Below are 72,089 nucleotides of genomic sequence, written 5' to 3'. Positions count from 1 at the left end.
AATAACGGTTAGTTCTAGGATCACTATTTCCTAGAGAATATTTCAGTGAGTATTCTTTTCAATTGTACTATTTAGGATTTTATAACTCGTGTCCCCTTTTAAATAGAAAGATATGTAGTTGTAGGGGGAATTGGATATTCATTGTAATGAACAACACATTGACAATCTCTAAAATTCTCTCTTTATCAAATACATACAAAGTTCACCTTTTTATATCTTAATCTATCTTCTCTTCCTCGATCCAAGAAGGATCCTGTATAGGCCAAAATTCGTCTTCAGAATATTTAACGTAATATGGCATTAAACAAAGTTATCGATCGAGCTCGCCCAAGATGCAGCGAGGTCAATGGCCGAAGTGCCGACATGAGTCGTGGTCAAGATATCGACGGTTATCGCAATCAAGATGTCAGCAAGGGTTGAGGTCGAGATTGACTATTGATGATAAGACTTACAACGGCTAATTTGTCAAGATAAGGTACTAAAAGTGAATATTCCCTGCATTTGTACTATTAGGGTTTCCTAGAAAAAATGCCTCATATATATAGAAAGAAGAGACAATGATAGGGGCATGTAATATTGACTCTGATAAGAATACTTTTGAGAAGAGGACTCTCTCTTTGGCAAAAACACAAAGGTTACCTTTACAAATATTCTTGGTAAGATATTATTCCCCACCTTTCCATCAGATCCGAGGATTGTTCATGCGAATCCTGGATCTATCTATCATTCATCATTGTCAGGTAAAATATCCGTCTCACCCATCCATTATTGGGTGAATCATTCTCTTTATTTACTTAAATCTCATTTATTGACATTTATTGTTAGCTATAACACCCTTAACGTCCTTACTTTAAGAGTATTTTGCATTTATTGTCACCAACCATATACGGAGTCTGTCTTATCTACTATATATTTTTGTGCTTAATATCTAGAGTCATTATCCTTAGTTAGATTTAACCACATACTATGTAAATTTAATAGTTTAACCGGAGATTATATTTTTTGGTCAAATAATTTGGCGTCGTCTGTGGGGAAATCTCTAACTAAATCACTTAGTTTCTCCTATATCTACTACCGGTACTGATTGCTGACGTAAAAAAAAGGAAGAGAAAACGAAAAGAAGAACTTTTTTTCTCTTTTTCTCGCTGCATGCACAGATCTAACATGGCAGGTAAGAGAGAAAATACTAGTTGGGAATTTTTTTTATAAAGGTCAGCCATTCACGAATTCCCACCATGTGAAGCAAGACCTGACTGACCCAATCATGAATGTCCCCAACCAAGGGAGGGGGCGAAGTCTCAGGTGCACGAAGAAGGAACGGAATGTTAGACAACGACTAAAACAGGCAAAATGAATGCTCAGCAAAAAAATACTTACTTGCGTAATTCCAAGCCTCGGGGAACCCACTTGCGTTGGCCACCTCATCCTCGGTCTTGACAAAGAAATAGTTGAGCCAGAACTGACAATTCGCCTTATCGTCCATCTTCACCACCAAATATCTACTTCCTCGGTGGCAAAGGCGCAGCATTGTCCCCTATAGAAACTAGGGGCGAAGAGATGCATCAGATGGCAAAGTGAGACCACACGGCCAACCAACTCCACATTTTTGGTCAGCATACGGATAAGCTTGTAGATATAAGGGGGCAGCTGGGCCGGGCAGATACCGTAGTAGCGGCAAAATTCCTCTGCCAGTAGGAGAAGAGGAAAAGAATAGCCCACGTAGAACAGATACACATAGAACGCGCAATATCCTGGGCGATGTATTTGTACCACATCGTGCCCCGCCGGAACTAGATCAATGTGAGCCGGGATTTTGAACTTTTTCCTAAATGCAAAGAGGTCAACCTCGTTCATCACCGACTCCGAGACCTCAGGATCGTCTTCGGGCAACTTCAAAAATTCAGATCTAATCTTTTCACTGCGAGAAATTATTTCCTCCACCGTAGGAAACCCCTCATCTTCAGTGGCAACAGAAACACTGGCGCCATGAGGAGGTATGTGCACCGCCAAAGGGGTAGGGCTAAGCACCATACTAGAACCAGAGGGTGCGTTAACCATATTCTTGAGAGAAGATATCTTAAGCACAGAAGAGCCGAGAACAACTGAAATCACTGGAACTGGGGGAATGGATACGCAGTGACGAAGCAAAAAGGAAACAAGGGTTTGATATAGAGAATGAAGAAAGGGACACATGGATTCGATAATGCAAGTATGCAAAACAAACACAAATGGCCTCAAATCCCTATTAATAAGTGTTCAAGCACCAAGACCGAGAAATCAGGCCATCATTACCCAGCACATGTATCGAAACATCAGAGGCGCAGGAAATGACGCAAGGCATCGGGAAAGTGCGTCATAATGACGCATGATGTCGTGATGTCATTCCGAAACAATGCATCCCCAAAGTTTGCATCTCACGAAAAGTCATGTTGCCACCTCACCTAAAGCGTTGCTACCCAACTTGCTCGTCTTATTTTGCCAACTACGACATACAGAATTCGCTCATCAAGACTGATAAGTATTGATTTTGACTGCTTATTTGCACTCTTTTACTTGCATTTTAGCTCAAAATTTCTTAAAGGTATTCCCAAAATCTAACAAAATATGCTTGCTTGCATGAGTATTAGAATATGAGCTAAAGAAATGAAAATCAACTCAAGAAGGAGTAATATTGGAGAAGGACAAAAACAAGGCTAAAAGGGCACTGTATGGCCCACATAATATTGAGTGCAGCCGCAGATAATGAAGAAAACCTCTGACAAGAAATGACATGTAAAGTACGGACCGCACAATTCTAGTGCGGCCACAGAAGACAAAGATCAGAGAGATGTGATTTCAAGTTCAAGAAGAAATGCGGACCGCACCATTTTTGTGCGGCCGCATAATCAAGAGCGCGACCGCACTCATTTTTATGCGGTCCGCAGAAGTCTCACACAGTCAGAGCCTACGATGAAGGAGTGCGGACCGCACTACAATTGTGCGACCGCAGAAGCAAGAGTGCGGCCGCACTCACAAATATGCAGTTCGCAGTAGTTGAAGGAGTGCGGCCGCAATCCAGAATTGTGCGGCCGCAGAACTGGAACCTGTCAAGCCAAGTCTCGTTGTGCGGACCGCACACACAATTATGTGGTCGCACAACCTCCGCAGGGGCATTTTTGTCAGATATTTTCAGCTTAGTATAATAGAAGTTTTTGTCATTTTTAGGGTAAGTTTTGTTTTGAGAGAGCACCTAAGCCGTTTTTCTTTACTGTTTTGAGTAATATTGTACTAGATTAGCTTCTAAACATTAGATTTTCTTTTCCTAATCAATTATTATGCATTCTATCTTAATTTCTTCTTGTATTTCTTTATTTTTCATGAGTAGCTAAATTTTTAGCTAGGGTTGTGGCCCAACCCTAGTGTGGGTACTTAATGGGTGTTTGATTTAGGACTTGTTTGTGATTGGGTTAGTGATATTTAGCCTAGTTCTTGCTTGAATTCAAGAATTAATGGTTGCAAAAATTGATTCATGCCTAATTGACTTAGTCTCTACTTGAGAAAGAGAGACTAAGTCTAGGAAAACTTGGCTAACAAGAAATTGGGGTGAACTCAAAAAATTGATAGCCCCAATTAAAGGGTTGAATCTAGAGATAGTAAGACCCAACTTGAGCATTTATCACTTATTTTGTGCAATGCCCATTTGGACTTGAGAAAGCCAAATTGGGCAAAACCACTCAAACTACCGAGAGGTATAGAGTGGGTAATTGTGTGTGATTGCTATATTACAAACCCGACCAATCAGGCTTGTCCTAGAGTTTTCAACCCATTAGGTAACCACCTAGGTGGAAGTCACGACCCTAGATCTTTTGTCATTTGGAAAACAACCAAAACTAAAAATATTGTCTCCTAGTTTTATAATTGCAATCAATAGTTTAAAGTAGAAGTAGAAATAACAAACAAGAATATGGAAGTGTAATCTAAGGCATATTGTACAATTACACTAAATATATACCTAATTTTAATTCTAACTCTCTAAGGATTCGACCCCGACTTGCATTGGGTTTTATTATTGCTTCGACCGCCTCGGCTACGACATACAGAGTCCGCTCACCAAGGCCGTCTGAGCTCGGCCTTAATAAGCGGAGGGACTAACTGTATAGGCCAAAATCCGTCTTCAGAATATTTAGCGTAATATATCATTAAAAAAGAGTTATCGGTCGAGCTCCCCCAAGACGCAGCGAGTTCAATGGCCGAGGTGCCGACATGAGTCATGGTCAAGATATCGACGGTTATCGCAATCAAGATGTCAACAAGGGTCTTATCGCAATCAAGATAAGACTTGCAACAACTAATTTGTCAAGACAAGGTACTAAAAGGGAATATTCCCTGCATTTGTACTATTAGGGTTTCCTAGGAAAAAGGCCTCATATATATAGAAAGAAGAGATAATGATAGGGACATGTAATATTGACTCTGATAAGAACATTTTTGAGAAGAGGACTCTCTCTTTGGCAAAAACACAAAGGTTACCTTTACAAATATTCTTGGTGAGATATTATTCCCCAACTTTCCATCAGATCCGAGGATTGTTCATGCGAATCCTGGATCTATCTATCATTCATCATTGTCAGGTACAATATTCGTCCCACCCATCGATTATTGGGTGAATCATTCTCTTTATTTACTTAAATGTCATTTATTGACATTTATTGTTAGCTATAATACTCTTAACGTCCTTGCTTTAAGAGTATTTTGCATTTATTGTCACCAACCATATACGGAGTCTGTCCTATCTACTATACGTTTTTGTGCTTAATATCTAGAGTCATTATCCTTAGTTAGATTTACCCCATACTATGTAAATTTAATAGTTTAACCGGAGATTATATTTTTTGGTCAAACAGATCCGGATATCAAAAGATTTATCATTACCCATCATTATCAGAAGAATTATTGGAGAATCTCACATTTTGTCGGGTGACTTCTATTCATTTATTTATTTAAATGTCATTTATTTTTATTTATCGTTATCTTCCATACTCTTGAATAGTTCATTACACATTATTGCTATCATTTCTTGCTATTCAGTAGTATATGTGGGATATCTTCAATAAATATATTTGATTTATCCTTTGGATGTTAATATTGGCTAAGATTAACCCTATTTCATTATAAATTTTATTGTATAACCAAGATCTAAATTTTGGGTCATACACTCACACACTCCTTTTTAAAAATAAAAGAAATTTTAACCCCTTTTTCTTCAATTGCTAGTAGTAATTTAATCTTCAACAATGCCAAAAAGCCAAAAGAAAATCTTAAATCTTTAATTGTGAAACCTGAAATTTTGTACAGTGACTTGGATAAAGTTTCTCGGGGAATGAGCAGTATTTTGATAGTTGATCTTGCATTTTCTTAATACTCATTATCATCAAAACCAAGAATAATAGTACTGTTTATTTCTGAACCAAGAATATATATATATATATTATAAAATAAAGATCGTAAAGTAAAGACAAGTCTAGAGAGAAATTGATATATTATTCAAACTTCAAATTTATGTACTTAATGAACTGAAATCTCCTCTATTTATAAAAGAAAGCAAGTTGTTGTGTAAGCTGCTACTGTACCAGATATAGATAATCTTTTACCGGAGGTAATATTTATCCATAACGGAGTACCGAAAGGATAAGCTCATTATACCAGATATATATAATCTTCTACCGGTGGTAATATTTATCCATAATGAAGTACCGAAAGGATAAACTCATTATACCAGATATAGATAATCTTCTACCGGGGGTAATGTTTATCCATAGCAGAGTACCGAAAGGATAAGCTCATTGTACCAGATATAGATAATCTTTTACCGGATATGATATTTATCCATAACGGGGTACTGAAAGGATAAGTTTCTTCACGAGACTTATTTCCAATAGAGTACTAAATAGATAAACATATTTACGGTGGAGTCTCATATAGATAAGCTTCTTCAGGAAGCTTATTTTCAACGGAGTACTAAATGAACATCCATAATATAATATATTTATAACACCCCCCTGGATGTTCATTAAAAGATAATGTGGTTCATTAAAACCTTACTAGAAAAAATTTCGTGGGAAAAAAATCCTAGTGAAGAAAAAAGAGTACACATATTTAGTAATACGCATAATTAGTTGTCTCATTAAAAACCTTATAAGGAAAACCCTGTGGGAAAAACCTTAGTAAGGGAAAAATAGTATAGCGCATATTTTACTCCCCCTGATAAAAATCTTGTTTCAAATATTTGAGTCTCCGCATTCCAATCTTGTATACCATCTTCTCAAAAGTTGAAGTTTGCAAAGATTTAATGAATAAATCTATCGGATTGTCACTTGAACGGATTTGTTACACATTAATATCACCATTTTTCTGAAGATCATGTGTGTAGAATAATTTTGGTGAAATGTGATTCGTTCTATCTCCTTTTATAAAACCTCCCTTTAACTGGGCTATGCATGCATCATTATCTTCGTATAAAATTGTGGATCTTTTATCACATTCCAAACCATATTTTTCTTGAATAAAATGAATCACCGATCTCAACCACACGCATTCCCTACTTGCTTCATGAATAGCTATTATCTCAGCATGATTTGAAGAACTAGCAACAATAGATTGTTTTGTGGAGCGCCATGATATGACAGTACCTCCATATGTAAATACGTACCCGGTTTGAGATCGAGCTTTATGTGGATCAGATAAATAACCTGCATCTGCATAATCAACTAGATCTGCCTACCTTTGTTAGAATAAAATAAACTCATATCAAGTGTTCCCTTTAAATATCGCAATATATGCTTAATCCCGTTCAAATATCTCTGTGTATGAGAAGAGCTATATCTTACTAGTAAATTAACAGAAAATGCTATGTCAGTCCTTGTAGCATTAGCAAGATACATAAGTGCACCAATTGCACTAAGATAAGGTATTTCGGGACCAAGAAGTTCCTCATCTTCTTTTGGAGGTCGGAATAAATCCTTATTCACTTCAAGTCATCGAACAACCATTGGTGTACTCAATGGGTGTGCTTTATCCATGTAAAAGCGTTTTAAGACCCTTTCTCTATAGGCAGATTGATAGAAAAAATATCTCGTCTGCTAAATGTTCAATTTGCAGACCAAGACAAAGTTTTGTCCTTCTAAGATCTTTCGTCTCAAATTCTTTCTTAAGATATTCAATTGCCTTTTGGAGCTCTTCTGGAGTTCCAACAAGATTTATATCATCAATATAAACAGCAAGTATAAAAAATTCTGATGCCATTTTATTTATAAAAATACATGGACAAATAACATCACTTATGTAACCCTCTTCAAGCAAATATTCACTGAGGCGATTATACCACATAAGCTCAGATTGCTTTAAACCCTAAAAAGATCTTTGTAATCTGATTGAATACATTTTCTGAGATTTTGCTTCAGGCATTTTAAATCCTTCAGGGATTTTCATATAAATTTCATTATCAAGTGAACCGTACAGATAAGCTGTAACTACATCCATTAGATGTATTTCAAGCTTTTCATGTAGTGCTAAACTGATGAGATATCGAAATGTTATGGCATCCATAACAGGTGAATATGTTTCATCAAAATCGACTCCAGGTCGTTGTGAGAATCCTTGTGCAACAAGGCGAGCTTTGTATCTTTCAACTTCATTTTTATCATTCCTTTTTCGCACAAAAACTCATTTATGACCAACTGGTTTTATACCAGCAGGTGTTTGGACTACTGGTCCAAAGACCTCTCTTTTAGCAAGTGCATTCAATTCTGATTGAATTGCCTCTTGCTATTTTGACCAATCAGATCTTTGTCGACATTATTCGACAGATCGGGGTTCAAGATCCTCACTATCTTGCATAATGTTAAGTGCAACATTATATGCAAAAATATAATTCACCACTATTTCAGACCGATTTAAATTAATCCCTTTACCAGTAAAACTTATTAAAAGCTTCACACTCATTTAAGTCTCGGGTTCATTGATTTCTTCAGGAATCTTAGAACTAATCAGATCTTGGGTCTCTTCAGGGGATCCCTTCATAGTATCGTTTTGATCATTTGTTGTTGTTTTTTTCGAGGAGTTCGATCCTTAGAACCCAAGGTCTACCACGCTTCAGGCGTGCTTTAGGTTCACTAGCTCTCATGCTAGTAGATGGTCCTGTTGGAACATCAATTCGGATAGACACATTCTCTGTAGGGATATGTGACTTAGTTATCCTTTTCAAATCAGTAAACGCGTCTGGCATTTGATTTGCTATATTTTATAAATGGATGATCTTTAGGACCTCCTGATTACATATATGGGTACGTGGATAAAAATGGGATAGTGATAAAACTTTTTACACAATTTCTCTTTTGATTTCCTTTTTCTCTCCCCATAATTGTGGGAAATTGGTTTCATCAAACCGACAATCTGTAAATCGAGCAATAAATAAATCTCCTGTCAATGGTACAAGATAGCGAATAATAGAGGGTGATTCAAACCCAACATATATTCCTAATCTTCTCTGCGGGATCATCTTACTGCGCTATGGTGGTGCTATTGGCACATATACAATACATCTAAAAATTCGTAGATGGGCAATATTTGGTTCATGACCAAAAACTAATTATGACAGAGAATATTTATTATAATGTATCAGTCTGACACGGATAAGTGATGATGCATGTAAGGTAGCATGGCCCCAAACAGTAATGAGCAATTTTGTTTTCATAAGTAGTGGTTTTGCTATCAATTGCAGGCATTTAATAAATGACTCTGCAAGGCCATTTTGAGTATGAACATAAGCTACAGGATGTTCAACTTTTATCCCAACTGATAAACAATAATCATCAAAATCTTGAGATGAGAATTCTCCAGCATTATCAAGGCGAATAGTCTTTATAGGATAATCTGGGAATTGTGCCCTTAATCGAATTATTTGGGCTAATAACTTTGCAAACTCCAGGTTGCGAGATGATAGTAGGCACACATGAGACCATCTTGAAGATGCATCTATTAGGACTATAAAATATCTGAACAACCCACTTGGTGGGTGAATAAGTCCATATATATCCCCATGTATACGTTCTAAAAAGGCAGGAGATTCAATGCCAACCTTCATTGGTGATGGTCTAGTGATCATTTTGCCTTGATAACAAGCATCACAAGAAAATTCATTATTTGTAAGAATCTTCAAGTTCTTTAATGGATTCCCACTCGAATTTTCAGTAATTTGTCTCATCATTATTGATCCAGAATGGTCCAAACGGGTATGCCAAAGCATAAAAATATTTAAATCAGTAAACTTCTAGTTTACGGTAGAGTGTGCTTCAACTGTACTAATCTTTGAATAGTATAAGCCAGAAGATAAAGTTGGTAACTTTTCTACAATGCACTTATGGCCAGAAACATTCTTTATAATACAAAGATATTCCATATTCATTTCATCTATCGCCTCAACATGATATCCATTTCGACGGATATCTAAAAAACTCAACAAGTTTCTTCGGGACTTGGAGGAGAATAATGCATTGTCTATTATAAGTTTTGTTCTCTTAGACAGAAATATAGTGGCTCTTCCGGAACCTTCAATTAAACTTATATTACCATAAAATGTTGAAACATTGCTTTTTTCTTATGCAAATAAGAAAAGTATTTCTGATCTTTGAATATGGCATGAGTTGTTCCACTATCAATTACACAAATATCTTCATGATTGGTTTTTGATCCAAACATAATTTGAGGATTATCCATATTCTTCAAAATGACATAAACAAAATAAATATGATAGTAAACATCATTATCAAAGCATAACTTTTATTTATGTATAATAATTACATAATCATACTATCTACTACAAACAACAAAAATTAAAAAATTTACATCTCTACAGATTCATCACCGATTACATGACTTGTTTCTCCTTCCGGGAGTGCAAAGTAATCGGCTACATCCAAATGCATAAAGCCTAAATTATCTTCAAAAATAAAATTTGCTTCAGTATTTTTCGCTGTCTTCTTCAGGGAGGTTTGATACAGCTCAACTAGGTGCTTTGGCGTACAACATGTACGTGACCAGTGCCCTTTTCCTCCACATCTATAGCATGCATTTTTTGGTTTTGTTGCTTGCACCGATTCATGCTTTTGTTCCTTCTTTTTTCACTGTTTGTGGTGAGGAGGGTTCTTTGGTGCATTATTATTACCATGATTAGAGTTTCTTCCCCGACCACGGCCATGACCACGACTGGGTTCACGTCCTCTTCCACGTTTAGCTTGGTGGAAGTTCGTCTCATTCACTTCAGGGAATGGACAAGAACCAGTAGGTCGACTTTCATGGTTTTTCATTAATAACCTATTATGTTGCTCGCCTGCAAGAAGATGTGAGATAAGTTCAGAATACTTTTTGAATCCCATCTCTCGATATTGCTGTTGCAGGAGCATATTCGAGGCATGAAAAGTGGTGAAAGTTTTTTCCAACATATCATAATCAGTAATATTATCACCACATAGTTTCAATTGGAAAATAATTCTGAACATATCAGAATTATACCCACTGATAGATTTAAAATCTTGTAACCTTAGATAAGTCCAATCATAACGTGCATGTGGAAGAACGACCATCTTCAGGTGGTCATATCTATCTTTTAAATTATTTCACGGTATGACTGGATCTTTAATAGTGAGATATTCTATTTTCAAGCCTTCATCAAGGTGATGGCGTAGGAATATCATTGCTTTGGCACGGTCTTGGTTTGATGCTTGATTTTTGTCCATGATGGTGTCTGCCAGACCCATCACATCAAGATGAATTTCAGCATCAAGCACCCAAGACATGTAACTTTTGCCCGATATATCCAGGGCTATAAACTCAAGTTTAGAAAGATTTGACATTATTTAGAAAAATAAAGTTCATACCTCTGATACTTTCAAAGTATTTGCTCGAGATGGCAGAGTCTCGTGCTGATAACGTGTTATAAAATGAAGACTGTAAAGTAAAGACAAGTATAGAGAGAAACTGATATATTATTCAAACTTCAAACTTATGTACATAACGAACTGAAATCTCCTCTATTTATATAAGAAAGCAAGTTGTTGTGTAAGCTGTTTTTGCAAGCTGCTGTGTAAGCTGCTACTGTACCAGATATAGATAATCTTCTACCAGGGGTAATGTTTATCCATAACAGAGTACCGAAAGGATAAGCTCATTATACCAGATATAGATAATCTTCTACCGGGGGTAATATTTATCCATAACGGAGTACCGAAAGGATAAGCTCATTATACCAGATATAGATAATCTTCTACCGGGGGTAATGTTTATCCATAACGGAGTACCGAAAGGATAAGCTCATTATACCAAATATAGATAATCTTCTATTGGTGGTAATGTTTATCCATAATGGGGTACCGAAAGGATAAGCTCATTGTACCAGATATAGATAATCTTCTACCGGGGGTGATGTTTATCCATAACGTGATACCAAAAGGATAAGTTCATTGTACCAGATATAGATAATCTTCTACCGAAGGGTGATGTTTATCTATAACAGGGTACTGAAAGGATAAGCTCATTGTACCAGACTTATTTCCAATAGAGTATTAAATAGATAAACATATTTACGGCGGAATCTCATATAGATAAGCTTCTTCAGGAAGCTTATTTACAACGGAGTACTAAATGAACATTCATAATATAATATATTTATAACAATATTATATATTATTGTATGAACTAATATAATTTGTCTGTTGACATAATTCCTTGCCGAGCAGAGGGTGCTTTGGAGATTTCGTTTAGTTATTTGCGCTGTGAAAGTTTTATCCATTGCGCATTGATAGTGATATTGCCTAGAGGTCCTTGATTTTATAAGTAGAAAACCTTTTTGCTTGAGGGCATTTCAGACATTTTGCAGAGTTTGCTTGCTAGGAGACTTGTGCTTTCTGCTTTGTTGTTTGGACATTAATTAAATTAGACAAAAGAATGGGACACTTTTCTCTTAATTCCAGCGTATGTCTCTCAATCTAATTGAAATCCCGTTGTAGGTTGGGACTATGAGGATGTTTAGCAATTGAAGATTTGTCCATATTGTCGACTTTGTAATATTTAATTAATTGTGACATTTTTTGCTATTTGTGGACCTATATTTCATTGTCATTGAATATTGTGGGGCTAGTTTGCTAAATTATTATTTAGACTGTCCACATCTAAGATGATCAGGTTAGCACAAAATAATAATGGTGTTCTTTTGAGAAAGTAATAAAGATGGCCCCTTATGATTGGGGTAAGTTTTGAAGCAGTTCCTTAATATTTTTCTGATCGGTTTAATCTTTTACGTTTGTTAAAAGTGTGCATTTTTTATTTTCATCAAATATTTTGACAAAACTTTATTTGTTAAGTTTAATGGAAAACTAAAAATATCAGGTAACTCCCGTCAAATTCAAGAGTTATAATACCTAAAGCTGCATCAAACACCAGAAAGCACGTGCCTTAACTATTATTGCAATCCAATTTGTACGTACAATTTCCTATTTACTATATTAAAAACAGGAATGCTCTTACCGAAATATCGTTCGTTTTTTTTATCTTTTAAAATAGAGTTTCACATTGGACAAAATAGTAATTTTATTATTTTCCTAATATTTAGGATTCAAAAATCCCATAATTTTGATTATTAAATCTTTTCTTATTTGAATTATATAAGAAGTCATAATATTCCGGACTTTAAAATAAAAAATTAAAAAACAAAAAACTATAAAAAAAAAAAAGTGCTTTGAATTGAGTGTTAAAACTTAAAACTATTCTAAAACTTAGAGGAACTAATATTTAGGGCGTTGAGTTGTATTCTAGAAACGTTACTCATTCTATTGTAGCACAAATATATGTGTAGCTCCTCATACTTGTGTACGAGCTTTCATAGAATTGGAAAATCGTAACCCTTAATTTGAAAAAGTAAAGCAAGAAAAGAGCTTTAAGAGTTTGAATTGGATATTCCAATTATTCTACAAAAATGTTATTTTTTCTTGTACTCTAGCATATATGAGTAGTTCCTACTAACAAGTAATGATAGCACTGAATTTACATTGAAATAAAGGATGTTAACGTTTGATCTTATAGGATAAAAGGTTCACAATAAAAATAGTTTGTTCGGTTCAGTAATTTTATTAATAGCAATAAAAAATATAAAAATTTATCTAAACAATTTAATAGAAAAGAGTAAGAACTTTATAAATATATACTCAATTCAGATACTACAAAAAAATATTTAAAAAGTAAATTTAAATTTTATTACAAATCTCTGAAAGATTTTTATTTTAATTATGATTTATAAAATATTTTGTTAATGATTTCCTTATCGATAACGGAAGCCGACTCCCTTAAAAATGGCTTTACCCAGACAGGGCTAGAAATCTTAGGAATGGGGGGTGAAGCATTATTGGATGTTGAAGGTGCCTCTGATGTTGATGCTACCTCTGATGGTGCCTCTGGTGTTGATGATGGAATATATCGGCAGGCTTGTCCCGATTTCATTGGCTAAAGACCGCTTTCAAGTAGGTTGAACTCTGACTCTTGTTCCCCAGGACCAGGGTCTGTAATGCTTACTGTCCTTACCAAGACCTACTCTCTAATCAGTCGAGCTTCAAGACCTTCTCCTTAACCGGTAATGCCAAGTCGTTAATCTTCGTCTGGAGCTATAGCTCTCCCCGCAATTCCAACTCGGCCAGAGAATCAAAGGACAGATGGTATGTCTTTCTATCCATCCTGATTGTTGGATTGAAATAGAAATAAGACTTTATGCGAGCAATGTTCAAAACAAATTATCCGTCCTTCTATCAATCGAGAAAAGAAGCAAGCTAAAGCTTCACTATGGAAAGGGGTTTTTTTACTTTTCCTAAGTGAATTTGATCTTAGATAAAATTGTAACTACAATTAATTTAAAACTTTATTATTTGATTTTATTCATCGTTGGATCTTGAGGATTTCTTCTTATCAAACTAGCTAAATAGGATAAATATTCATCATTTTCAGGATTAACACTTTTTAAAAAAATTGCTTTAAAGACGTTTGTTGATTTATATTTATTAAACTATATAGAAAGTCCTACTATTAAATATTTTGTATATATCATTTCTTTATTTGAGATATGTAACAACAACAATTTTGCAGAAGACAAGTAATATCAAAAATGAAAAAATCCACAGAAAATAGGTAAAACATAGCTATTGTTATAAAATAAAGACTGTAAAGTAAAGACAAGTATAGAGAGAAACTGATATATTATTCAAACTTCAAACTTATGTATATAATGAACTGAAAACTCCTCTATTTATAGAAGAAAGAAAGTTGTTGTGTAAGCTGCTACTGCAAGCTGCTGTGTAAGCTGCTTGTAAGCTGCTACTCTAAGCTGATGTGTAAGCTGCTTGTAAGCTGTTACTGTACCAGATATAGATAATCTTCTACCATGGATAATATTTATCCATAACGGAGTACCGAAAGGATAAACTTCTTCAGGAGGCTTATTTCCAATAGAGTACTAAATAGATAAACATATTTACAACGAAGTCTCATATGGATAAGTTTCTTCAGGAAGCTTATTTACAACGGAGTACTAAATAAATATCCATAATATAATATATTTATAACACTCCCCCTTGGATGTTCATTAAAAGATAATGTGCCTCATTAAAACCTTACTAGGAAAAAATCCTATGGGAAAAAATCCTAGTGAAGGAAAAAGAGTACACATATTTAGTAATACGCATTGCTAGCTGTCTCATTAAAAACCTTATAAGAAAAACCATATGAGAAAAAACCTTAGTAAGAAAAAAAAAGTACATCGCGTATTTTACTCCCCCTGGTGAAAACTTTGTTTCAAATATTTGAGTCTCCGCATTCCAATCTTGTATACCATCTTCTTAAAAGTTGAAGTTGGTAAAGATTTTGTGAATAAATCTACCGGATTGTCAGTTGAATGGATTTATTGCACATCAATGTCACCATTTTTCTGAAGATCGTGTGTGTAGAATAATTTTGGGGAAATGTGCTTCGTTCTATCTCCTTTTATAAATCCTCCCTTCAATTGGGCTATGCATGCAATATTGTCTTCGTATAAAATTGTGGGTCTTTTCTCACATTCTAAACCATATTTTTCTCGAATAAAATGAATTATTGATCTCAATCATACGCATTCCCTACTTGCTTCATGAATAGCTATTATTTTAGCATGATTTGAAGAAGTAGCAATAATATATTGCTTTGTGGAGCGACATGATATGATAGTACCTCCACATGTAAACACGTACCCGGTTTGAGATCTAGCTTTATGGGGATCAGATAAATAACCTGCATCTGCATAACCTACAAGATCTGCACTATCTTTGTTAGCATAAAATAAACCCATATCAAGAGTTCCCTTTAAATATCGTAATATATGCTTAATCTTGTTCCAATATCTCCGTGTAGTACAAAAACTATATCTTGCTAGTAAATTAATAGAAAATGCTATGTCAGGCCTTGTAGCATTAGCAAGATACATTAGTGCACTAATTGCACTGAGATAGGGTACTTCGGGACCAAGGAGTTCCTCATCCTCTTATGGAGGTCAGAACAAATCTTTATTCATTTCAAGTGATCGAACAACCATTGGTGTACTCAATGGGTGCGCTTTGTCCATGTAAAAGCGGTTTAAGACCCTTTCTGTATAGGCAGATTGATGGATAAAGATCACGTCTGCTAAATGTTCAATTTGCAGACCAAGACAAAGTTTTGTCTTTCCAAGATCTTTCATCTCAAATTCTCTCTTAAGATATTCAATTGCCTTTTGGAGCTCTTCTGGAGTTCCAACAAGATTTATGTCATCAACATAAACAACAAGTATAACAAAATTCGGATGCCATTTTTTTTATAAAAATACATGGACAAATAACATCATTTATGTAACCCTCTTTCAGCAAATATTCACTGAGACGATCATACCACATGCGCCCAAATTGTTTTAAATCGTACAAAGATCTTTGTAATTTAATTAAGTACATTTTTCGAGATTTTGAATATACTTCAGGCATTTTAAATCCTTCAGGGATTTTCATGTAAATTTTATTATCAAGTGACCCGTACAGATAAGCTGTAACCACATCCATTAGATATATTTCAAGCATTTCACGTAAGGCTAAACTGATGAGATATCAAAATGTTATGACATCCATAACGGGTGAATATGTTTCTTCATAATCGACTCCAGGCCGTTGTGAGAATTCTTGTGCAAAAAGGCAAGCCTTGTATCTTTCAACTTCATTTTTATAATTCCTTTTTCGCACAAAAATCCATTTATGACCAACTCGCTTTATACCAGCAGGTATTTGGACTACTGGTCCAAAGACCTCTCTTTTAGCAAGTGACTTCAATTCCGATTGAATTGACTCTTGCCATTTTGGCCAATCAGATCTTTGTCAACATTCTTCAACAGATCGGAGTTCAAAATCCTCACTATCTTGTATAATATTAAGTACAACATTATAAGCAAAAATATTATCCGCCACTATTTCAGATCGATTTAAATTAATCTCATCACTAGTAGAACTTATTAAAGTTTCTCGCTAACTTGAGTCTCGGGTTCAGTGATTTCTTCAGGAATCTTAGAACTAATCAGATCTTGGGTCTCTTCAGGAAATCCCTTTATAATATCATTTTGATCATTTGTCGATTTTTTTTTCCCGAGGATTTCGATCCTTAGAACCCAAAGGCTTACCACGCTTCAGGCGTGCTTTAGGTTCACTAGTTCTTATGCTAGTAGATAGTCCTGCTAGGACATCAATTCGTATAGGCACATTCTCTGCAGGGATATGTGACTTAGTTATCCTTTTCAAATCAGTAAACGCGTCTGGCATTTGATTTGCTATATTTTATAAATAGATGATCTTCTGGACCTCCTGATTACATATAGGGGTACGTGGATCAAAATGAGATAATGATGAAACATTCCACACAATTTCTCTTTTGATTTCCTTTTTCTCTCCCCCTAATTGTGGAAAATTTATTTTATCAAACCGACAATCTGCAAATCGGGCAGTAAATAAATCTCTCATCAATGGTTCAAGATAGCGAATAATAGATGGTGATTCAAACCCAACATATATTCATAACCTTCTCTGCGGGCCCATCTTACTGCGATGTGGTGGTGCTACTGGCACATATACAGTACATCTAAAAATTTATAGATGAGTAATATTTGGTTCATGACCAAAATCTAATTGTGACGGAGAATATTTATTATAATGTGTCGGCCTGAAATGGATAAGTGATATTGCATGCAAGATAGCATGGCCCCAAACAGTAGTGGACAATTTTATTTTCATAAGTATTAGTCTTGCTATCAATTGCAGGCATTTAATCATTGACTCTGCAAGGCCATTTTGAGTATGACCATAAGCTACAGGATGTTCAACTTTTATCCCAACTGATAGACAGTAATCATCAAAAGTTTGAGATGAGAATTCTCCAGCATTATCAAAGCGAATAGCCTTTAAAGGATAATCTGGGAATTGTGCCCTTAATCGAATTATTTGGGCTAATAGCTTTGCAAATGCCACGTTGCGAGATGATAGTAGGCACACATGAGACCATCTTGAAGATGAATTTATTAGGACCATAAAATATCTAAACAACCCACTTGGTGGGTGAATATGTCCACCTATATCGCCATGTATACGTTCTAAAAAGACAGGGGATTCAATGTCAATCTTCATTGGTGATGGTCTAGTGATCATTTTGCCTTGATAATAAGCATCACAAGAAAATTCATTATTTGTAAGAATCTTCAGGTTCTTTAATGAATGCCCAATCGAATTTTCAGTAATTCGTCTCATCATTATTGATCCGGGATGGCCCAAACGGCCATGCCAAAGCACAAAAATATTTGAATCAGTAAACTTCTGGTTTATGATAGAGTGTGCTTCAACTGTACTAATCTTTGAATTGTATAAGCCAGAAGATAAAGTTGAAAACTTTTCTATAATGCATTTCTGGCCAGAAATATTCTTTGTAATACAAAGATATTCCATGTTCATTTTATTTATTGTCTCAACATGATACCCATTTCGGCGGATATCTATAAAACTCAACAAGTTTCTTCGGGACTTGGAGGAGAATAATGCATTATCTATTATAAGTTTTGTTCCCTTACACATAAATACAGTAACTCTTCCGGATCCTTCAGTCAAACTTATATTACCAGAAATTGCAGAAACATCTGCTTTTTCCTTATGCAAATAAGAAAAGTATTTCTGATCTTTGAATATGGCATGGGTTGTTCCACTATCAATTACACAAATATCTTCATGATTGGTCTTTGATCCAAATATAATTTGAGGATTATCCATATTCTTCAAAATGACATAAACAAAATAAATATGATAGTAAACATCATTATCAAAGCATAACTTTTATTTATGTGCAACAATTATATAACCATACTATCTACTACAAACAACAAAAATTAAAATATTTGTATCTCTATAGATTCATCACCGATCATATGACTTGTTTCTCCTTCCGGGAGTGCAAAGTAATCAGCTACATCCAAATGCATGAAGTCTAAATTATCTTCAGAAATAAAATTTGCTTCAGCATTTTTCTGTCTTCTTCAGGGAGGCTTGATAAAGCTCAACCAGGTGCTTTGGCATACGACAGGTACGTGACCAGTGCTTTTTTCCTCCACATCTATAGCATGCATTTTTTGGATTTGCTGCTTGCACCGCTTCATGCTTTTGTTCCTTCATTTTCCACTGCTGGTGGTGAGGAGGGTTCTTTGGTGTATTATTATTACCATGATTAGAGTTTCTACCCCAATCACGGCCATGACCACGACTGGGGCCACGTCCTCTTCCACGCTTAGCTTGGTGGAAGTTCGTTTCATTCACTTCAGGGAATGGACAAGAATCAGTAAGTCGACTTTCATGGTTTTTTTTATTAATAGCCCATTATGTTGCTCGGCTACAAGAAGATGTGAGATAAGTTTAGAATACTTTTTGAATCTCATCTCTCGATATTGCTGCTGCAGGAGCATATTCGAGGCATGAAAAGTGGTGAAAGTTTTCTCCAACATATCATGATCAGTAATATTATTACCACATAGTTTCAATTGGAAAATAATTCTGAACATAGTAGAATTATACTCACCGATAGATTTCAAATCTTGTAGCCTTAGATGAGTCAAATCATAACGTGCCTGTGGAAGAACGACCATCTTCAGGTGGTCATATCTATCTTTCAAATTATTCCACAGTATGACTGGATCTTTAATAGTGAGATATTCCATTTTCAGGCCTTCATCAAGGTGATGGCGTAGGAATATCATTGCTTTGGCACGGCCTTAGTTTGATGCTTGATTTTTGTCCATGATGGTGTCTGCCATACCCATCGCATCAAGATGAATTTCAGCATCAAACACCCAAGACATGTAGCTTTTGCCCGATATATCGAGGGCTACAAATTCAAGTTTAGAAAGACTTGACATTATTTAGAAAAGCAAAGTTCGTACCTCTGATACTTTCAAAGTATTTGCTCGAGATGGCAGAGTCTCGTGCTGATAACGTGTTATAAAATAAAGACTGTAAAGTAAAGACAAGTATAGAGAGAAACTGATATATTATTCAAATTTCAAACTTCTGTACATAATGAACTGAAAACTCCTCTATTTATAGAAGAAATAAAGCTGTTGTGTAAGCTGCTACTGCAAACTGCTGTGTAAGCTGCTTGTAAGCTGTTGTGTAAGCTCCTTGTAAGTTGTTGTGTAAGTTGCTTGTAAGCTGCTATTCTAATCTGTTGTGTAAGCTGCTTGTAAGTTGTTATTGTACCAGATATAGATTATCTTCTACCATGGGTAATATTTATCCATAACAGAGTACCGAAAGAATAAGCTTTTTCAGAAGGCTTATTTCCAATAGAGTACTAAATAGATAAACATATTTGTGGCAGAGTCTCATATGGATAAGCTTCTTCAGGAAGCTTATTTACAACGGAGTACTAAATGAATATCCATAATATAATATATTTATAACATCTATTACTTATTTTGTGTTTGAATTATTCTTTGTTGTAGAACTATAACCAATAATTTAATTATCTTAGTAAAAAGGAAAAATAAAAATAAAGAAAGACTGAAGTATGAAAATATAACTAGAGTCGATATGTCGGTCAACGCTACTTCGATTTTCTTTATTCTTATTAACTATAGTTTTTAACTACTCCTAGAAGTAAAAACAGTTATGTTATATAAGTTAATTATTTTAAATAAAAAATTAGAGAAAGACTTTGTGAAAAGTTATACTTGATTCTTTGAGTATACAATAGTATGTCCATTACTCTTTAATTAAACACTTCTTTTATATACACGAAAATGCAAATACATCAAATTCTCTCAATATCCATAATTATTATACTCTTTAACTCAACATTAAATCTAGAAATACCTGCGAATGACACTTTATAATAACACGTCACGCTATGAATAACAACAACAACAACCCAGTATAATCCCACTAGTAGGGTCTGGGGAGGGTAATGTGTACGCAGACCTTACCCCTACCCTGGGGTAGAGAGATTGTTTCGAAATGACCCTCGGCATCCTTCCCTCCAAGAACTCCCCACCTTGCTCTTAAGGTGACTCGAACTCACAACCTCTTTGTTGGAAGTGGAGGATGCTTACCATTAGAGCAACCCACCTTGTCAAAAATATTTAAATAATCTATTACAATTTTATATTTATTGATATAGGGTACACGTGTAAAGCTAGCACCTAAAACTAGTTATTATAAAAGGTAGAAAAAAATAAACGGTTCATTTTTAAGGAAGATAAATCAAAAGAATTAATGCACAAGTCTTGAAACTGTGAGACCAATCAGCATTTTAAAAAAACAATTGGAAAAGGAAAAAACAATCATACTTTTTAAAAACTTTGGGACAAGATATTATTTGGTTATTACTACTTTGACGGGCAACATTAGGTCATAAATTTAGTTTTAAAAAAATTAAAATAATATGATTATAGGTAAGAAGTTCGAAAAATACACAAAAGTTGCTACTAAATTATGTACACTTGTTTCTCACATTTATATAGACGTCATAACTCACAAAGGCGGAGACAGGATCTTCGCGAAAGGGGTTCAAAAAAAAAGTTAAAAAAATTATAGCTAGTGGGAATTGAACCTATAACCTTACAAAAATTTTGAACCCCTTGACCACTAAACTATGCTTTTGGACTGTGTCAAGTAGATTCAAAATTTAATATAATGTAATTTTTCAGCGAAGGAGGTTCGGGTGAACCCATCCGCCCCTAAATCCGCCCCTACTCACAAAGTGCTTGATCACTAGAAATACTGTATATTTGCATAGAGGTAAACTAAAAAAGAAATATTGCACTTTGTTAAAGAAGCTTTTTGTCACTAGAAAGATAAATCACTCTATTAGCTTCATTTGATAAATAAGCTAGGCGGAAAATTTCATTCGTTTGGCTTCTCGATTTTTGTTTAGACTTGTGAATCAAGAAATAAAATTTATTATTTTATTTTAGGTGATACTTTTCTTTTTTATCTATTTAAAAAACTTATCTATATTTTAATAAATTATTTTTAAACTTTTCATTTTATAATTTTTTTTAGAAAAGTTAATTAAAACTTTCAGAGTTGTTGTGTTTGGTACGAAGGAAAATGTTTTCATGAAAAATGAATGATTTTATCACTTATTTTCCCATGTTTGGTTGGTGAGTGAAAAGTTTTTTCCGGAAAATATTTTCTAATGTTTGTTTAGGGAGTAGAATATATTTCTTAGAAAAATATTTTTTAAGAAATATTTTTATGCTACTTTTTCCAACGTTTTTATGCTACTTTCCTTATCCCCCCCTCCTCCAAATCCCCATATTTTCTGTGCTCCCCCCCTCCAAATCCCCATATTTTCTGTGCTCCCCCCCCCCCAAAAAAAACCCTAAATATCCAACGTTTTCATCACTCTATTTTTTTTAAGAATTTAATTATTCTTTTAAAAATTCATATAACCCCAAAGGGACTAATGTGCTGCTTTACTTTTTCACTCAAAAACGTTGAATTTTGTGCTACATAACTAAAAAGAAAATACTCTTTTTTGGTTGAAAAAGAAAGTAGTCTTTCTACAACATGAAAAAAAGTATTTATTTTGTTAAAATGAAAGAAAATATTTTTTCTACATCATGAAAAGAAAATACGCATTTTGTTGAAATGAAAAAAAATACTTTTTACTACATTATTTTGTTGAAACAAAAGATAATACTTTTTCTACATCATAAAAAAAATACTTTTTTTGTTGAAGTGAAAGAAAATACTTTTTTACATCATGAAAAAAATACTCATTTTGTTGAAATGAAAGAAAATACTTTTTACTATATCATTTTGCTGAAATGAAAGAAAATACGTTTTCTAAATCATAAAAAGAAAGTATTTTTTTTTGTTGAAATGAAAGACGATACTTTTTACGACATCATTTTGTTGAAATGAAAGAAAATACGTTTTCAATATCGCGAAAAGAAAGTACTTTTTTTTGTTGAAATAAAATAAAATATTTTTTTACATCATGAAAAAAAATACTCATTTTGTTGAAATGAAAGAAGAAAGTACTTTATCTACAACATGAAAAGAAAATATTCTTAATAATATTTCTATTTATGGTGGGGTAGGGCAGGGTTGGGGGAGGGTGGGGTGGGATAGGTGTGGGGGGATAGAGAATAGGGTGGAAAGGTTGAAAAAGAGATTTGGAAAATATTTTAGGGTTTTCTTGATAGAGAAAATATTTTTCTCCAATCGGAGAAAAATGAGTTGATGAGGAAAATATTTTTCAAAACATTTAAGTCAACCAAATATGAAAAATTTTAATTTCCTTCGTACCAAACACACCCGTATACAACAGTCGATAAGCAGTACAACTACGTAATCGCTTTGCCTTTAGTATGGATATACTAGTAAAGTAGTACTGGTAGTAGTAGGTGGTGGTTAGTCATTTTAATAATGAACTACTGTAACTAGAACAGACAAGGAGTGGTTTTTTAATACGTTCTCACCTTCAATTGACAAAATATTATAATCATCTCTTTTACTAGTATATTTCTAGACCCACTCTCGCGAGAGTGACTCTATTCTCAAAAAGTAGTAAAAAAGTTGCAAGCCTTTTCTTACATTTTTCAAGAAAGGACAATATTAAAAAAAACGATTTAACTGCCAATAATTTAATCAATCTTTGCAATATTTCTTTGTTTTCACGAGTATTATATCAGCTTGTCAACATCTAAGTTGTATATTACAGTAAACAAAATATTTGTATATTTATTTGGTAACCAAAGTATTTGTATCCCATATTATATGTATTAAATTTTTAAACAGACAGTTTAAAAAAGACATTTAATAACCTTAATTAATAAGAATATTTGCCATGATTGTCATCTATGATATACTAACTAATAAGAGTACTCTAGTAAACTCATTAAGGGTAGATTTAGAAAGAGTAATAAATGACTTTTTAGAAACAAATTCAGTTGTAACATTCGCTGAAAACAAGCATAACCTCTCTATCTTCACAAGGTAAGGGTAAGGTCTACGTACACATTACCCTCTCCAGACCCCACAGTGTGGGATATTATTGGGTATGTTGTTGTTGTTAGCCGCTTCCAAAAACAGTAGCTGACAAAGTATATATTTTTTGTAAATCTTGGAAGAAGGCCTTAAAGTGCTGGTACGAATGCTTCACATCATCCACTGCACACATTTCTCTTATGCTATGCATTGACCACTGCGGTGCTCCTACATCAACAGTTCGAATACCTATCCCGCTTGCCAATATAGGTCCAATTGTTGAGCCACATGGCATATCATTGCGAATCACAAAATCCTGCAAAACAAGGTTTCACAAGTTATTTGCATTCAGTTCATATACAAGTGCTTTAAGGATCCACCGACCTGAATAGGAATGTTGTGCTTAGCAGCTATTTCTCTGAAGATGAAGGAAGTGACTGCATTGGTGGCATAACGTTGATTAGCATTGTGTTTTATAACAAGCCCACCGTGAAATTTGGGTTGATGATTCTCTTCGTGCTTGTCCTGAAAAAGAACTAAATTGATATCAAGTCAAAAGATATTAAATTATAGACAGTGGTGACACATGAACCAACTTACCGGATAATTAGGATGCAAGGCATGTGCCATATCAGCAGAGACCAGGAAACTCCTCTGGATCGCTTTCGGTATTAACTGAAGCGCAACATAAAATCATATCAGAAAACCAGGAATACACTTCAAAGCGACTTAATGAAAGATTTAAAGATGGTTTAGGCTTTAGAATTTTAAACTAAATTAGTTTATTTTTTATATGAAGTATTTCATTATGGCCACAGGCAAAAGTAACGTCATTTTGTCAAGCCTGGCTATCTAGTTGCGGAGACAACAACTAGGATTTTGGCAATATCGCCTCCCATATTTTTCAGTTAATTGGACAGATGGGAAACCTTTGTAGATATTACAATAAAGAGAAGTGTTATTTTATATGTTACTAAGCGGACAGATGGGAAACAACAGCAGACATTATAATAAAGAGAGGTGCTAATCTCAACTAAATATAAGCTTCTTCAGACGGATAGATAAAACTTACAGAACCTATTTCCAGTAAAACTAGGAATATAAAGCAAGTCCAAATCTTTTCTCAATAGGATAAGAGTTATATAAAGTGATAACCAAGCCTGCATGAAGAGCTCTACTGCGTCTGCTTACAAGGTACCGGTGAAAATGCACTGGAGAAAAATCTATTTATTAACATATTCTACTCCTGCTACATAAGGGATTAGGACATATTCTGCTCCTACTACATATGGGACTAGGACTATTTACACATAACTATCTATCACTCCCCCTCAAGCCGGTGCATACAAATCATATGTACCAAGCTTGTTACATATGGAACTAATACGAGAGGACTAGTCAGGGACTTGGCGAAAATATCTGCAAACTGATCATTCGACATACAAGGCCCCTAGACTCCTCCTGAGCAACAAAATCAGGTGGTTGCTGATAAACAGAAGTTGGCCGAAAAGTTGCCGGAAAAAATCAAAAATAGTGAGACTAAAGCCGAATTCCACACTACAAATAGGTTCTAAAACACAACCAGAAAACGGTAACTTTCCTGGAAAATCATTGTTCACGCCAGGAAAAGTGCACTGTTCACGCCGGAAAAATAAAGTTGTCAGAATTTGATGTAATTTACATGGGTAGGCTCAGAATCACTGGAAGAGTAAGTTGTCCTGAAAAAGTTTTGTCAAAAAAGGACCGGAATGGCTCACACGCGCCGGAAAAGTTAATGTAGCTTGCCGGAAAATTCCAAAGTTCTAAGAATCCGTAGGAAATTGTACTAGTGGACTCGGAATCACCCCACGAAACAACTGTCCTAAAGAAAATTTTGAAAATTATGGCGGGAAAATTCTCCACGCGTCGGTGTGTGTCAGACGTGCTTGCCGGAAACCCTAGTTCTGGAGGCGCGTGAGGGACTCTCTGCCGGAGCGATTGACTAGGGTATTGTCAGTCTGACTTTTGTGAACAAGATGGTAGTATTGGTTTTTGCACAACACTTGCCGATGAGGAGATAACGCAAATCAATCTTGAGTCGTCAACCGGAAAGACGCACGGTGAATGACTTTTCTGTTCCGATGGGACTGGGATTTCTGGGGTTTGGTCGCACAAGGGTTTCGGATCTGATGGTGGTAGTGGTATATGCACAGTACCACTGAAGCATTGATGAGCCCTGGGAACAAGACAAAGTTGCCAGAAAATTGCACGACGAGAACTTTCTTCCCCAATGCCGCCGGAATGAGGCACATCGATAATTTACACATTGAAGCTCTGATACCATGTGAGAATGCACAGGAGAAAAATCTATTTATTAACAATGATACAATGAGTCATATATATAATACATATTCTACTCCTACTACATAGGGGACTAGGACATATTCTACTCTTACTACATATGGGACTAGGACTATTTACACATAACTATCTAACAATACCAAACATATTCTGTGTACAAGAAATAATAAGAGACAATTGAAATATTGCAGCAATATGGAGCACTGAGATAGATTTATTCAATTGTTACCTTTGAATCTGGACTAAATGTATTTGTAATTCGTGAGAGAGCATCAAACATGACCGGGGATCCAGCTCCTTGTGCTGAAGCAGACCCAACCTCTTCATGATCAAACAGAGCCACCATTCTTACACCAACCTCGTCCTCAAGACTATTTTGAGAAGTAGCATCTATCAGTGCCTGACATGACCACCGCCAGAGTAGTTTCATTGCATGAATTTTAAAACAAGTACCATTATCGCATTCCAAGCACTCAACATGATTTCAAGTAAAACCGCTCCGGTGCTGCCGTTTCAAAATGCTTTGCTAAAGCAACAAAAATGTGAACTAAAGAAAAAAAGGAAAGCAATGCAGCAAAGGAACGTTGCAACTTCTAAATATAGTCTCCAATCTTTTTACGAAATTTATGCACATTGTATTTAACCATGCATCTATTAGACTATTCATACAAAAAATGATGCCATTCTTTCTAATAAAATATCCATGAAGAACTATCCAATGCAACTTTCTGTATCCATGCATCTTTTACCTTTAGAGAGCAGAATGAACTGCATAAATTATCCAGTCTTCCAGAAAAAACAAATTCCTTCATGGCACCAGCAATAACACTTGGCTGAGTATCACATGCTTGCAACTCAAAGTCACATATGTCACTTGGTTCACATCCAGCCTGAGCAGCAAGAAGCTGAAAGAAAAAGAAAATAGCATGAAAACAAAACTGTACAGCGCCAGAGATCTTGGAAATATACTTCAAGCAATGTAAGAAAAGCATCTAGCAACTCAGATTCATCAACATTAACATCCATAAGGATTGCAATTTAAGCAATTTATGATACCTGCAGAAGAAGGGAATGATGTTGCTCACCACCAGGATTTATCTTTTTACTGGACTTACTTCCATCATTTGGAGCTCCAATTTCAGTAGAATCATCAGCAGAAACTGGTTTATTAAGTTCAGCCTGCAAACCGATGTTAGATATATAATGAATGCATTTATCCTAACAGGACACAAGCTTATTCCAAAATAAAGAATCAAACAAAGTTAAATAATTTTACTGTTTAATACTCCTTTTGTCCCCTTCTATAGAACTTTCATAACTTTCTTTTCTTTTTTTTTTGGGATTAGCACAGCTTGAGATTTTAAGATTTCAAATTCAACAATATATCCAGTATTATCCCACACCGTGGGGTATGGGGAGGGTAGTGTATACGCAGACCTTACCCCTACCTTGTGAGAATAGAGAGGTTGTTTCCAATAGACCCTCGGCTCAGAAAAGCATAAGCCCACATTAATAGAAATATAGACAAGAAGTGACAGTACCAAAAAACCATATAAAAGCAGAATAAAAAGAACAAGATAGTAAGGTGATCAACAATGAAAGAAAACAATGGTTAGTCATAAAAAACTACTACCAACAGAAAGCGAGTCTGTTGGTATTTCCTCATCTCTGCTACCTTTATCTTCTGGACATGAGCGATCTTGACTGGCCAACACTCAGTCCCATACAACATCGTTGGTCTGACCACAACTCTGTAGAACTTACCTTTAAGTTTCAGTGACACCTTCTTGTCACACAACACCGGAAGCGAGTCTCCATTTCATCCATCCCGCTCCAATACGATGTGTGACATCTTCATCAATCTCCCCATCTCTTGAATAATAGACCCAAGGTACTAAAAACTTCCTCTCCTAGGGATGAGCTGCGAGTCCAGCCTCACCTCTCCTTCCCCTCCTTGAGTCTCTCCACTGAACTTACACTCCAAATATTGTCTTGGTCCTGCTCAACTTGAAACATTTAGACTCCAGGGTCTGCCTCCATAACTCTAATTGCGCGTTCACACCATCTCGCGTCTCGTCAATCAATACAATATCATCTGCAAATAGCATGCACCACAGCACCTCCCCTTGGATGTGGGGCGTCAGTACGTCCATCGCCAGAGAAAACAAAAAAGGGCTAAGTGCCAACCCCTGATGCAACCCTATCATAACCGAAAAATGGTCTGAGTCCCCACCCACCGTCCTCACTTGGGTCTTTGCTCCATCATACATGTCCTTAATCAACCTAACGTAAGCAACATGTACACCTCTAGTCTCCAAACATCTCTACAAAACCTCCCTTGGAACTTTATCGTACGTCTTTTCTAAGTCGATGAACACCATATGCAAGTCCTTCTTTCTCTCCCTATACTGCTCTATCAAACTCCTAACAAGGTGGATGGCTTCTGTAGTCGAACTCCCCGGCATAAACCCGAACTGGTTCTCGGAAATAGACACACTCCTCCTCACCCTTAGCTCTACCACTCTTTCCCAGACTTTCATAGTATGGCTAAGCAGCTTGATACCCGATAGTTATTGCAATTTTGGATATCACTTGTTCTTATATACAGGAACCATCGTGCTCCACCTCCACTCTTCGGGCATCTTCTTCGTTCTAAAAATGACATTAAATAACCTAGTGAGCCACTCCAGGCCTGCCTTGCCCGCACTCTTCCAAAACTCCACCGGAATTTCATCCGGCCCGGTCGCTTTGCCCCTGCTAATCTTACGCATAGCCCCCTCAACTTCATCCACTCTAATCCGCCTACAATACCCTATGTTACAACGACTCCCAGAGAGTTCCAAATCACCCAGTGGCCAGTACAATTCTCCTGCCCCCCTCCTTGTTCAAGAGACTATGGAAGTAGGTCTGCCATCTCCGACGGATAAGCCCCTCATCCAACAAAACTCTACCTTCTTCGTCCTTGATGCACTTTGATGCAATGTTTCTCTATCAAACTAACTTTCCATGCACCTTAACTCTGTGTCAAGTTAAACACTGTAAAATAATATGGAACAAGAAGGTAATATTTCTTTTTCCTTTTTTTTTCTCCCTATTTTCTTGTGGTGAGTTCGTCTGCTTAATGTGTAATGTCCAAAGTGGGTTTGCAACTCATTTCAAGCAAGCATTCAAAGCAGGGCATTCGCAGATGCTTCATGTCCAACAAAACAATAGATTCAATTCAAGTGTTCTTCTGAAGCGCATGTAAAATGAAAGGACCCACAAACATGCCAAAAGCTTATCAAGGTAAGAATTTCCGGATTAGGAGTAGTCAGAATAATGTGTGAACTGTATGCAAGAATTAGATGCTAACAAATTAACCAGCGAGAGGAGTAGTCAGAATAATGTGTGAACTGTAGGCAAGAATTAGAATTTCCTAGATGATGCTAACAAATTAAGAATCTAAACCAGTGAGAAAAAGAATTAGATCATATCACAAAGAAGTTCACATAATTTAAATGCTTTTCTGGTAAGGAAAGGAATCTAATTGATAAGGAAATAAGTACAGAGAAGAGGACAGGTCTCCTCAAGGTAGATAAATTGAATTAGTTACACAAAATTTCTAGTCACACAATCTTGAGATAAAGAATTACACCACCAAACATACACGAGCATCAAACATATGGAATGTACATTACCTTAATTGATGTAGCCAATACTGGTAGAAGATGGGTCTGCGTGTTCACCTTAAATCCATCATTCGTACCTCTGCAAATATAGGAAACAAACTATAATAATTTCTCTTGCAAACCATGGGTCAAAATAATTCGAAGAAGATAAAGATGTTCTGTCTGACTCATTGAAGGTACAAAGCACATGATGACCACATAATATGTCTTTTAATGAATACGGTAACCACATAATACATTGATGCAAATCCATGGAGGTGAATTAGAAGATTAGAACAACATGAAAGAATAATTAGCACCTATGCAAACCCTTCTGATTATCCCAATTGTATGTCGCTTGACATACAAAGGCATAAGCATGCTACATAAAACTCAATAGCTATGCTAAGATCTTTTCTCTTCAAATCTACTCAAACTTTGAAAGCAAGATTTGTGACTCCTATATCCTATGAAATACATCAAATTAACGAAATGCTCAAAACTTTTTTTATTCCGAATAGGTCCAAAATTATTAGACACAAGACAGGTAGGCTGCATAGAAATCAGAGATGCCAAGACCTCTGACGCCCGAGATGAATTTTGAAACATGCAACATCTGACGAAGATAGTTCATCTTCTTATGATTTTACCTTTCTAAGTGAATTGCCAAAGTTGGAATTCGCATTATGGGCTCCTCAAGTCTCACAAGCTTGTGCAAGTAGGATTCAGAACCATCTTTCCTACTCCTTATAATCATCCTTCCCGCAACTGTCAAATCACGATCAAACCAAGTATGCCACAGACCACCCCCATACGTTTGTACGCCCACTTCCAGAAATCCACTTTTAGTTACCTACAACAATCCCAATCAATAAGAGACCTAGATGAATATTTGATAAGCCACAAATTCAAAACTTAAACAAGCTTCAAAATCTAATTTTCCTCTCCTAACAGAATCAAGATTATTACCTTAGAAACTGGCTTCAGCTTCAGACAAGGACTATCTGTATGAGCACCGATTATGTAAAATCCATTTCCAGCAACGTATCTAGAATGAGTTTATTAATATCAGGCACTAATGATAAACGAGGTCCAATTTATAAGAATAAACATAGCAAATTCATTCATGTGCTCTTTCTCTGTAACCAATACAACATAAACCTAAGTTATAAGAAAAATAAAAAAAGAATAAAAATTGGGAGCATACTTTTTACCGAGAGCAAAAGCAACAATAGTAGAGTGGTTCCTAGTGAAGAAATACTTGTTCCCAGCTTTCAAATCCCAGTCCTCTCTCTCAAATATTTGTACATAACCTGCACTTTTAAGCCTCTTCTTTGCTTCCTCTAGAGAAACCCAACCAAAGAAAAATCAATTAAAAACATAATTTTTAATTAAACAGTAAGAAAAAAAAACGCAAGACTGATTTCAATACTGTGGTGCGATTAGGGAGAAAGAAGATAGAATGAGATAAAGTAGAGTACCAACTGCATGAAAAGCTGTAGGAGAAGCGTTCAAGAAATCAATCAGATCGGCTGCTACTGCCATTGTTTGCGTCTTCAAACACACTGATTTGTTCTCTCTGATTTGTTTGTTAAACTAAACACTACTACTCCCCAACTGAAAATTTATTCAATTTGGACTATCATCTATATAGGGTTTGATTTTTATTTTATTTTTATTCTATTGATATGATAATAATATAAAATTTGGACTTAAATGAACCCCTAAAAATTCATATAACTAATCCCAATTTATTTGGATTGGGTGTAGTCGTTACTTTAGAAAAGCCTGCTTGAGGGCGACGCTAATGAAGGAGAGGGAAAAAGATAGAAAGGTGATCCCTTTTTTTTCGTGCAATTACTTTACACACATTAGGAAAAAAAAAATTGATTTTGCATTCAAAAGATTAAATTCTCCACTATAAACAACTTATATGTAGTTTTTGCACAAACATATCAAATTGTTTTTAAGAATGTTTACTGAAAACTAATTTAAGTGCATATCTTTTTATTCAAAATTTTAGTTCAAAACTCAATATTAGTAATTTCTAATTATTCAGTTTCTATGGACTCTTGAAATTTTTTAAAATGTCAAATATGGTGCTAACTTTCTTTTTCTTTTTCTTTCTTGAAAACAGACATTTATAATATATGATGCCGCTTTCACGATTTTATGCTAAAGTTTGCTCAAGTGACTTAATTTCACTTTGTTGATTTCAATTGATATTTTAAAGAAGTAAACAAAATTAGTGATCTATGTAGGTTTCAATGCGAGTGATCTATGTAAGTCCACGTATTTCATTAGTCAATAGTTAGTTGATTAATCATTTTAAAGAATACGAATTCAGTATTGGAATTAAAACATAGAAACTAACCCATATACCAAGTGAAATTACATTTGAGTTTTGCAACTCTTTAACGCTTATAGAAGAAAGGTCTTAATGTTAATGTTGGAAGAAAATCATATAAGCTTATAATTTAAGTACCAACATACAAATAGGTGCAGATTCGTTCTGAATCGCTTCCCTCTACAAATAGGTGCAGATTCGTTCTGATTATTCTCCAATCGCTTCCCCCTACAAATAGGTGCAGATTCGTTTCGATTATTCTCCTCTCGATCCAATTTATTTGGATCTTATGGGTGTAGTGGTTACTTTAGAAAAGTCTGCTTGAGGGCGACGCTAATGAAGAGAGGGAAAAAGATAGAAAGGTGATCCCTTTCTTTTGTGTATTCACTTTACACACATTAGGGGAAAAAATTGATTTTGCATTCAAAAGATTAAATTCTCCACTATAAACAACTTATATACAGTTTTTGCACAAACATATCAAATTGTTTTTAAGAATGTTTACTGAAAACTAATTTAAGTGCATATCTTTCTTTCAAAATTGTAGTTCAAAACTCAATATTATTAATTTCTAATTATTCAGTTTCTAGATTCTTGAAATTTTTTAAAATGTCAAATATAGTGCTATCTTTCTTTTTCTTTTTCTTTCTTGAAAACAGACATTTATAATATATGATGTCGGTTTCACGATATTATGCTACAGTTTGCTCAAGTGACTTAATTTCACTTTGTTGATTTCAATTGATATTTTAAGAACTAAACAAAATTAGTGATCTAGGTAGGTTGAACGCGAGTTATCTATATAAGTCTACGTATTTCATCAGTCAATAGTTAGTTGGTTAATCATTTTAAAGAATACGAATTCAGTGTTGGAATTAAAACATAGAAACTAATCCATATATCAAGTGAAATTGCATTTGCGTTTTGTAACTCTTTAACGCCTATAGAAGAAATGTTTTAATGTTGGGAGAAAATCATATATGCTTATAATTTAACTACCAATTTTCAATACAAATAGGTGCAAATTCGTTCAGATTATTCTCCTCCGGCTCCCCGCCCACACACACAATCGCCTTATTGTAATGGACACATTTCTATAAACTTCTATTGTTGGAACTTGAAAGAAAGGCTAGGTACTTTTTTCAAAATGTGTTTTCTCAAGTTTGTCATTACCGGATCAAATCACGTCAAGATATATGCATCAGTCCTCGAATTATTAATGTTTCAACTATGGCTGTCAAACGGGTCGGGCTGGCCCGGTTCCGGATCGGCCCAGACCAATTTTAAACCGGATCGGTGGTAAGGGGCCGGGCAGGGCTGGGTTGGGACGGGGACCGGACTGTGCTGAGTAAATTTTTGGTACCGGTTAATCGGACCTGTACGACCCGTTATGGTCAAGTCATATGGGAACGGGTTAATCAGATCGGATTAAGAAGCTATTTTTTGAATTTTTTTAAAATTTTATAAATTACGATTGTTATACAAAATACAAAATATTTTTTTTTTTAAAAAAGGCCCATCCGGAACCGTTCAGGTTAAATTTTGCACTGATAAACACGGTAAAAAATAACCGAAACCGGCCCGATAATGAAAACGGCCGGTTCCTTTTTCCTCTACCCCTGACCGGCCTGGCCCTGCCCCTTGACACCTATATCGATTATTCATTAAGATCGTTAGTTTTATAGCGACCAAAGTTGTCACAAAAATATATAAAAATATAGCGTCACAAAATAAATTTTGCCTCTCTATCCTCACAAGTTAGGAGTAAGGTTTTCGTATACACTAAACTCCTCAGACCCCATGGTGTGGGATAATACTGGCTATGTTGTTGTAAAATAAATTTTAGCTACACCTATCACAACTTTTGGTGGCGACTCAGGCAGAGTCGTCAGTTATGGTAAGTCACAATTCAAATGGCGACACATAGCACTTCGTGCAGGGCGACTTGGCACTACGTTTTGCGGTGACTGTGGAGGTCGCCACAGACGGTCGTCACTGAAATGTAGTTGCCAATTCAAACGGCGACATATAGCACTTCTCTCGGGGAGGCTAAAGAAGATCTACTTTTTGGTGGCGAGTCGCGACTGTGGTCTATGGAGGTCGCCACAGAAGACCAACATCGTCACTAAAAACTTTATTTTATGTACTGCTCTTATACTAACATTTCATAGAAGTGAATTGTTGAAGCCAAGTAGATATTCTTTAAACTATTACTTTTCTTATAGAAAATATTGGCAAATTCAAAGCATTATGTTTTTATTTTTATTTTACATATAATTTTTGTAAAACGTTTCCGCTAAGGTTTGGACCAATGCCAATGATAATAAATTTTTGTGCACAAAAAGCAGGAGCAAAGCTAAAGTAGCAATTATGGATCCGACAGACCCAGTAACTTAAACCCACTTATTATGTATAAATAATTTATCACGAACCTAATAAGTTGTCATATCTTAATTTTGGAACCCATAAACTTAAAAATTTGGCTCCTCCGTCTCTTCAAATATGAAACACTAGTTGGAATGAGCATGCAGTCAACTTTCAGTTTCCTATATTATTTTCACTTAACAGATTCATTTTTGGAGGGAGGGAGCCGCGGGTCTATCGAAAACAGTCTCTCTACCTTAGGGTATGTGTAAGGTCTGCGTATAAACTACCCTTCCCAGACCCCACTAGTGGGATTATACTGGGTTGTTGTTGTTGTCGTTGTTAACAGATTCATTTTTATTCAATTCTTATTTACTAGTTACGTTCTTCTGTGACGAGGAATAGATGCATTTCTTTACTTTAGTTAGTGCAATGCGATTAAAGTGGAAAAGACTCCACTTTACTATTAAGAATATGTGCCAGATCTGTGTAAAGTATAACGTTTTAGCCTTTACCTTTGTCTTAGAAGTTGTACCCTTACTTTAAATACTTTCTCATATCCTTTTGTTTTACTCTACAATACTGATTTATTATCTGACTAGTCCCCATACTGCTATTTTAGACTTGGCAAACTGGAAATTTGACTGTTAAAACTGGAATGACCATTTGCATACAAAATTTTAGCCCCAGTGATCTAAATTGTTGACACAGAGATATGTCTATTATGGCTTGCACATACACTCAGGGACAGGATATGCTATTACATCTCTGTCAATCTTCTTCGTCCTCGGCTCAGGTTGCCCCTGACTTTTCCTGTGCAGTTTCTTTATTATCCTTTTGAATTCTTCCTCAGGTAAAGATGGATCTTCAAAGAAAGGCAGCATCATTCTCTTGTTTGGCTTTATGTACTTTCTGTGTCCTACATATGCCCTATGTCCCTGACCACCAAAGTTCAAAAAACAATCAGCATTGTCCAATGTTAAAAAAATCAGTAAATAAATAACAAGTCTATTGCTACTTAATACCTCGAGAGCTCGGCCCATGTTACCTCCATGGGAATTGATGAAAACATCACTGCTCAAAGACACAATGTAGTCGATAGCTGCCAACATTGAAGATTTTTCCAAGTATGGAGTGAGCTCTCCATTTCGCTCCAATGTATGTTTTGTGACTAAATTTGGAAACTCCTTTTGTAGAGGCTGCATAGCTTGCGCGCCTCCAAAGGGTTCTCCTCCAGCAACATATATATGAGCGCTGCTTGGTACTCCTAAACCATTCAGAAATCTGTAACATATAATGCCCCATTTGAGAATGATTTTAGGTCATTTTAAAGTATAACAAAACATGGTCAAGGACTTAAACAAATTTTACCTTGCCATTTCTGATGCATTTAAAGGACAAAGTCCTGCAAGTCGCCGTTGTGCATGAGTCATGTTCAACTTGCCAGTGAGGTATTCAGGGTGAGATTCCCTTTCTCTACTTATAATACTGTCAAATTGCTTGCCTAAACCGGTAAGACATCCGGTTCGGATCCAAACATCCTTCTCTAATCTGAGATGGATAGCAACATAAGGACCTTCAATCCACATTCTTCTAGCTATCTGATAGCTTAGCTCCCTAATTGGAGTTGCAAATCTTAATGCATGGAATGCAACCTGTGTTGCAACAAAACAAGGAAGTTACTTCCTCAATTTTTTTTAACTACTTAGCTTAATCACTAGTTCAGAAAACAAGCTGCAGTTCGTTGTATTACCTTGCATTTGAGCTTCTGCAAGTCAGGTGGAAGATTCTTTGAGAGTTTAGAATCTAATCCTTTCAATATAAGCAGACCTTCTTCGTTTAGCTATAAAATTAAATGTAACATAAAGTTATGACTAAATTGAACGGACATAACAAATTTAGACAATAGGCAATGCTAAAATCAGGATGACCAATTCACTACTCAACTCAAGTATTAGTACAGCAAAAGGAGCAGTTTCAATTTCTTACTTGTTTGAGAAATCTGGCTCTAAGCCAGAGCGGTGATACATGAAAAGGAAGTTCACGATTGATAGTCTGTTTAGAAACAAAATGTGTAGATGGCAATGATGTCACAATTCGAACATCAGCTTTCAAAGTTTTCTTGAAATGTTCAACATCGAATATATCCGAAAATTCACTGCACACAAAAGTAAGTACTTATAATCTTGAAAACCAAATGAGTCAAAACAGTTGAAAAAAACCAAGGGGAACTTCATATTTTACCTATCATCACCCCAAATGTGATTTACTTGCAAAACAGGAACAACGAGAGCAGCTCCAAGAATTCTTGCTATGACAACTGCATCAACAATCTGATTCCTTTGCTGATTCAATCCTCCTGAAGCAACAACAACCAAAAATTTCCTCCTCTCTTTGGAAATCTTTGCAGAGGCTTTTCGATTCTTGAGACTGAAATCCAAACAAGGGATGTATCCCTGATTATCTGGTTGTTTCCAGAACTCTTTTTCCTCCTCGGAAATATTTCCAACCGCCCCGTGAGCCGGAAGCGGCACCATTGCTCCAGTAGATAGAGTAATTGGGTCATCTTGAACAGAACCTGATGCTGCAGCCAAAATAGAGGCTAATAACAGAGGAGAAGAAGAAGTCTCAGGGCATGGGACTGAATTTTGGAAAAGGGTTGTGAATGTGAGCATCAAAATGCCAAAGAAAGTGAGGAAAATGAGCAGAGAGAGGAAACAGAAAGAGAGAAATGGAGATGAATAGAGATGTGTTTGGGTGTTTCTTGAGTTCCTTTTGGGTGAGTAATTGAGGGAATTGAAGGGAAATAGTGAGAGCAAATGAGTGAAGAATGATGGGTTGAGAGAGATGAATGAGCTCTTGGAATTTCTTGTTCTCGCCATTGAAGATTCTCTGAGAAATTTACAGAAGCTCTTGTGGAAGAAAAGCAGAGAAATGTATTCAGGTGAAGATGGTTTTCTAGAGACAAAACTGTGGAATAACAGAAACTTGAAGCGTAGTAAATCAGAGAACTGATGAAGGGGAGATTTTGGTCAAGATATTATTTGCCGTTAAGTTGGTTACAAGATTCTTTTCTCCGTTTCCCGCCAGAACTTAACCAACTGTATATTGCAGTTTTCCCGTGTACGACTATTTTTCTAAAAAGAGTTGCAAATTGCAAAGAAACCCCTCTTACTTCTACTTATTGAATATTGTAGACCCTTAACTTCCCTCGAAGAGGGTAAGGGTGGGAGGGAACTAAAACAAATGAATGACCAGAACAAGGGAAGCCTCCGGAGACGATTTTTGGCAACATAACTGCAGGTGAACTTCTAGTAGCATTTGCAACTCTCACACTCAAATTTTCTGGAGCTCTGTTTTTTTATTACTTCACGGTTCCTTCACTCTCAAAGATGGACAATTATCTACGCATTCGATGTTCTATGTGAGATTTGCATCGATGGTGCAGCCTCGCAATCATCATTTTTAGGTACTTGCCGGCGAAGGAAGACATGGCAGCTTCTATGACTTTCTTTTTCTACTTGCAACTGTTTCCATCGGAGAACAATTACTAGTATAATCTTTACATGCTCAATATGTACTTACAAAAGGCTATCGTTGAGAAAAGATCAAAGTTAGGATCGACTAAAACTGCATTAAGTCGTCTTCTCTCAATTTTGACAACCCATCCTTAATGGAGCGCAGGAGGTTGAGATACGCAGGCAGAACACATTTTTCTTACTTGTAATGGGGCACAACCGCCATCTAATTAAAGGTTATTCAGACAATTTTTGTGCTGTATAATACAACAAAGTAATAAAAATCTAATTGAAAACATGCTACACTAGTTTCAGCAGACAAAATAGCACTATACCAAGAAGCGCCTTGTCTGAATTGCTTGGAACTATAAAAAAAGTTAGGCCAATAAAGCAACCTGCAAACACCTAGAACATAGTTTCTTCTCGTGATATCTTTTTCATATTGGTTAGAGCTTAAACCTCTTGAAACATTATTTCAGGGGAAACAAACTGTTTTCTTCTAAAAGAGGGCAGCTAAGAGAGATGCTTTTGTGGAGCAACCTGTAAATGATAAGTCTGTTGACAGATAAACTAATGTTTCATAAAAGCAGACTACTGAAAATAACATTTCCAGAACCCAGAAGCCGTTTCAGTTACCCTCCCACACACTCGAAAATCGTGGCTCCTACTTTGCATCTTCTGTTACACTCCTCTGAATTCAATCTGGCTCAAAAGAGTAATAACTTTGTGCAAATTCCTACGGCACTCTGCAAAAGCTCACTAGATTTCAATGTTAAAAATAAAATAAATACACCATCTTTGTGATGTTCATAAGGGGTTGGTACCAACCTAGTGCCATAAAAGATAAATAGCCAAGTCAGTCACCTAGAAATATAACGGGTTAAACCAAAATTCAGAGTTCAATTTTCTAGCCTTTAAACAAAAAAGTTTGGCATCCTTCGATCAGGAGAGAGCTTTCTTGACTTCATTTGTGACCATCTGTGGTGGTTTCTCCGCAGGAAGATTCACTACATTACCCTTCTTGGCGTAGTAGTCAATGACCTGTACATTAAAACAAAACAGCTTTAGCATGAGACAGAGACTAAAGTAGAGCCCAAACAGACAACAAAAATGGATCATTGGCTTTCACATGTATTGAACTAAAATAAACAAACATTATTAGGTCAAATGACTGCTATACCCTGTGTATATAATCTTTGTCCTAAAATGAAAGGCTATAATCAATTGCAAACTGAAAAATCTCTCTTTTCAACACTTCGAGTGACAGAGTGGTAAATGTTGCCAAATCTCGTATACATTATGTTAGATTCCCAAATGCAATTCTTAGTCTGGACATACTTTCCCCAAAGGAATCCTACCTACTCAGTTCATTCAGGGCTTGAATATTAGATTGAGATCAATTCTCTACCAAAGCAACTAGATAAACAGATGATTTTTCCTTTTTTCCCCTTTCTCCCACAATCAGAAGAGATAAACAGCTATTTACCGGCTCAGTTTGCCTATGGAAGCCTTCCAGCCTTGACTTGAGAACAGCAGAAGTATCATCTTTACGTTGTATCAAAGGCTCTCCAGTGACCTTCATGAAGACAAATAAAATTTAATTAGATTCAGATGTCAGAGCTTCCTTTTTTTTTTTGTGGAGAAAGTCCTTAATATAGAAAGTTATGAAACTAAGTTTTTCTGACAGAATATAAGTTGCATAGCAGACAATAACGATTATAAAATTGTAAACAAACAATTGCTCAGTCTTTGCAGACACATTACAATGAACTACTTCAGCAAAAAGACTTCTTCTTTATTTTTGATAAGTTAGAGAGGAACAACAGTATTATCAGAACAGACCAATTAAATAAATAAATTTTGACAGTATTATCTTACATCATCTACCCCAGGTACTTTTGGAGGTGCAAATTTTGTATGGTATGAACGACCACTAGCTGGGTGGATCCAACGTCCGGTAATTCTCTCCTCCAAGATGGCATCATCAATCGCAAAATTAAGGACCTTATCAATTTTAGTCCCTCGATTTTGAAGCATCTCATCAAGCTGCAATAAGCAGAGAACGACATGATTTCCTACTACAAAGATTCAAAGCTGGCAAGAATTGAACATAAAGACAATATAAGCATAAATAGTCATGGATTAACAGGAAAAAAACCTTTTCTGCTTGCACCACAGTCCTAGGGAATCCATCAAGAATGAATCCTTTTTGACATGACGGCTTCTTTAGTGCTTCGTCTATGATACCAACAACCAAGTCATCAGAAACAAGTTCTCCCTGAAAAGATAGTACAAAAACAATTTTACTGAGGAAAGGAAAACCAATGTGTTCTCTCTTGTATTCTCTAGTTGAAACTTGAAAGAAGCAGGGTAGTCAGAAAACCATAATAATAATCAAAATAAACACCCAATGTGACCTTATCCATGGCCTCCTTCGCCTTAATGCCCAAAGGCGTTTTGGCAGCAACAGCAGCTCTCAGCATGTCCCCAGTGGCTAAATGACACAAGCAATACTCATCTTTAATGATAGGAGATTGCGTTCCTTTCCCTGATCCAGGTGGGCCTGCAAAATATTTCTAGTTTTTAGTTTACCTTATCAAAAAAAAAAAAGAGATCTCAACATAATAATAGTTTGGAGAGAGAAGGAAAATCTATAGAATTATCTATCACAAAAATATGGCAAAACAAAAGAGAATAATTCTACATATAAGTCCATATGATGAGAACTCAACACCCAAATGACTTCAGATTGAGCACATGGATGACATTGTTTGTCCAGAGAAACTAGAACAATGGTAAACCAGAACAGAAATATTAAAACACAATTGCTATGAAATAAATATACTAGTCAACTAGGAAAAAGAAGAATTGGTATAACTCATTAAGAATAACCAGCTCCAAACCCAATCCAAATATATATCCTTGGCTAAAACTTTCAACCACCTATATATCCGCCGCCTACGAGCATTATGCAAAAAGCTTAGAGAAGAAAAAAATGCCAAGAGACCCAAACATGAAACAGGAGGCAAATTATTGTCCAGTCTTCTCCTTGAGGCATGTGGAATCCATTGGAATGTTTTTTGCCTTTCTATTTACACTATTGAGAATCAATCAAGTCTAGGTACTCCAGACCGAAGGATGACACCCTGGTTTAGTGTTCCAAGGGTTGAGCGGGTAGTAGCTTGACTTGAATCACAAAGAGATTCCCAAAAGGAAAAACACCATAGAACATTCGCATATAGAGAGAGCACTTTACCAGAGAAGAGTATAGCTACTTCCACCCAATATCAGCAAAAAACCAAACAAGCCAACATGAAATCACTTTAAGTGTTATATACACTTGATCTTAACCTTCAATTCTTGTATCGTGAAAGCTAACAACATAAAAGCTAGGATCATTACCAAATTATCCATTACAAATAGTCAGGAAACCAGATGCTCTGGCAGAATCCCTATTTTAACTTGAAAGCTCGGTTGACTCATTACTCCTTTTAAGGAATACTATTGTAGCTTGACATAGCATATTATTTGTTTAGACTTGAAACCAAAATGCAACAGTACGGATTTAAAAATAAGCCGACACGCACGCAGGGCAGGTAGATGTTATTTGACATGGTCAAAATTCTCTTATTTTCAAAATATTTTATCTTCCATCAAGATCCCCCATGGCATCCTACTTCAAGCCAATTCCAGAAATGTTGGAAAAGGAGGCAGCACATCTTCGAGCTGAAGATTTCCCATACCAAAACAAGGCAAAGTTTTACCATTTCTACTCGCTTCTTCTCATATCATAGTTATTGCACTCCTAGTGCCTCCCAATTTCACAAACCTTTTATCACTTCTGACTTTCTAGACTCTTTCTTTTACTTTCCTAATATTCATAACCAATCTTCTAGACTTTTCAACATCTCACACAATTTTATTTGTGGATAAGTAACATCTGACACAAATGTAGTACCAAAAAGATCATATATCTATGTCACCTTGTTTTAAAAAATATAGAGAAGACTTCAGACATAGATATTAACCCAAAATACGCCTCACGACTTTGGTTCAGTGCTAAGGATACGACGTGAGAGATACAGGTAAGGCGCGTATCACAAATTCGAACAATGCCACCGACAAGGAGCATGGTAAATAATGGGAGCAAGGTAAGGGTGCAATTTTACTCTTTGATCACTTCACTTAATAAATTTAACCTATTGCAACCTGTGTAAAACAGAGATTTTTTTTCTGGAAGATCTTGTCTCATCCTCTAAACGATAAAATTCACGTAAATTCCAGAACTTTCCTCTCGTTTACAGTATGCACAATGTCCCTCCCACTCCCAAAACCCCAAGGAGCAAAACCCAACAGAAATAAACTAATCAATTACAAAATTCTGCTTAACTGAAATGGAAAAACTGTAGATCTGATAGTATTATGAGGGCAAAAACCATATAAAGTACTCAAAGAAAGAACTTTGAGAGTGAACACCACATATATGTACCGATAACACACCATAAAGCAAAACAAACAAAGTAATAAATAAATCGTGTGGATCTGATTGGCAAAAAACATATGATAAAGTAAAAGGAAAGAATTTTGACAGTGAACGTCAGATATACACACAAACAAAAGAGAGCAGATGTGAGTATAATTACCAATGAGAATAAGACGTTTGTCAGGCTTGGAGGAACACCGCATGCGGCGGAGGAGCTCCGACATGAGGCTTTCCGACGGAACATCTTCTAAGTTCACGGATGTCGACATTGTTTCAATGGAGGCTTGGAGTTTTGGGTGTTGGATTTCGGAGCTTCCAACGCTTGAAACTGAAGCAAGATTTTACACACAAGAATGATACTACGTGAGGTTTACTGTTATAATGACTACTATACCCTTGAATCACTGGTTAGTCACACATATCAATATTTTGAGAAAGAAAATCTCGATATTTTGCTAAAAGACACCTTTAACTCTTAATTCGACTTTTAAAATTTGAGAAAAATATATTTGTAATCACATGTTATTCTTTTTTTTCTTTTAAGAAAAAAGAATAGATAGAGAAGAATAAAAGTGGTCTCATAGTAAACCTTTTGTGAGTATTATATGCTTGATAATATTCCTTTTAAAAGAGTGGATAGATTTTGTATACACAAAAATGACACTATAGACATTGAACTGAAAAGTGTACTTCCCTCTTGATTGGGTTCCAACTCCCAACGAACACAAATGTACGATGTTTTTGATCAATTCGTTTGACTTATTAAATTTTTTAGCACTTTCCACAAATGTGAAAGGCATGTGTAATAATCTTATTTCATTTGTACGATGGATGAGTAAATTTCATCTTCGTCATTCAAGTCTATGTTCATTACGCAAAAATTATTATTCTTTTTTTTGTTACGTAAAAATTATTTAACTTTGTGTGTAGTACTTAAAAGTCATTTTTCTTTCTTTTGTTACACAAAAATTATTTTATTTTGCTCTATTTATCACAAAAGTCACATTGACCATATTTTATAATAATTTAACTTGAAAAGTTTATTACGCCCTTGACATTATAAATCCTCTCATTTATATAATACCTTCTATATTATATACTATATAATATTCTTTTACCTAGGTATTTTACTTATAATCAAAATAACTTTATATTATTTTATTTATAATTTTTATAATATATCCATACATTTAATTTTTCATGACACTCAATTTGTTTAATCATATTCAAATATGAACATATTTTAAATATAAAAACAATAAAAATATTTATTTTTAATACTTATTTGAAATAATAAAAACATATTTGTTTAACAAATGATAGATTTTTATAGTCAATAAAAAATTTTAAAAAACGTTTCAAAGATACATGTGTTTAATATTGTCACGACCCCAAATTCCCTCCGTAGGATGTCGATGGCACCTAGTCTCTAAAACTAGGTAAGCCTATCAGTGCGGAATAACAATAGAAATCTAAAATAAATAAATCTGCAAATTCACATAATTACAACTCCCAAAACCCGGTAGAAATAAGTCACAAGCTTCTAAGGATCTATCCTCAATATCTCTATATATCATAGTCTAAAGAAAATAAGAAAGCAACATAATAAGGATAGAAGGGGACTCCGGAGTCTGCAGACGCTGGCAGATATATCTCGAAATCTCCTCGTACGTCTAATTCACTGATGCCTGGCCTGATAAGATGTACCTGGATCTGCACAAAAAAGATGTGCAGAGGCGTAGTATGAGTACGCTACAATGGTACCCAGTAAGTGCCAAGCCTAACCTCGGTAGAGTAGTGACAAGGTCAGGTCAGGCCCTACTGGAATAATAAAAGACAGAGAGAAAAGTTTAACAATAATGACAATGGAGATAAATCAAGTAAGTAGTATGTCACAGTTTAACTACACAGAATAAGGGCAATTAACACCTCGCAGAAGGAAGGAAAATACCAAAAATAACCAAAGACAATGCATCCATAAAGAAATATCAACAAGGGCACTCCCGAGTTACCGCCTCGTAGTCTCAAATGCCTTCACATTAAATTTTAAAGAAAATATTTTTTTCAAAAAAGCATCCCGTGTTTTAGCCACCCTTATCACACCGCATGACTTCTAGTAGTTCCCCTACTAGCCATGCGTATCAAGCCACCCTTATCTCACCGCATGCGTTTCAACACCCAGACCTTATACCACCGCATGCGTATCAATATCACAATATATCACAATTTGTACCTCAAGTGCCCAAATATTTCAACTTGCCAAAATAAATTAACAATAATATTTTTTCACAATAAATAGCTCACGGCATATGCCAAAATAAATCAACAATAATATTTTTCATAATAAAGAGCTTACGGCTCCATCACAATGAGTACGAAAATCTCACAAAATATTCCGCAAAAATAATATTTCACAAATTTAATACCTTGTCTAAATATCAAATTTTTAAATGTAAAATACTTTATTTTTAATAATATTTAAATTAAGAAATTCATCCTTCAAGTAAATGCACAGAACAAAAGAAACAGAGTTTCAACTAAACAGGTAAAACACTTAGCAAAAACAAGTCAGGTAAATTTAAAATATGAAAATATATTAACGATGATGAATATAACAGAATAAAATAATTTAATTAATATGCAACAGTGCTCTACACAGTTTAATAACATAATCTTCCATATTTAGCCCGTGTACACACTCGTCACCTCGTGTACACGACTTTCAACACATTAATATTTTTATATCAATATCAATCCTAAGGAGAATTTCCTCCACACAAGGTTAGACAAGTCACTTACTTCAAACCACGCTTAATCAGTCAAGTAGCATGCCTTTTTTTCGATTTTTCGACTTCGATCAGCTCGAATCTAGTCATAATTAATTTGTCAATCAATACAAATTATAGGAATAAATTCCATATGAAAATACAAATTTTCTAACAAAATCCGAAATTTAACCCCAAAAATCGCCCGTGGGGCCTAAGTCTCAGAATCCTACGAAACTCACAAAATCTGATAACCCATTCAATTACGAGTCCAACCATACTAGTTTCACTCAAATCCGACTCTGAATCGACACCGAAATCTCAAAAATTTATTTTATGAGATCTCTAAAATTTTTCCCAAATTTTCATCTCAAAACACTAATTAAATGATGAAAACAATGATATATTCGTGTATACTGACCAAATCCGAGTTAGAATTACTTACCCTAATATTTTTTCTTGAAAATATCTCAAAAATCGCCTCTCTCAAAGCTCCAATTTGTCAAAAATGAAAAATGAGACGAAGCCCCCGTTTTATAACTTAAAGAATCTGTCCAAGCGCTACCCTCGATTTCCTGCCCTCGATCTCCTACCCTCAATTTCCTGACCTCGATTTTCTGACATCGATTTCCTGACCTCGATTACCTGACTTCGATTTCCTGACCTCGATTTCATGACTTCGATTTCATGACCTCGATTTTGACCTCAATTTTTGACAGATGAAGGAAAAACCAGATCAGCCAAAAACCAGCAAACTCAACTTTCGCAGACTCCCAGCTTCAATTCTTGATCCGTTAACCATCCGAAACTCACCCGAGGCCATCGGGACCTCAACCAAATATACCAATAAGTCCTAAAACATCATACGAACTTATTTGAAACCTCAAATCACATAAAACAATGCTAAAACTACGAATCATACCCCAATTCAAGCGTAAGGAACTTAAGAATTTCCAACGTCTATATTCGATACCGAAAACCTATCAAATCAAGTCCGATTGACCTCAAATTTTGCACACAAGTCATAAATGATATAACGGAGCTATGAAAAGTTTTAGAATTGGATTTCGACCTGATATCAAAAAGTCAACTCCCCGGTCAAACTTCCTAAAAATTCAACTTTCACCATTTCAAGCCAAATTCCACTATGGACTTCCAAATAAATTTCCGGACATGTTTCTAAGTCCAAAATATCATATGGAGCTATTGGAATCATCAAAACTCTATTCCGGGGTCGTTTACATATAAGTCGACATCCGTTCACTATTTCAACTTAAACTTTAAACCTTAAAACTAAGTGTTCCAATTCATTCCTAAACCTCACCGGACCCAAACTAATCTCCCCCGCAAGTCACATAACAAATGTAAAGCATAAATTGAGCAGTAAATAGGGAAATGAAACTATAACTCTCAAAACGACCGGTCGGGCCGTTACATTCTCCACCTCTTAAACAAACATTCATTCTCAAACGAGTTTAGAATTATACCTGGAGTGGTGAAAAGATGAGGATAACAGCTGCGCATATCATGTTCGGTCTCCCAAGTCGCCTCGTCAACCGGATGACCCCTCCAATGTACTTTCACTGAAGCAATGCTTTTTGATCTTAGCTTTCTAACCCGTCTGTCCAAAATGGCCAATGGTTCCTCGACATAAGATAGATCCTTGTCCAACTGGACTGAGCTGAAGTCTAACACATGAGACGGATCGCTGTGATACTTCCGGAGCATAGAAACATGGAACACTGGATGAACTGCAGAGAGACTAGGTGGTGGTGCAAGTCTATAAGCCACCTCTCTAACTCTCTCAAGAATCTCAAAAGGTCCGATATACCTTGGGCTTAACTTGCCTTTCTTTCCGAACCTCATAACACCCTTCATAGGTGAAACCCGGATCAAGACTCGCTCACCAACCATGAATGCAATATCACGAACCTTCCGATCTGCATAACTATTTTGTCTAGATTGGGCTGTACGGAGTCGATCCTGAATCAACTTAACCTTTTCTAAAGCATCCTGAACCAGGTCTGTACCCAATAGTCTAGCCTCGCCCGGTTTAAACCAACCTACTGGAGACCGGCACCGCCTACCATACAAGGCCTCATACGGAGCCATCTGAATGCTCGACTGATAACTGTTATTGTAGGCAAACTCCGCAAGTGGCAAGAACTGATCCTAAGCACCCCCAAAATCCATCACACACGCACGAAGCACATCCTTTAATATCTGAATAGTACGCTTGGACTGTCTGTCCATTTGAGGGTGAAATGTTGTACTCAACTCTACCCGAGTACCCAACTCTCAATGTACGGCTCTCCAGAACCGTGATGTAAACTGTGTACCCCGGTCAGAGATGATAGATACCGGTACGCCATGAAGCCTAACAATCTCGCGAATGTAAACCTGAGCCAGCTGCTCTGAAGAGTAAGTAGTAACCACAGGAATGAAATAAGCTGACTTGGTCAATCTATCCATAATCACCCAAACTGCATCGAACTTCCTCTGAGTCTGTGGGAGCCCAACAACGAAATCCATAGTGATTCGCTCTGGAATCTCTAACTTCTGAAGTAATCCACCCGGTCGTTGATGCTCATATTTTACCTGCTGACAATTTAGGCACCGAGCTATATATTCCACTATGTCTTTCTTCATCCGCTTCCACCAATAGTGTTGTCTCAAGTCTTGATACATCTTCGCAGCACCTGGATGAATGGAGTACCGCAAACTGTGAGCCTCCTAGAGAATCAACTCATGCAAACCATCTATGTTAGGCACACATAGCCTGCCCTGCATCCGTAATACACCATCATCTCCAATAGTGACCTCTTTGGCGTCATCGTGTTGAACTGTGTCCTTAAGGATAAGCAGATGTAGGTCATCATACTGACGTTCCCTGATACAATCATACAGAGAAGACTGAGAAACCACATAAGCCAAAACTCGGCTTGGCTCGGAAACATCCAATCTAACAAACTGGTTGGTCAAGGCCTGAACATCCAAGGCTAAAGGCCTCTCTACTATTGGTAAGTATGCTAAGCTGCCCAAACTCTCCGCCTTACGATTCAAGGCATCAGCCACCACATTGGCCTTTCCAGGATGATGGAGAATGGTGATATCATAATCCTTAAGCAACTCCAACCACCTTCGTTGGCGTAAATTAAGATCCTTTTATTTAAACAGATGATGTAGACTCCGGTGATTGGTATAAACCTCATAATAGACACCGTACAAATAATGCCGCCAAATCTACAAGGCATGAACAATAGCTGCTAACTCAAGGTCGTGGACCGAATAGTTCTTCTCATGTACCTTTAACTATCTGGATGTATAGGCAATCACCCTACCATCCTGCATCAACACCGCACTGAGACCAATACGTGACATATCACAATACACAGTATAAGACCCCGAACCTGCAGGCAATATTAATACTGGGGCTGTAGTAAAAGATGTCTTGAGCTTTTGAAAGCTCTCCTCCCATTCCTCGGTCCACTTGAACGGAGCACCCTTCTAGGTCAATTTGGTCATAGGTGAAACAATAGAAGAGAAACCCTCTACAAATCGGCAATAGTACTTCACCAAGCCAAGAAAACTCCTGATCTCAGTAGTTGATGACGGTCTGGGCCAACTCTCCACTGCTTCAATTTTCTTCGGATCTACTTGGATCCCCTTGTTCGTTACCACATGACCCAAAAGTCCAACTGAACCAAGCCAGAATTCACACTTTGAAAATTTTGCATACAACTTCTTTTCTCTCAAAGTCTGAAGCACAGTCCTCAGGTGTTGTTCATGATCCTCCCGATTTCGGGAATACACCAGAATGTTGTCAGTAAACACAATGATGAAAGAATCAAGATAGGTCTAAAATACATTATTCATTAAGTGCATAAATGTTGTTGGAGTGTTGGTCAGCCCAAAAGACATCACCATGAACTCGTAATGACCATACCGAGTCCTGAAAGCAGTCTTCGGGATATCTGGTTCCCGAATCTTCAACTGATGATAGCCTGAACGCAAGTCAATCTTAGAGAACACTCTAGCACCCTGAAGTTGATCAAATAGGTCATCAATATGCGACAATGGATACATGTTCTTCACTGTAACCTTGTTTAGCTGGCGGTAATCAATACACATCGGCATAGAGCCATCATTCTTCTTCACAAATAAGACAGGAGCACCCCAAGGTGATACACTGAGCCAAATGAAGCCCTTTTTCAAGTAACTCCTGTAACTGCTCTTTTAATTCTTTCAATTCTGCTGGTTCCATATGATATGTTAGAATAGAAATGGATTGAGTACCCTGTAACAGATCAATGCCAAAGTCAATATCCCTATCGGGTGGCATACCAAGAAGATCCGCGGGAAATACATCAGGAAAATCCCTTACTATAGGAACTGACTCCACGTAGAAGTATCAATACTAACATCTCATATAGGCCAAATACACATCGTACCCCTTCTTAACCATTCGTTGAGCCTTAATAAATGAAACAACCCTGCTAGGAACATGATCTGAGGTACCTCTCTACTCTAGCCGTGGTAGACCTGGCATAGCCAACGTCACTGTCTTGGCATGACAATCAAGGATAGCGTGATAGGGCGACAACCAGTCCATGCCCAAAATAATATTGAAATCCACCATACTGAGTAATAATAAATCAGCTCTGGTCTCAAAACCACTGATAACAATCAAACACAACCGATACACGCGGTCAACAATAATAGATTCACTCACGGGTGTAGGTACATAAACAGAAAAACTCAAAGAATCACGGGATACGCCCAAATACGGGGCAAAATAAGATGACACATAAGAATAAGTGGAGCCTGGATCAAATAAGACTGATGCATCTTTATGAAAGACCGGAACAATACCTGTGAAAATAGAATCGGATGCAACTGCCTTCATCCTAGCAGGAAGGGTATAATATCTGGCCTGGCCTCCCCCTCTAGGGCGACCTCTACTTGTCCGACCTCCACCTCTAGCTGGCTGTGTAGGTGGAGTAGCAACTGGTGCAGTAATCATGGCCTGAGAAGCCCGAGGGCCCTGTGGAATGGGTGGGGCCTGAGAAATCTGTGAAGGTGCACCCCTCCTTAATCTAGGGCAATACCTCATTATATGACGAGTGTCACTACACTCAAAATAAGCCCTCGGATGACGTGGCTCCTGGGACTGACTCGGACCTGATCGACTGGACTGCCCGCTGAAAGCACCCCATATATGAGGTACAATAGACACTGGCGGTGCATAATATGGAACCTAGGGTCTGGGAGTAGCCGAAATAATGTTGGAAGCTGGAAGTGCTGAATGAATAGGACGGCTCACATAGCCTCTACCATGACGGGATGCAGTTGGGGCACGAGAACTGTTATATGTGCCAGAATCCCGAGGTCTCTTAGCTTCCCTCTCTTCTCTCTTTCGAGTTTGCATACCCTCCAATCTCCTAGCAATTGACACCACCTGTTGGTATGTGATGTCCATCTCCAGTTCTCGGGCCATACTGAATCTGATACTAGGGTGGAGTCCCTGATAAATCGACGAACCCGATCTCAAATAGTAGCAACCAAGGCTGGTGCATGCCTAGCCAAATCACTGAATCAGACCACCTACTTTGACACGGTCATAGAACCCTGGCGCAGCTACTCAAACTCTGCGTGCCATGCATCTCTAAGACTCTGATGAACAGACTCTCTTAAAAACATATCTGAAAATTGAGTCCAAGTGAGTGAAGCTGCCTCAGCCAGACTATCCAACTCATATGCCCGCCACCACTGGTAGGCTGCTCCTCTAAGCTGAAATGTCGTGAAAGAAACCCCACTAGAATCCACAATACCCATAGTATAGAGGATATTATGACATTCCTCAAGAAAATCCTGAGCATCCTCTGAAGCTAAACCGCTGAATGTGGGAGGGTGGTACTTTTTGTACCTCTCGAGCCTAAGCTGCTCCCCCTCTGAAATTGCTGCCCTAACCTCGGGCGAAACTGGGATAACTGGCTGCACTGGTATAACCTCTGGGACATGGTCAACCTGGGCACGTGGCTCTAGGGTACAGGTGGCGGGAGTTTTGTGCTCCTCCCCCAGCCTGAGATGTGGCAGGAGCAATTGGAATTAACCCTGCATGAGCTAAAGTGCCAAACATGCTAAAAAATTGGGCAAGAGACTCCTGAAGTGCAGGAGTAGTAACAGGCGTCTCAGGTGCTTGTTCTCCAACTGAAGCTACTTGTGGTTCCTATGCAGCAGCTTGTGCGGGTGCTCTAGTTGCACCACGCGGTCTTTCTCGGCCTCTGCCCCGGCCTCGGCCTCTTACGACTCCAACAGGGGGTGCGGGTGTCTAATCATCGGATCCAGTTATGCATATCCTCACCATCTGTGAGAGAATAGAAAGACAATGGTTTAGAACTTCTAAGTCAACAAATGTGCATGATAAGGAATCAAAGAAGTGAACATTTTCCTAACAGTTACATAGCCTCCCGAAGATAAGTACAGACGTCTCCATACCGATCCACGAGACTCTACTAAACTTGCTTGTGACTCATAACACCTATGAACCTAGAGCTCTGATACCAACTTGTCACGACCCCAAATTCTCTCCGTAGGATGTCGTGATGGCACCTAGTCTCTAAGACTAGGTAAGCCTATCAATGCAGAATAATAATAGAAATCTGAAATAAATAAATCTGCAAATTCACATAATTACATCTCCCAAAACCCGATAGAAATAAGTCACTATGTTTTAAGGATTTATCCTCAATATCTCTATATATAAGAGTCTAAAGAAAATAATGAAGCAACATAATAAGGATAGAAGGGGAATCTGGAGTCTGCGAACGCTGGCATACCTCGAAGTCTCCTCGTACGGCTAATTCATTGATGCCTGGTCTGATAAGATGTACCTGGATCTGCACAAAAAGATGTGCAGAAGCGTAGTATGAGTACACCACAGCGGTACCCAGTAAGTGCTAAGCCTAACCTCGGTAGAGTAGTGACGAGGTCAGGTCAGGCCAGGCCCTACTGAAATAATAAAAGACAAGGAGAAAGGTTTAACAATATAATAACAATAATGACAATGGGGATAAATCAAGTAAGTAGTATGTCACAGTTTAACTACATAGAATAAGGGCAATTAACACCTCGCGGAAGGAAAACAGAAATTTACAACTTTAAGGAAAACACCAAAAATAACTAAATACAATGCAGCCATAAAGAAATATCAACAAGGGCACTCCCGAGGTACCGCCTCATAGTCCCAAATCATAAATAAATTCACAATATCTCACTTCCTTATATCACCGCGGGAGCCTTCTAATTTTAAAGAAAACATTTTTTCCGAAATAGCATCCCGCATTTTAGCCACCCTTATCACACTGCATGACTTCTAGTAGTTCCCCTACTAGCCACGCGTATCAAGCCACCCCTATCTCACCGCATGCGTTTCCACACCAAGACCTTATATCACCGCATGCGTATCAATATCACAATATATCATAATTTGTACCTCAATTGCCCAAATATTTCAACTTGCCAAAATAAATCAACAACAATATTTTTTCACAATAAACAGCTCACGGCTCATGCCAAAAATAAATCAACAACAATATTTTTCCACAATAAATAGCTCACGGCTCATGCCAAAATAAATCAACAACAATATTTTTCATAATAAAGAGCTCACGGCTCCATCACAATGAGTACGAAAATCTCACAAAATATTCAGCAAAAATAATATTTCACAAATATAACACCTTGTCTAAATATCAGATTTTTAAATGTAAAATACTTTATTTTTAATATTAAATTATGAAATCCATCCTTCAAGTTAATGCACAGAACAAAAGAAACAAAGTTTTAACTAAACAGGTAAAACACTTAGCAGGAACAGGTCATGCAAATTTAAAATATGAAAATATATTAACGATGATGAATATAACAGAATAAAATAATTTAATTAATATGCAACAATGCTCTACACAATTTAATGACATAATCTTCCACATAGCCCATGTACACACTCGTCACCCCGTGTACACGACTTTCAATACATCAACATTTTCATATCAATACCAATCCTAAGGGAAATTTCTCCCACACAAGGTTAGACAAGTCACTTACCTCAAACCATGCTCAATCAGTCAAGTAGTATGCCTTTTCCTCGATTTTTCAACTCCGATCGGCGCAAATCTAGTCATAATTAATTCGATTCAATCAATATAAATTATAGGAATAAATTTCATATGAAAATACAAATTTTCTAACAAAATCCAAAATTTAACCCAAAAATCGCCCGTGGGACTCACGTCTCGGAATCCAATGAAACTCATAAAATCCGGCAACCCATTCAATTACGAGTCCAACTATACTAGTTTCACTCAAATCCGACTCTGAATCGACACCGAAATCTCAAAAATTCATTTTATGAGATCTTTAAAATTTTTCCCAAATTTCAATCTCAAAACACTAATGAAATGATGAAAATAATGATATATTCGTGTATATTGACCAAATCTGAGTTAGAATTACTTACCCCAATATTTTTCCTTTAAAATCTCTCAAAAATCGCATCTCCCAAAGCTCCAATTTGTCAAAAATGGAGAATGGGACAAGCCCCCATTTTATAACTTAAAGTCTCTGTGTAGGCGCTGCCCTCAATTTCATGACCTCGATTTCCTGACTTCGATTTTCTGACCTCGATTTCCTGACTTCGATTTTCTGACCTCGAATTCATGACCTCGATTTTCTGACTTCGATTTTCTGACTTTGATTTCCTGACCTCGATTTTTGATAGATGAAGGAAAAACCAGATCACCCAAAAACCAGCAAACTCAACTTCAGAAAACTCCCAACTTCAATTCTTGATCCGTTAACTATCCGAAACTCACCTGAGGCCCTTGGGATCTCAACCAAATATACCAACAAGTCCTAAAATATCATACGAACTTATTTGAAACCTCAAATCATATAAAACAATGCTAAAATCACGAATCATACCCCAATTCAAGCTTAAGGAACTTAAGAATTTCCAACTTCTACATTCGATGCCGAAACCTACCAAATCAAGTCTGATTGACCTTAAATTTTGCACACAAGTCATAAATGATATAACTGAGATATAAAAATTTTCAGAACTGGATTTTGATCCCAATATCAAAAAGTCAATTCCCCGGTCAAACATTCCAAAAATTTAATTTTTGCCATTTCAAGCCAAATTCCACTACGGACTTCCAAAAAATTTTCTGGACACACTCCTAAATCTAAAATTACCATACGGAGCTATTGGAATCATCAAAACTCTATTCTGGGGTCGTTTACATGTAAGTCGACATCCGATCACTATTTCAACTTAATCTTTAAACTTTGGAACTAAGTGTTCCAATTCATTCCTAAACCTCACCGGACCCAAACTAATCATCCCGGCAAGTCACATAACAAATGTAAAGCATAAATTGAGCAGTAAATGGGGGTAATGGGGCTACAACTCTCAAAACGACCGATCGGATCGTTACAAATATTAAGTTTTTTAGAGCTTTATCTATTAATATTATTTATTTAAAAGTATAAATCTGATGTGTCATTGTGCTAAATATGAGTATTTTATTTATTGGATTAATGGGTATGGCTTGGCTGATAAATCAGTGAGCTTTGATTTTATAATTTTCATAAAAAAATATTTCATTAAGCATGATTAAGAACGTGGAGATTTATTCACAGTAATGTTACCGACTATCACGTCCCAAAATACCCCCTAAACGTGGCTGTCACCCAGTTAATATAACCCGTCGGGCGAATCAACTTATACTATATACTTAGCATTTATTCAAAACTCAACCAAAATAAACGTAAGTTCTAATATTTCGATAATTAAATGGGGATAATTAATGATCCAAATTGTTTCATAAATAAACGAAGGAACAACTCTCTAGCCCAAACATATTTTGCTAGAAGACACCTTTAACTCTTAATTCGACTTTTAAAATTTGAGAAAAATATATTTGGAATCACATGTTATTCTTTTTTTTCTTTTAAGAAAAAAGAATAGATAGAGAAGAATAAAAGTGGTCTCATATAGTAAACCTTTTGTGAGTATTATATGCTTGATAAGATTCCTTTTAAAAGAGTGGACAGATTTTGTATACACAAAAATGACACTATCGACCTTGAACTGAAAAGTGTACTTTCCTTTTGATTGGGTCCCAACGAACACAAATGTACGATGTTTTTGATCAATTCCTCTGACTTATTAATTTTTTTAGCACACTTTCCACAGATCTGAAAGGTATGTATAATAATCTTATATCATTTGTAAGTTGGATGAGTAAATTTGTAACGGTGGTTATTCAATTTTGTGTTCATTACGCAAAAGTTATTATTCTTCTTTTTGTTACGTAAGAATTATTTAACTTTGTGTTCAGTACCCAAAAATCATTTTTTCTTTCTTTTGTTACACAAAAATTATTTTACTTCGCTCTATTTATCACAAAAGTCATCTTGGCCAAATTTTATAATAATTTGTAATGACTCGACTTGTCTTTTAGAAATTTACACCCCGTTCAGTGACAAAAGGTCTCGATCAGTTTCGTAAAATACATTATGACCCGCGGGTGTGGTCGAGTTTGATTTTCGGAAGATTCGGAATTAAATTAAAAGAACAATTCTTATTTAGAAGCTTAAATGAATAGAATTGACCAGAGTTGGACTTTTGAGTAAACGACCCCGGAATAGAGTTTTGATTATTCCAATAGTTTCGTATGGTGATTTTGGACTTAGGAGTGTATCCGAAAAATTATTTGGAAGCCCGTAGTTAAATTAGGCTTGAAATGGCGAAAATAGGAAGTTTAAGTTGGAAGTTTGACCGGGGAGTTGACTTTTTGATATCGGGGTCGGAATTCAGTCTTGAATATTTTCATAGATCCGTTATGTCATTTATGACTTGTGTGCAAAATTTGAGGTCAATCGGATTTGATTTGATAGGTTTCGGCGTCGAATGTAGAAATTGAAATTTCTTAGTTTCATTAAACTTGAATTGGGTATGATTCGTGGTTTTAGCGTTGTTTGATGTGATTTGAGGTTTCAACTAAGTCCGTAAAATATTTTGAGACTTGTTGGTATGTTCGGACGGGGTCCCGAGTGGCTTGGGTGAGTTTTGGGGTGGTTTCGGATCATTTTTAGGCCATTTTTAGTTGCTGATTTTTGGCCACACAGGTATGCATCGCGATCGCGAAGAGCAATTTTGCTGTTTAGACTGTGAATCACGATCGCGGAAGCCTTTTCGCGATCGCGTAGAGGAAAATCCTGCTGCACTGACCCGACTTTGGAAGCTTATATTTCACAATATATAAGGAATTTGGAGATAATCAAAAAATAAAAGTTGTAGCTCTTTGTGTCTAGTTTTCAGAAAATCAAACCATTTGGCATTTTGAGTTGTGTACAAAAAGTTATGGTTAATATACTACAGGCTGTCTGGGAAGAGTTTGGAAATCGCTAAGAAGAAATTTGTGTTGCACAGGGCTAATTTTGGCAACTTATATATTGCAATCTATAAGGAACTGGGAGATAAAAAAAATATGAAAGTTGTAGTCCTTGGTGTCTAGTTTTCAGAAAGTTAAACCATTTACAATTTGAAGTTTTGTACAAAAAGTTATGACCATTATACTAGAGGCTGTCTGGAAGAGCTGGGCACTTGTTCTTCGCGATCGCGAAGCATTTTCCGCGACCGCGAAAGGCAAATTTTGGGCTGAGAAAAGTTGTGCTTCGCGATCGCGAAGAGTAAGTACCTGGGCAGTAGCTATATTTCAAGGTTTTAGCCATTTTTAATATATTTGGAGTTATGGAGCTCGGATTGAAGCGATTTTTGAGGCGATTTTCACCATATGGATTGGGGTAAGTATTCTATATCCTAAAGTGTTTACATTTCATGAATCTATGATTATATTCATCGTTTAATTCGGATTTTTATGGAAAAAATCAAGATTTTGGTAAAATCTTCCAAAAACAAAAATTTATGATTTGGAGGTCGAGTTGTTATCGGAATTGGATAAAATTGATATGGTTGAACTCGTATCGGAATGGGTGTTCGGAAGTGTTTTATATTCGAAGGATACTTATTTGAAGAAATATATTTGGAGGGTATTTATTTGAAGAGATTATATGTGAAAGACTTATTTAATTGGTTGTCCTTGTGTTTCTTATTCATTTGAGTAATAATTATGGTGTTCTTGCTGCCTTACTGTTTATAGCACTGGTGGATTATTGTTTCTATCACTGCTATTTATTTTTGATTATTTTAGTATGGCACATGTTATTTGACTAGTGAGTATCTTGACTGTACCTCGTCACTACTCTACCGAGGTTAGTCTTGATACTTACTGGGTTCCGATTGTGGTATACTCATACTATACTTCTGCACATTTTTGTATAGAGTCAGGTAAATGTGGAGTCAGTTGACCGATCACTAGTAGTACAGATCTTGTTGTGGAGACTCAAGGTAAACCTGTGGCTGCGTTTGCAGGCTTCGGAATCACCTTCTGATATAGTACCTGTCACGACCCAAAATCCGTTAAAGGTTGCGATGGCGCCGGACACCACTGTCAGGCAAGCCAACACTAAATAGTTAATTAAATTCTCATTTTAATATTTTTGAAATCATAAATTTACTTCAATTTATCTAGTAAAAGATGAATTTACAAAATAAATAAGAATGTTTTTCCAATTTCAATACTGAACATCCTATAATCATCCTAGAACCCGGTGTCACAAGTGCATGAGCCTTTTGAAGAAATTTAAAATAAAATACAATAACTGTCCGGAATAAAATTTGGACAGGAAAAATACAAATACTCTAAGGGAGACTCTGTTGGCTGCGGATCATCGTATAGAATGCTGCTCACCTAAGTCCCCGTTATAATCGCGCCTCTGCGCCCACAAGGCCGCTAAACATATGTGTAGCTGCACAAAAATGTGCAGCAAGTATAGCATGAGTATGTAAATCAACGCGTACCCAGTAAGTATCCCGCCTAACCTCGAAGAAGTAGTGACGAGGGGTAGACTCAGACACTTACTATGGGCTATAATTAATATACCAATGATATGATGAATTATGGATTTTATGAGGCAACGGTAAATACAATAATATGAGGCAAGTAAATAATTCTCTTGTTAATAGAGGATTTCCAAATTTATCTTCATCTTTTAACAATTTAAATCTTCGGCCAATGTGGCCATATCAATTATCAATAATTCCCAAAACAATCAATTAAGTCATGCGCAAATCATGCCGAGGTCGTATGGCCCGATCCAAAAAAAAAATTAAATTGTGCACTACCAGAGGGTCGAATGGCGCGAACCATAGATGCATCTATTTACTACCGAGGCGCTCGGCCCGATCCACAAATAACAATTATTTTAAAAAAAACACAAGTTTCTCATTTACAGTCAAGTATCTCGTACAAACCTTCAAGTAAGTGAATTTAACCTTATACAATTCTTTTATCAATTTCTGTCATGACTAAGTGATTATATTAGCAAGTAAGGGCACAAACATTCCAAGTATAGCATGATATGGGTCCTAAACTACCCGGATAATAGCATAATAGTAGCTACGTATGGACTCTCGTCACCTCGTACGTACGTAGCCCCCACAATTAGGTACAAACATTTATTTAATTCACCTATGGGGTTAATTCTCTCTTACAAGGTTAGAACTGAGACTTACCTCGCTCCGAAGTTCCATAACCGGCTCCCAGCCCTTCTGACGACTCAAACCAATGCCCAACGCTCCAAAACTAGTCAATAATTATGCAAACCCATTAATATATACTCAAATACTCATTATAATCCTATTTACCACAATTCCCAACTCCGCTTGAAAAGTCGATAAAATCACCTTCGGGTTCACGTGCTTGGATTTCGAAAATATTCGAAGATAAACTTTGCCCATGACATCATAGACTCAAATATATAATTTATTCTCAATTTCATGCCCAAATTTGTGGTCAAAATCCAAGAATACCAATTTCTAGATTTTTTTTCAAAATTTCAATTTTCTACTAATTCCCATGTTTAAATCCATATATAAACCAAGTATTTAACTTGCAATAGGTGGGAATCACTTACCTTGACATTGATGACAAAGAATGAGCTCCAAACTCGCTCCAAGACCGGCTCTCATGGAGGAAATGAGGTGAAAATAAGCCAAGCCCTCGTTTTTAAAGAACACATTGCCCAGCCCCGTCCTTCGCACATGCAGAAGTTTCTTCGCTTCTGCGAGTTTTATAGGTACGACCTGCTATGCGCATCTGCATAATTTACGCACCAGCGGTAGCTGTTTCGCGCCTGCGCACACGCAAGTGCACTTCTCCAGTCCGCTTCTGCGGCTCCCCCAGCTCCAGTACCTTCTCACTTTTGCGAGCAATTCGCCGCACCCACTATCTCGCACCTGCGGCCAAAGTCACGCAGGTGCGATTACACCAGAAGCATTAAGCTTCAGAAATTCTTAAGTCCAAAAATCGATCCGTTAACCACCCGGAATCCACCCGGGACCCCCGGGACACCATCCAATCACACCAACCAGTTCCAAAATACATTACCAACTTAGTCGAACCTTCAAATCACATCCAACAATGTCGAAATCACGAATCGCAACTCAACTCAAGCTTTATGACTTAGAATTTTAACTTCTACATTCGATGCCGAAACCTATCAAATCACGTCCGATTGACCTCAAATTTTGCACACAAGTCATAACTGACATTACGATACTACTCCAACTTCCGGAATCAGAATCCGACCCCGATTTCAAAAGGTCCACTTTCGGTCAAACTTCTCAAAATTATCCAAATTTCCAACTTTTGCCAAATGACCCCAAAATGACATACGAACCTCCAAATCCACTTTCGTACGCGCTCCCAATATCGGAATTGCCATACAAAGCTATTCCCGTACTCGGAATCCCAAACGGGCATCGATAACATTGAAATGCACCTCAACACAACTTAATGAAAATTTTCCAAAATGCTAACTTCCGCAATAGGTGCCGAAACGCTCCCGGGGTATCCAAAACCCAATCCGAACATACGCCCAAGTCTGAAATCATCATATGAACCTGCTGGAGCCTTCAAATCCCAATTCCGAGGTCGTTTACTCAAAATTCACACCTTAGTCAATTCCTCCAACTTAAGGCTTCCAAAATTAGAATTTTCTCTCCAAATCAACTCCGAACTTCCCGAAATTCAATTCCGACCATACGCACAAGTCATAATATCTGAAGTGAAGCTGCTCATAGCCTCAAACCGCCGAATGACGCACTAGAGCTCAAAATGACCGGCCGGGTCGTTACATTCTCTCCCACTTAAACATACGTTCGTCCTCGAACATGCTAAGAACTGCTCTGGAGTTGTCTGAAATTACTGCTTAACACCTCGTGCACCTACCCGTGCTACCACAACTCAGTCGAGCACATTGGCTCGACTAAATCTGAAGATTCCCCTTTTTTACTTAGTCAAATTAGCCTTAGAGCCAAATTCCAACATCCTGAATCTTCTGCCAGGCCTGTTTCCAACATACGATAACCGTATCAATCACCACACAATGTACCAAAACATGACTGTAGACCTTTGCTGAATTCATACCATACACTGCATAATTCATTTGACCATAATAACATCCTCTGATAACAATAGCCGAAATTCCACGAACCTAATGCTCCCCATGCACCTCATGGCATATATAAGTCTGGTTCCAACTCTTGTAATCTGCCGCAGCGGAAAAGATGCGTAGAAATTTACAACCAACTGCCGAGTCAACCATTCATTGAGTTTCTCCCCTTGATAAGAACCATTACCTCATTCTAGACTGAATACCGATACTTACTCTTTAACTATGCCTCATACCGATCTGATCATACTGACCCCAGGTCCAATAATCCCGCCTCTCCTAGTATAAGCTATTCAGGCAATAAGCCACCTCAGACACTGCCAAAAGTCTCATGTGATGCCATAATGTGCCAATAAGCTATAAACTTGAATGTTTTACATAAGGAAAACGAACTCTAGAAAGAACTACTCAACCCACGTAACTAACTAGACAACCGAAAAAGTGTTACGAACCTTCCTCAGAAAATGGAAAACAAAACACACGAAAATAGATATAGGGGACTGTACTCAACATCACACTATTGCGGCATGCAACCCGATCCAAACAACATGCTTGTGGCGGCGTGCCACCCATTCATACATAAAATCTATATAAGGAGATACTTACCGAGCTAGAATGCTCATTATTACAAAATACCCGAATATCGGCCACAAGCACGCTAAGTGCAAAATACCATCCCTGAGAGGACAAACAGCGCCATACGCTACAAAACTCAAGCACAACTAAGGTGCGATATATGATCTGAATCTCGAGAGCCATCCCGCTCACATAACACCATCGCTACGCGAAACCTCAACACATAGGAAATTTATCAAGCTGTTTCACAACTCACACGGCACAATATAGTATTACATGAAATAGCCGACGACGAAATAATATCCAACGTCCGAATACTCCTCCATAAGGAGCGCTATGCTGAAATGAACATATTTGGCCTGACATAGAGCCTACATTCACATTTAAATCCATCCATAGACCTCAAGCCGATTCTGATCGCACTGTACTAGGCTAATAACCTTTCAAGGATCCATAATAACCCTTTTTTCCCATAACACACAAGAACAACCATCGTAACCGGAACAAACTTCTACAGTCCATAACCAAATGAACCGAGTGCCCTTCAGGCATAAATTCTCACATGAACAATAGTACCGCAATCTCCATACTTGGCTCCAATCTTCAATCAATCAAGTGACTACATGCCACTCTTATACTATTTCCTCGTGGGACGTGCTCCCACGACCTTCCGCACCAGATAACAATTCTACACATCCGTACCATCGGCCGCATAAATGCTGTAAAGCAAATCAAAAGTTCAAAATTACTACTCAAAGCCTCTTATATAGGACACTGATCTTAGGTGACGCTAAAGACAATACCAGCTTACTCTAACCATCTGAATCCTTTCCCGCTCATCCGATCTCTTGACATTCTTGTCGACACCAAACCGCAACCTTGATCCTCAACTTCCGAATCCCATGCCGATCACTGCACTTAGTCATGCCAATGCGCAAGAGTACAAGAATTTCTTCTTAACTTCCGAACTACTAATAGGGTAAACACTTCATCACATAGAAACCTTTTACTTAACTCATTCCAAGAGAGCCATCTCAACACGTGACTGAATCCTCATATCCGCAGAAAATACCAACCTCAAGTAGTGGTCTAAACCACCATAACCCTTCTGGGATCCATCTGTGTAACGACCCGACCAATTGTTTTGAGCTCTATCATGTCGTTAAGAAGTTTGAGGCCATGAGCAATATCGCTTCAGGTATTATGACTGGTACGCATGGTCGGAATTGAAATTTTGGAAGTTTAGAATTGATTTGAAAAGAAAATTTTTATTTCAGAAGCTTTAAGTTGGAAAAATTGACTAAGGTTGAATTTTGAGTAAACGATCTTGGAATCGAGATTTGAAGATTCCAGCATGTTTATATGATGAATTCGGACTTGGGCGTATGTCCGGATCGGGTTTTGGATGATCCAGTAGCGCTTTGGCGCCTATCGTGGAAGTTGGCATTTTGGAAAAATTTCATAAATTTGGGTTGAAGTAAATTTCAATGTTATCAATGTCTGTTTGGGTTTACGAATCTAGGAATAGCTCCGTATGGTGATTCTGGTATTATAAGCGTGTCCGGAAGTGGATTCGGAGGTCCGTAGATTATTTTGGAGTCATTTGGCTATGGCTAGAAATTTGAAGGTTTTTGAGAAGTTTGACCGAAAATGGACTTTTTGATATCGGGGTCGGAATCCGATTCTGAAAATTGGAGTAGGTCCGTAATGTCAAATGTGACTTTTGTGCAAAATTTGAGGTCAATCGGACGTGATTTGATAGGTTTTGGCATCGAATGTAGAAGTTGAGATTCTAAATTTCATAAAGCTTGAGTTGAGTTGCGATTCGTGATTTCGACATTGTTGGATGTGATTTGAAGGCTTGAGCAGGTTTGTATTATGTTATAGGACTGGTTGGTATGATAGGACTTGGTCCCGGGAGCCTCGGGTGTGTTTTGGGGTGATTTCGGACCAAAACGGAATGATTTGCTGCTGCTGTATCTGGTTTCCTTCTTCACGAACGCGAAGAGAGTCCCGCGTTCGGGAAGAGGAACTTTGAGGCTGCTGGGATTTGGCCTTCTTGAACGCAAAGGTTGAGACGCGAACACGGTGAAGAACTTGAGGAACCTACGCAAATGCGAGTGGGGAGTCGCGAACGCGTAGAAGGAAATGAGGACTGTCCTGAGGATAATTGGCCTATGCGAACGCGAGGCTGTGTATGCGAACGCGAAGCAGTAAGGGCGGAAAGCTTCGTGAATGCATTGTGAGGAACACGAATGCTAAGAGGAAATTGGGGGCAGTGTGTCTTTGGCCTTAGCGATCGCGATGGTCTTTCCGCGATCGTGAAGAAGGGTAGACCTGGGCAGTGAAGTTTTATATACGGATTTGGCCATTTTCCTCCACATTTCATTTTGGTTGAGCGATTTTTGGAGCTTTTGAAGAGGAGATTTCATCATCTATTATGAGGTAAGTAATTTTTGTGCATTGTGAGTTAAATACATGGTTTACATATTGATTTAGACATGGAAATTTGTAGAAATTATGGGGTTTTGGTAGGAAACCTAGAAATTTGTATTCTTGGATTTTGATCACAAAATCGGGCATGAAATGGAGAATAAATTGCATATTTGAGTTCGTGGGGTTATGGGTAAAGTTTATCTTTGAAAATTTTCAGAATCCGGGCACGTGTGCCCAAGGGTGATTTTATCAACTTTTCGAACGGAGGCCTTTAGCAAAATGTCGTTCGTCTTTTTTACCCTTTAAAAATAGAGTTCGCACTGGACAAAATAGTCATTTGATTATTTTTCTAATATTTAGGAATAGTCATTTAATTAATTCTCTACTATTTAGGAATATCCATGTATTAAGTTTCTACTTTTTAGGAATAGTCATTAAATTATTTCCCTAAAATAAATTCAAGTTTGACCTTATATAAATTAGTTTTATTTAAATTATGTAACTTAATAATTATTATGAAAGAGGGACCCACAAAAATTCTTCAAACGAAACCTGAGAAATTAATTCAATTTACCGTCATTTAGATTTGTTCTCTAGGTTTAGGAGTTTATGTGTTATGGTACTATACCCAATTAAGCATTCGTAATTTAATTATTTTATTAAAAAAACAGTAAGCAACAACAAATAAGTTGGTTACTGAATTAGAGCACAAAAAATAAAACTACAAATAATGTTGGCTACTTCTTTTTTTTTTTCTTTCTATATTTGAGTTATATATGATTTTATTGGTCAAATTCTTTTTTATTTGTATTATATAAAGTCGAATACTCCTATAAAAGAAGTCATTAATGACCTTATTGAAGTTATTTTACCTTATTTAAATTAAATAATTTATTTATAATATTTTATTTTGTCACGACCCAAAATCCAACTAATCGTGATGGCACCTAACCCAACCCGCTAGGTAAGCCAATTACCAACTATCCAATTCCAATGAAATTAATAAGGCAATTAATTAAAAGAAAATATATAAAACTAATACATTTCCCCAAGAACTGGTAGTACAAATCATGAGTTTCTAAGAATAGTGTCACGACCCAAAATCCAACAAGGTCGTGATGGCGCTGGACACCACTATCAGGGAAGCCAACCATAATCAATTAACTTAATTACCCATTTTAGTATTTTTGAAATAAAAATTTCTTTAATAAAATTGTAGAGATAAAACTCATAGAATAAATGATAAATATTTTTGCAGCTAAATTTCTAAACAATTCACAACCATTCCCAAAATTCGGTGTCATAAGTGCATGAGCATTTACTAAGGAATTAAAAATAAAATACAGTATCTGTCCAGAATACAAATTAGACAGAAAAATATAATAACTCTAAAAGAGGCTCTGTTAGCTGCGGATCGTAATATAGAATGCAGCTCACCCATGTCCCCATAATTATTAACCACACCTCTGCGCCCACAAGGCCGCTATACATATATATACCTGCACAATAAAATATGCAGCAAGTGCAGTATGAGTACGAAAACAACGTGTACCCAGTAAGTATCAAGCCTAATCTCGAAGTGGTAGAGACGAGATAGCCGACTTTTACACTCACTATGGGTCAATAATAATAATTGGAATAACTTATAATTATTCAAATCAGCATGGTTCACAGAGTTAACAATAATTTTATTCAATTAGCAGAAATAATAAGAATCCGTCAAATGCAACAATTTTTCAATTTATTAATTAAATCATAAAATTTCAATAAAACTTCTAATTTAACAAATAGCTTTACAAGCTGCAATTCAATTTCAATAAATTTTTAATTTATCAATTAGTCTCATTTACAGGAATAACAATTATTCCTTAACAAGCAGGAATAATAATTCATTAAATTTCAAAGATTTTCAATTTATCAATTAGCTTCGCAAGCTGAAATAAACTTTTAAGGTATCGTGTAATTATTATTATTAAGCACGATTTCTGCCGAGAACGTACGAACCGATCCAGAGTGTCGTGTACACTGCCGAGGGACGTGCGACGCGATCCATAGATGCATCTATCCTGCCGAGGCATTCGGCCCGCTCCTCAAGAAAGGAGGACATTTTCTTATGTATCTCCAGAAGGAGAGTATATTTATTATGAGTTAAATTCGGGAGGAAGAATAATTTCTTTTAATAATTAATTAATTTAAAAAGAAAATCAAGCATATGAGATTTTCATTCTTTAATGTCATAATATATTCATATATATCAATTAATATTAATTAAGCAAAGAATAAAATTTACACAAGTAATTCATTCTTTGAGTCCTAAACTACCCGGACTTTAGCATTAATAGTAGCTACGCACGGACTCTCGTCACCTCGTGCATACGTAGCCCCCGCAATTATCAATAATTATTCAATTTAATCCCTATGGGGTAATTTTCCCCTCACAAGATTAGACAAGAGACTTACCTCGTCTCAAAGTCTACTTTCCGATTACCACGTCGCGTTGAATTCTCGATTCGACGCCGAAAATCCGAAACTATCCAAATATTATATAAAATAATTAATATATTCTAAATGATTCGAAATCTATCTATTAAATAAATTACCTTATCCAAAATGGTAAAATTTCTAAAATTCACCCCGGGCCCACGTGTTCGGATTCTAGAAATTTTTAGATGAAAACGTTACCCATAATCTCAAGAACTTGAATATATAATTTCTACCCAATTCCATAACAATTTTCGTGGTCAACATCTCATTTTTATAAAAATCTAGGTTTTTCATCTAACTCTTTGATTTCTAAGATTTACTAGTTATAATCTACGTATAATCTATGTATTTAACTCAAAGGGTGTAGAATTAACTTACCTCCAAGTTGATAGTTGAAAACTCTTCACAAAGAGCTCTGAAATCGCCCAACAATGGATGAAAAATAGAAAGAAATGGACTGAGTTTTCGTCCGTTTTAAGGTTCTGCCCAAACAGGTTTTTCGCACCTGCGGAAGGAGTACCGCACATGCGGCTTTCGCACCTGCGAAAATTCCTCAAAGGTGCGCATTTTCCTTCTTTTCCTGGTTCCGCACCTGCGGAAGAAATGCTCGCTTCTGCGCAAGCGCAGGTACGCCCATCCCTTCGCACCTGCGCATTATTCCGCTTCTGCGCACAAGGCCATCACACCTGTTCGTTCGCAGGTGCGCCAAATGCTTCGCATCTGCGATGGCTGGGCAAGCTTCTCTCGTTTGCACCTGCGATCGGTGGCTCGCACCTGCGGCTGTCCAAGCGCAGGTGCGATTATGACAGTATCTAGGAGCTTCAGTCCTTGCTCAAAATTCCAAAATTGGTCCGAGCCTTGTCCGGTTAACACTCGGGAGCCCCGAGGCCCCGCTCGAACATATCAACAGGTTTGAAATCATAAAACAGACTCGCTCGAACTCTCGGAACGCGTAAAGTAACATCAAATCTAAGAATCATACCCTAAATCAAATTGATTTAAACTTAAGAATTTCAAGTTCTTTAATTTACTCTCAATGCGCCAAAATTTACTTAAGCTACTCGGAATGACATGAGAATTTGTGTGCAAGTCTTAAATCACTATACGGAACTATTCCTAAACTCGGAATTCCAAACGGATTTCAATTACTCAAAAACCTACTCCAAACCAATTTTTAAAGAACTTTAAACCTTCAAATAGTTGATTTTCACTATTAAGCGCCAAAACGCTCCTAGTTTATCCAAAACTCGATTCGAATATACGCCCAAGTCCGAAATCATCATACGAACCTACTGGAACAGTCAAATCCCGATTCCTAGGTCGTTTTCTCAAAATGTTGACCGAAGTCAAACTTGGCCTTTTAAGGTTAACTTAAGGAACCAAGTGTTTCGATTTCAACCCAAACACATCCAAATCCCGAACCAACCATCCCCGCAAGTCATAAATCATTAAAAACCACATTCGGAGAGTTTTATTTAAGGGAACAGGGTTCTTAAAGTCGAAACAACTGGTTGGGTCGTTACAAATAGAGTATACAAAACTGGTATGAAATAATACATCATTTGTTTGAAAAGTACATAAACAGAGTTTTTATGAATCTAAGGCTACCATGAACAAGAGGCAGGTACAACCGGAACGCAGGTACATCTTCAGATCCAGCTCCCAACGAACACATCAACATCAACAGCCAACATCTGCACGCAAGGTGCAGAAGTGTAGTATAAGTACAACCAACCCCGTATACTCAATAAGTAACAAACCTAACCATAGGTTGAAAGTAGTGACGAGCTTGTACCAAGGTCGGGTCCCAACTTCAATAACCAACAATAGTTCATAACAACATAAAACAAGTAATACCAGAAGTAACTCATCAATCAAATGCTCAACAAAAACATGATTTCTAAAAATAGTTCTGCCTTTCAAGTACATCAATGAAAACCCAAATCGTTTTCCAGAGTTACCAAAAATATGAATAAGTTTGAAAACAATAATTTTCCCAAAATCCTTTCAATAATAAATAAGATGTTTCATTTTCTTTCGAGATAACCAGTATAAAACAAATGCATCACTATGCCCATCTGTCAACATGTGTGAGAAATCATGAATGGTGTGATACCGTACAACATGAGGAAAGTACATCTCTATGCCTGTATGTCATGTGTGCATGTCAATGCAATGTATCTCAGAGATGAACTCATGTACTCACACTCTCAGAGTACTCAATCTCACTTTATCACACATTCCACTAATCATGCCCAATCACTCGGTACTCTATATGGCCAATCCGGCCCAGGGAAGTTCCATCCCGGAATATACACATAACTGATCATCGATCACTCAGTACCGAGTAGGGCCAATCCAGCCCGGGGAGAAGATCCATATCTAGGTATATAATACTTCGGACAAGATCCATGTCCAGGGAAGATCCATCCCTCAATAATATCAACCGCGCTCACTGGGTGTGTGTGCAGACTCCGGAGGGGCTCCTTCAGCCCAAGCACTATATAAAACCTATAAGGCTTACTGTAGGCGGGCAACTCCGATCCACATAATAATAATAATATATATAAAGCCAATATGGCCTGCTGCAGGCGGGCAGCCCCGATCCACATAATAATATCTCACTGTCAGGCTCTCGGCCTCCCTCAGTCATCAATCTCTCCAGTCTCTCTCATGGGTTCACAATATCATGCAAATAGCCCGAAAATGATGATATGATGTATCAATAAATAACAGAGGCTGAGATATGATATGCAATTAAATAAATATGACTGAGTATAAATTTCAATTTAAACAAATAATTCACAGCAATATGACCTCCGTGGGTCTCAATAATACTGGCACATGGCCTCACATGATTTTTTAATATGATTCTCAGCTCAATTTCTTCAACACATAAAACTGCATGGAAAATGCCAAGATTATTTGACTACAAAATTTCACGGAACAATTACGTCACAATTTCTATGGTGCACGTCCACACGCCCGTCACCTAGTATATGAGTCACCTCCAAACAATTCACATAATATGTATATTCAGGGTTCATACCCTCAGCTCCAAGATTAGAAGAGCTACTTACCTCGAACAAGCCGAATCCAATGTCGAGCAAGCTAAACAATGCTCCAAAAATTTCATTCTGCGCGTATCAACTTCTGAACGGCTCGAATCTAGCCACAATAAATTTGATTTAGTCCCCACAAATTATAGAAATTAATTTCATAACAAAATACTAATATTTTCCTACAAAATCCGAAATTACAAGGGAGTCAAGAATACTTACCCCAAGTTGTGTGAAACAATTCCTCTCCAAAATCGCCCAAACCGAGCTCTAAAATCCAAAAATGGGTGAAAATATCGAACCCTCGAACTTAAAGGGTTCTGCCTAGGCTTTTCGCACTTGCGGAGCTTGGGCTCGCACCTACGCACCGCTTCTGCGGAAAACAATGTCGCACCTGTGCTGCCCGACTTCCTCACCTTTTTCTGCTTCTGCGAATCCTTGCTCGCATTTGCGCAATCGCAGGTGCGGAAATCCCATCGCACCTGCGACCTCTGCTGACACCCTCCAACTCCTCACCTGTGGCATCACACCTGCGGCCAAGAGCCTCGCAGGTGCGATCACACCAGAAGGGTTACAGCTTCAGCAACCTCACAACTCCAATTTTTGATCCGTTAATCATCCGGAACTCGCCCGAGGCCCCCAGGACCTCAACCAAATACACCAACAAGTCCTAAAATATACCACAGACCTACTCGAGGCCTCATAACAATATCAAAACGACGAATCATACCCAATTAAAAATCTATGAACTTAGAACTTTCAAATTCTATATCTTGTGCCGAAACACATCAAATCAATCCGAAATGACTTCAAATTTTGCACACAAGTCATAAATGACATAACAAAGCTATTCCCATTTTCAAAATCGGATATCGACCCCAATATAAAAAAGTCAACCCCCCGGTCAAACTTTCCAAAAATTCAACTTTCGCCATTTCAAGCCTAATTCCACTACAGACCTCTAAATAATTTTTCGGACACGCTCCTAAGTCCAAAACCACCATACTGAGCTATTACAATCATCAGAATTCAAATTCGAGGCGAACCCACTGTTTCTCAATCATCAGAATTCACCATGTTCCTCAATAATAGGATTCTCTACTGGACCCACTGGCGGCATAACTGGAACAGTCCTGGGACGTCCTCGCCCCCTACCTCGAATTGGAGCCCTCCCTCGGCCTCTAGAAACTGGGGGAGTAGCTCTTCCATGGTCTGGAACTTCATTAGAGCGCGTTCTCACCATCTGTGAAAGAATAAGATAAGGATATTTAGTACTATATTAATTGCACGATGGAATATGAAGAAAGGTAGTTTCCTAACACCCTATAGCCTCTCGAAGATAAGTACAGACGTCTCTATACCGATCCGCAAGACTCTATTAGGTCTGCTCATAACTTGTGAGACCTACGTGAACCTAGTGCTTTGATACCATGTTGTCACAACCTAATTTCATCTATAGGTCGTGATGATGCCCAACACTATAGTTAAGCAAGCCAACTAGTAATTTAAACATACATCAATTATTTTCCGAATAATTTTCTAAGTAATTTTTATTATTTTACTAGAAATATTAAAGAAAATATAAAAGATACCGATTAATTTAAATACAAGATCAATAATCAACTCCCAATGTATGTGCCAAGACTTGGTGTCATAAGTGTATGAGCATCTAGTAGATTATACAAAACTCCAAATACTATCTGAAATAAAATAGACAGAATATAAATACAAGAAGAACACTGATAGCTGCAGAACGGCTCAGAAAGACAGCTCACCACTACACCTCTGGATAACGTGGGTGTAAGATGATAGGTCCTCCACTAGTACTTGCCTCAGTTCCTGCACAAAAAGTGCAGCAAGTGTAGTATAAGTACGTAAACAACGTGTACCCAGTAAGTATCAAGCCTAATCTCGAAGTGGTAGAGACGAGATGACTAACTTTGTCACGACCCAAAATCCAATAAAAGGCCGTGATGGCGCCGGACACCACTGTCAGGCAAGCCAACCATAATCAATTAACTTAATTACCCATTTTAATATTTTTGAAATAAAAATTTCTTCAATGAAATTGTAAAGATAAAACTCATAGAGTAAATGATAAATATTTTTAGCAACTAAATTTCTAAAAAATTCACAACCATTCCCAAAATCCGGTGTCACAAGTGCATGAGCATTTACTAGGGAATTAACAATAAAATACAACATCTGTCCAGAATACAAATTAGACATGAAAAATATAATAACACTGAAGGAGACACTGTTAGCTGCGGATCGTAATATAGAATGCAGCTCACCTATGTCCCCACAATTATTAACCACACATCTGCGCCCACAAGGCCGCTATACATATATGTACCTGCACAATAAAATGTGCAGCAAGTGCAGTATGAGTACGAAAACAACGTGTACCCAGCAAGTATCAAGTCTAATCTCGAAGTGGTAGAGACGAGATAGCCGACTTTGACTCTATCTATGGGTCAATAATAATAATTGGAATAAATTGTAATTATTCAAATCAGCATAGTTCACAGAGTTAACAATAATTTTATTCAATTAGCAGAAATAATAAAAATCTTTCAAATGCAACAATTTTCCAATTTATGTATTTAAATCATGCAATTTCAATAAAACTTCCAATTTATCAAATAGCTTTACAAGCTGCAATTCAATTTCAATAAATTTTTAATTTATCAATTAAATCTCATTTATAGGAATAACAATTAATTCCTTAACAAGCAAGAATAATAATTCATTAAATTCCAAATTTTTTTTAATTTATCAATTAGCTTCGCAAGCTGAAATAAATTATTAAAGTATCGTGTAATTATTATTATTAA

General features: G+C 36.8%; 2 protein-coding genes and 1 pseudogene across 2 annotated transcripts; all 3 read right to left on the bottom strand.

Annotated features, from left to right (window-relative positions):
• Positions 1-23,510: 23,510 nt before the first annotated feature.
• On the bottom strand, positions 23,511-31,475 carry LOC107803166 (putative aspartyl aminopeptidase). The gene is made up of 11 exons (XM_075251762.1): positions 31,057-31,475; positions 30,783-30,918; positions 30,545-30,623; positions 30,226-30,428; positions 29,606-29,675; positions 26,985-27,107; positions 26,678-26,833; positions 26,158-26,328; positions 24,189-24,263; positions 23,973-24,113; positions 23,511-23,904 (listed from the first exon to the last, which is right to left on the bottom strand). Exons 1-11 carry the CDS (start codon positions 31,118-31,120, stop codon positions 23,674-23,676), a joined length of 1,449 nt encoding a protein of 482 aa, XP_075107863.1. The 5' UTR covers positions 31,121-31,475; the 3' UTR covers positions 23,511-23,673.
• A 3,379-nt stretch (positions 31,476-34,854) lies between these two features.
• On the bottom strand, positions 34,855-37,295 carry LOC107800413 (O-fucosyltransferase 37-like; annotated as a pseudogene).
• Positions 37,296-38,551: 1,256 nt separating this feature from the next.
• LOC107800414 (adenylate kinase 4) lies at positions 38,552-42,674 on the bottom strand. Its single transcript, XM_016623576.2, has 6 exons — positions 42,448-42,674; positions 40,222-40,367; positions 39,963-40,082; positions 39,683-39,850; positions 39,291-39,380; positions 38,552-38,845 (listed from the first exon to the last, which is right to left on the bottom strand). The coding sequence occupies exons 1-6, from the start codon at positions 42,554-42,556 to the stop codon at positions 38,747-38,749; spliced, it is 732 nt and encodes a 243-aa protein (XP_016479062.1). The 5' UTR covers positions 42,557-42,674; the 3' UTR covers positions 38,552-38,746.
• Between the last annotated feature and the right edge of the window lie 29,415 nt (positions 42,675-72,089).

Source organism: Nicotiana tabacum, chromosome 4, assembly GCF_000715075.1.
Source record: "Nicotiana tabacum cultivar K326 chromosome 4, ASM71507v2, whole genome shotgun sequence".
In the NCBI taxonomy this organism is placed as follows: Eukaryota; Viridiplantae; Streptophyta; class Magnoliopsida; order Solanales; family Solanaceae; genus Nicotiana; species Nicotiana tabacum.
Note: the sequence above shows the minus strand (reverse complement) of the source record. Positions and strands in the feature narration are given on the sequence as shown.

What these genes read in the sequence shown, in the direction of transcription:
- LOC107803166 (XM_075251762.1), bottom strand. Translation starts at nt 31,120, where the DNA reads ATGGCAGTAGCAGCCGATCTGATTGATTTCTTGAACGCTTCTCCTACA. An exon ending in GTTCATTCTGCTCTCTAAAG is followed by an intron (nt 26,329 to 26,677) that starts GTAAAAGATGCA and finishes TGGTCATGTCAG; the next exon opens with GCACTGATAGATGCTACTTC. An exon ending in CCTTGCATCCTAATTATCCG is followed by an intron (nt 24,114 to 24,188) that starts GTAAGTTGGTTC and finishes GTTCTTTTTCAG; the next exon opens with GACAAGCACGAAGAGAATCA.
- LOC107800414 (XM_016623576.2), bottom strand. Translation starts at nt 42,556, where the DNA reads ATGTCGACATCCGTGAACTTAGAAGATGTTCCGTCGGAAAGCCTCATG. An exon ending in CAAACGTCTTATTCTCATTG is followed by an intron (nt 40,368 to 42,447) that starts GTAATTATACTC and finishes AATATTTTGCAG; the next exon opens with GCCCACCTGGATCAGGGAAA. An exon ending in AAGTACCTGGGGTAGATGAT is followed by an intron (nt 39,381 to 39,682) that starts GTAAGATAATAC and finishes GTCTTCATGAAG; the next exon opens with GTCACTGGAGAGCCTTTGAT.